General features: G+C 45.6%; 1 protein-coding gene and 1 long non-coding RNA gene across 2 annotated transcripts in view; one reads left to right on the top strand and one right to left on the bottom strand.

Annotated features, from left to right (window-relative positions):
- Window positions 1-22,283: 22,283 nt before the first annotated feature.
- Window positions 22,284-61,415, bottom strand: LOC133050281 (uncharacterized). The gene is made up of 4 exons (XR_009691587.1): window positions 61,369-61,415; window positions 57,144-57,323; window positions 27,845-27,899; window positions 22,284-23,221 (listed from the first exon to the last, which is right to left on the bottom strand). It is a non-coding gene; the product is annotated as an uncharacterized LOC133050281 (long non-coding RNA).
- Window positions 61,416-62,218: 803 nt separating this feature from the next.
- The window catches only part of SALL1 (spalt like transcription factor 1), a 15,468-nt gene continuing 5,597 nt past the window's right edge, over window positions 62,219-72,089 (top strand). Inside the window, exons 1-2 of the mRNA XM_061138496.1 lie at window positions 62,219-62,358; window positions 71,426-72,089. The exon at window positions 71,426-72,089 is cut by the window's right edge and continues 2,770 nt beyond it. Of these exons, the coding sequence (XP_060994479.1) occupies window positions 62,283-62,358; window positions 71,426-72,089 (740 nt within the window). The 5' untranslated portion in view covers window positions 62,219-62,282. The remainder of the gene's footprint in view (window positions 62,359-71,425) is intronic.

Here is a 72,089-nt window from a genome sequence, read left to right as displayed (position 1 = left end):
GCTGTTACCTGTTGAAGCTGGAGCAGCAGCCCAGATCTTGCAGTCTCCGGGGTCTATACACCTAACCAAACCTCTGGTTAAGATTCTTACAAGACAGAGCTAGAGCCCAGGTCCTGAAGGCTCGGGTGTCCACACACCCTAGCCCCACTCTCACCTCAAGAAAGGTAAACATTACAGGTCCCCTCAGCCCCTCTCCTCTCACTAAACATACTAGTCCTTCGAGATTTTCAAATAAAAACCATCTTTCTGCTTTATGCAATTAAGTTTGCAGTTCAAAAAAAAAAAATTAGAGTAACACATTTTGCTTAAAACTTGAGGCCTGATGCTTGCCAGAACTCCCACTGTCATTTTGAAAGTGGAGAATAGGAAAGGAAAGGAGAGAGTGGCTGTGAAGACCCTACTATGTGCTCGGGGCTTGTAAAAGCCCTACTGTGCGCTCAGCCCTGGAAAGGAGCAAGGATTGGGCAGCTGGAGTGCGATGCACAGATGAAATAAAACGTCTACTGCTTGCTCGTGATAAACAAAGTCTTGTTGCACAGACAAAAAAAAAAGATGTGTAGGAGGTTGGCAGCAGAGGATCAAGGAAAGGACTAAGATCTGGGAGTGAAATAGGCACTTTTCAAATCTTGGGTCTTGCTGTGTGTCTTAGACAAGTCTGTTTGCCTCTCTGAGTCTTGATTTCTTCATCAACAACAGTGTGGCCAAAAGAGCTTTCTGCAAAGATGGAAATGTTCTCTATCTTCAGGGCTCAGTACCGTGGGCTTTTGAGACATATGTGACTTTTGAACTCCTTGAAATGTGGTCAGTGTGACTGAGTGGTGATGTTTTCATTTTATGTGATCATAGCCATCTTACATTTAAATAGTCACACAGGGCTAGTGGCTACCATATTGGGCTGTGCAAATCTAGAAAGCTGGGAGTTAGGAGGCTTCATCTATTCCAAATAAAGTATAGAAAGAGAACCTCAGATGGGTAGATTCTGCTTCTGCAACTGTTTGTTCTTTTTAAAAAAAAAAAAATAATGGTGAAACACTTGGGCTCTGGAGACCAGAGCTGCATCCCAGCTTGAACATATCTAGCTGTGAAGCCCTAAACAAGTCACTGAACCCCTCAGGGTCAGTTTCTTCATCTGAAAGATGGGAATAACAGTAGACCTGAGTTCACAGGGGGGTTGTAAAGAAGTTAGGGAGGTAATAAACAGGGCTTTCTCAGAACAAGGTCTAAGTTGGTAAATGCTCAAGAAATGGAGCTGCTTTTTAAAAATTCTTTTTTATTATTACTATTGTTATTGTTGTTATCAATGGTATTCAGCCTCTGGGAATCACACTTTGTCTCCTAAGCAATTCACTCTTTATCAGAGAGGCATTGGGAACTCCCGAAAGCCATATTTTTTTATCTCAGTTGCCAAAGCAAAAGGATGAAGGACAAGAGTCCAAAGTCTAAGGGTATCCTCTCTGTCAAAGAAACACATTTTCTCAAGTATAGAGAATCTCCTCCTTTCCAGCACCTGAGAAGATATTTGGAAAGTTTCATTTTCTTTAGGGCATCAGCACCCTAGAGAACTTTGCCAAAAGGATTAAGATTGTTCTCGGGTTTCTAGATTGCATGCTAAGTGCAAATCAGCAAGATAATGATTAAGACAAAACATTCAGATATTTTTATCTGGAAGAACATGTTTAAGATTGTTAAAATTTGCACAGATATGATCGAGAACACAGAATTTTTTCTTTTTTTTTTTTTCTCCTTGACTTATTTTTAATGCTTTTAAGAAAGGAAACAATTCTTCCAGTATCAAAATCTGTTCTTAAGTTGCTTTGGATCCCACTCGATGCAATGGTTACTATGGGATTTCTGTGTACGGGCAGCTCCCTGTGGAGTGCCTCTGATGTCACCAACTCAGCATTGAGCCAAGCAGGTCTCAGAAATGAGTGAGCTGGGCTGAACAGTAACCAGGGTGAAACAGAGAACCCACAACTCATCTAAAGACGGCTGTTGCTCTGTGTCTCCACATGGGAATGTGGGCATTTCTTGACAGATCTTCAGCTTTTGCAAGAAAAATCAGAAATCTGGGTTTTTAGGTAAAACCCAGCATCCCAATTTTAAACGTTGGCTTAAAAAAAATAAAACCCAGGGACTCCCCCAGTAGCACAGTGGATAAGGATCTGCCTGCCAAAGCAGGGGATGTGGGTTCAATCTCTGCTCCAAGAAGATTCCGCATGCCTCCAAGCACTAAGCCGGTCATGTGCCACAACTACGGAGCCCATGTGTTGCAACTACTGAAGCCTGAGTGCCTAAAGCCCATGTTCCACAACAAGAGAAGCCACCGCACTGCAATGAGAAGCCCATGCACCACAATGAAGAGTAGTCTGTGCTCACCACAACCAGAGGCAGCCCGCACACAGCAACAAAGACCCAGTGCAACCAAGAACAAACAAATTAATTAATTAATTTTAAAAAGGATCTCGGTGGGTCACACAGAGAAGGTGAATAGGATGAACTGTCCTTATCGTTGCCCTTCCAGCATCATGTGGAGAGCCTGCATCTGGGACAGACCTCGGAAGGTGATTTTTAAAAGAAATCTAGACATCATGCCAATTCTTTTAACCTGAGGTCTTTCTGCTAAAAAAAATCAACACAATGACCTTTGGCTAAAAACAGTAAAGTCCAAACTGGACTAAAAATCAACAGCAAACAAGATTCAGGGAGCTGGCATTGCTGGGTCAAGGGTTGATTTTTCGAACCCTATATTGCACTCCATTGGTTTCCAGGAAACTGAACCCAAAAAGTCCTGGATTATCTTGAATTCCTGGGCAGCAAAGCAATCACTGCTGTCATAGAATCACTTTCCCAGAATTGTTAAGAAACCAATGTCCAAGGTGATGTCCAATTTCCATATAAACCATCCTGGAAACGATGGATGTCAGGACCTTTTTCATTCCCTACCATAGCAGCCTATGTCCTTCCTAACAGGAATCACAATCTCTGATTTTTACAATATTTGGTTTCCTTGTTTATGGGCTGTATCCTCCACCCCACTAAAACAGAAGCTCCATGAGAGTAAGTACCCTGCTGCTGTTCACAGCTGTTTCCCCAGATCCTATAACAGAATCCAGAACAGTAGGGTTCCAAATATATATTGCTAACACATAATAAATTAATGACTGATCATCAAGGTCATATTTTACTATCTCCAGAAGCAAAAGTTGTATTACTTCCCAAAGCAGGCCATTATTTCTTTGGACCCTCTCAGCAAATAGAAAGCTCTTCTAGAGCAGTTCTATACCCCCACAATCTCTAATAGCTTCAGTTTTATCTCTGTGATCACTCAAACTAAGCCTAGATCTCACAGGCTCCTAAGTGTTGAAAGACATGTATCACATCTCTTTGAGCTTTGTTTTCTTATTCTTTTTTCCTTAATCCAGGCAAAGCCTATTCATTTCTTCATTTGATCTCTTTAGAAAGGAGAACAATGGTTGGGGGTAAGAAGGAGGTGGGAAGAGAACAAGAGGGGTCAGTAAACAGTAAACCCTGAACATAGTGCATAGTTGGCAGCCTCACTGGTCCTCCTACTTTCAATGGATAGTTTAAAGCCAGATGATCTGGTTTTTCAAAATGTGCATTTTTCAGCTACATCTGGATACACACATTGAGAAATAAGCCAATGTCTTTGGGCCCAAACACAGTTCCATGTGAATGAAATAGAAGGATTCTTTGACTGTGTTTTTTTCTTTTTAATTTGTTTTATTGAAATATAGTTAATTTACAATGTTGTGTTAGTTCCTTGTGTACATCTAAATGATTTTGATATAGATATAGATTCTTATTCATATTATTTTCCATTATGGTTTATTACAGGATATTGAATATAGTTCCCTGTGCTATACAGTAGGACCTTGTTGTTTATCCATTCCTTATATAATAGCTTGCATCTGCTAATCCCAAACTTCCAACACATTCCTCCTCCCATCCCCCTGGTTCTGTTCTAAGAGAATGTCTTGGGTCCTTCCAGCCTAGAGATTTTCTAGGACTCCATGAAGAACACCAAGTGCTGTTGTAGGTGTAGGATGTGTGTGTGGGTTTGACTGAAAGATAGACTTTCCTCCTAGACACGTGACTCTGAGAATGCCCTTCATTGAGGGATTCAAGTCAGCAGCAACGAACCCAGGAATTGTGATGCTGGCCTTGAAAGACCCTCATCCCTTTGGTGTCCTGAAGAAAATTGCTTTTTATGGAAAACAGAGCAAGGCTCTTTTGTTTCCTGAGCTTCCTACTTAGCTGACCAAGCCTATTAGTTATCTGGCAGAGTCTGGATGGAAACAGATCAGGAGGCTGAGTCAAGACTCTCCTGAGGCCTAGACACACCAAGCTATATCCTGAGCTGGAACCCACATGCTACTTCCCCAGAGTCCACCTTGGTAAGGTCCAGTACCCTGTAAGGAACAACTTCCAAAGCACCAGAGAGCCAGAGGTAAAGAAGTGGATAGGACACTATGTGTGATCTGCTGAGCCGCTTTATGAAATAGAATCAAAATGCCAGCATAGAGAGCTAGAGACTCTATATGCTTGAATATCAGGCGAGCTTATTCCCCCCCCCCCAAATTATTTCTTCAATAAGAGGGAGTGGATTATATTTTAAGTCGGCCTGAAGTCTCTCCTGTTGTAAAAGGCTCTCTCAAGTACTTTACTTTGAACAAACAGTACTATTTCAGGAAAACAAATAAGCCTGAAATAACCTCAGCCAGCTGGTTTGGGATGCTAACAGAGATCACCTGACAGAATCAGTAAAGAAAGAGGACAAAAGTATCTAAAACAGATTTAGTCATTCTTCCTGGGGGTAGGACTTTACAAGAGCAAGTTTCAAATGTTGTTGTACACAAGTCTTTAAATGACTGGTTCAAAAAGCAACATAGTAAGTTATTAGCATTGAAGATCATGAACAGTACTTGTGCATTAAGATGAAATTTCCAGTGAAAGCATCATTCAAAGCTTCAAAGAGCCCAGTGACTGGACATAAAAAGGACCTTTTGTAATGGTATGTGTAGGTTCAACACAAAGATGTACCAACTATAAATATATATGCATCTAACAACAAAGCCCCAAAATTTATTAAGCAAAAACTGACAGAATTGAAAGAAAAGTAGGCAATCAACCATAAAACTGAAACTTAAATACTCACTTTATATAATGGATAGAACAATTGGGAAGAAGATAAACAAACAACCAAAAAAAAAAAAAAGACTTGAATAGCACTATAAACTACTAAACCCTGTAGACATCTATAGAATACTCCACCATGAACAATAGAATATACATTCTTTCAAGTGTACATGGAACATTCTCCAGCATAGGACCATACATTAGGTCACAAAACAAATTTCAATAAATTTAAAAGTCTTGAAAGCATACCAACTACATTCTCCAGACATGAAATAAAGTTATAAATCAGTAAGAAAAAGAAATTAGAAATTTTTATAAATGTGTGGAAATTACACAACACTCTCCCAACTGAAGAATGGGTCAACAAACAAATCCAAAGAAAATTAGAAAATACCTTGATGTGAATGGAAATGAGAACAAAACAAAATATGGGATGCAGCTAAAGCAATGCTTGGAGGGAAATTTATATCTATAAATGCCTATATTACAAAGGAAGAAAGATCTCAAATCAATAATCTAAACTTTCTTCTTGAGAAACTAGAAAAAGAAGAGCAAACTAAACCCTTAATAAGCAGAAAGAAGGAAATAATAAATATTAGCAGAAATAAATCAAAGAGAACAGAAAAACAAGAGAGGAAAACAATGAATCCAAACATTAAGTCCTTGAAAAGATTAAGTACAGTATCCATGCTTTTGTTGATACTGACAAGTCAATTATAAAATTTATATGAAGAATCAAAGGAACTTAAATAGCTAAAATAATTTTGAAAAAGAAGAACAAAGTTGAAAAACTTATATTCTCTGTCCTCCAAGACTCAGCACAGGTGTTACATTTCATTTGCAGCCCTCTTCAATTAGGTCCAATCAGATTTCAACACATCTTTTCCATGTTCCAGTAGGAAACTACACAAAACCTCAGAATCAATGTACCATATTGTCTGACCTGTTTCTTGAAGATAAATATAGCTTCTTTCCTCCTTGTACCCTCATGACCCAGCAGAATACCCCAAAGAGAAAAGAAGGTTAATAAACGTTATTTTATGGAAGGGAGGAAATCAACCTGAATATTCATTAAAAGGACTGATGCTGAAGCTTCACTACTTTGGCCACCTGACACAAAGAGCCAATTCATTGGAAAAGACCCTGATGCTAGGAAAGATGGAAGGCAAAAGGAGAAGGGGGTGGCAAAGAATGAGATGGTTAGACAGCATCACTGACTCAATGGACATGAATTTAATTTAAGCAAACTCCAAGAGATACAAGGACAGAGGAGCCTTGTATGCCACAGTCCATGGGGTTGCAAAGAGTCTGACATGACTTAGTGACTGAACAGAGCAGATGTATGATAGGTGGATAGTTGATGATTTAAGAATCCTTTACCTGTGTACAAATAGATGAGACAGTGTGGTTTCTCTTAGATCGTTAACACAGAAGAAACGTGAAACTGGGAAACCAGAAGACCTCCAGTTCTGCCACAAGCCCCCACATGACTCTAGTCAAGTCACTTCCTCTTTCTGATCCTCAGTTCCATCTGGAAAATGTGAGAGTTTTACTAGATGATCTCTAAACATCATCCAGATTTAGGTTCTGCTATCCTTGGACTAAGCAAGTTCCTCCATCTATGTCCAACAAACTTACCATTTGATGGAACTGGCCTTTTAAAAACCAAATTTGGTGGACATATTCATTAAATCTCTCAAAGGGGCTAATGCAGCTGAATACCTAAACACAATACTCTGTCTCTCTCAAAACCTTTTAAACAGTTTAAATTCGCTACCCTTTGAGCTCCTTTGCAGAAAATGTACACGGCACTCAATCAGCATTCACAACAGGTTTTTGGCATGAATAATTTGTCAGCCACAACAATGTCACCCCATAAACTGACCCTAAATTCCATTTTCTGTTACTGACGGGGAAGCCCATGTGATGGGAATTTATGGGGTGCCTCTGCTTTGACAGACAGTCATGGGGGTAAGAGAAAAGGGCAAAGGAGGTCTCCTTTGGTATTTAAAATCATGGGTCCCTCTGTAAAACCTGCAAGATTTTTCTGAATGTATCATAACAAAGAAAAGAATTGCTCAGTGATTTTCTTGCCTTTGAATTTCAAAGACATTCTACCTATTATTTCTCAGAGATTTTCTTACCACAGGGGAAAAAATGTCTTGGTCTAATTTCAGAATCTTAGCTCTTTTTTTAGTTTTGGCCAAGACACCCAATCAACTCCTCATTCTGATCCCAACCACAGGAGATTTGACCACGGCTTAATTTTCATCATTCTTGCCTTGGCCAACATGGTTGTTTCAATCTAATAGTTGGACACACACTGAATTAACTCAACTGTCCCAACATTGTAGCAACACTCAATTTATGTAAGAGCATTTTCCAGGGATGCTGAGGACCACAAAATCTCCTCCTTTGGTAAAAGCATGACCCTTTGTAGCAAAAGAAAAAGTCATCCTTTTTGGAGTAAGAGAATTGGTCATTTTTTCCATTCATTTCCTAGAACTCATTGTTCTCATTCTAGAACTATTATAGTACAAAACATGCAGAGATAGAATCTGCTTCTTTAAAAGTACCATTTTATAGTAAATATGCGAAGTGTTTTCTTTTAGTATCTATGAGAAATTCTTAAACATCACTAAAACATCTAAATGTTTTAGGCAAAATTATAATTTTCATTTACCATTTCCCTAATTTGATTTCTCAGAGAGAAAGACAAAACTAGATAGTAGATTAAAAATGAAAAAATTTTATTTCTCTGCTTTTTTAAGGGAGCTTGCTGAAAGTCTGTTAGAAACCAATGGAAACACATTTGGTGAAAGATACAGTCCCATTAGAGAATGCAAAGGCATCTCTACATGTATTTGGATGGTGACCTTAGAACATAGTTTCAGAATTTGAACTACAGCATACGTGTCATGGCAGGGGCCTGAGATTTTTTTTTTGGAGGGGGGGGGTTGCTGAGATTTTAACTGGTGGGAACAAAATGAAAAGTTCCCTGGTGCATTCACAAGTCAGAACTCTCACTGACAAACCATGTGCCTAGTTCAGTTCAGTCGCTCAGATATGTCCAACTCTTTGCGACCCCGTGAACTGCAGCACGCCAGGCTTCCCTGTCCATCACTAACTCCCAGAGCTTGCTTAAACTCATATCCATCTAGTTGGTGATGCTATCCAACCATCTCATCCTCTATCATCCCCTTTTCCTCTTGCCTTCAGTGTTTCCCAGCTTCAGGGTCTTTTCCAATGAGTCAGATCTTCGCATCAGTGGCCAAAGTGTTGGAGTTTCAGCTTCAGCATCAGTCCTTCCAATGAATATTCAGGACTGATTTCCTTTAGGATTGACTGGTTGGATCTCCTTGCTGTCCAAGGGACTCTCAGGAGTCTTCTCCAACACCACAGTTCAAAAGCATCAATTCTTTGGCACTCAGCTTTCTTTATGGTCTAACTCTCACATCCATACATGACTACTGGAAAAACCATGGCTTTGACTAGATGGACCTTTGCTGGCAAAGTAATGTCTCTGCTTCTTAATATGCTGTCTAGGTTGGCCATAGCTTTTCTTCCAAGGAAGAAGAGTCTTTTAATCTCATGGCTGCAGTCACCATCTGCAGTGATTTTGGAGCCCAAGAAAATAAAGTCTGTCACTGTTTCCATTGTTTCCCCATCTATTTGCCATGAAGTGATGGGACCAGATGCCATGGCTTTCGTTTTCTGAATGTTGAGTTTGGGGCCAGCTTTTTCCACTCTCCTCTTTCACTTTCATCAAGAGGCTCTTTAGTTACTCTTCACTTTCTGCCATAAGGGTGGTGTCATCTGCATATCTCAGATTACTGATATTTCTCCCAGCAATCTTGATTCCAGCTTGTGCTTCATCCAGCCCAGCATTTTGCATGATGTACTCTGCATATAAGTGAAATAAGCAGGTGACCATGTACAGCCTTAACGTACTCCTGTGTGCCTAATACAAACTTAATGAGGGGAATTTTAATGTCTGACTTCCTAGAAAATAAGAGATCAGGAGGTTTATTAGCAGCATCAAGCCCTGATTGCCCAGATCCGAGGAAAGAGGCAGCAGCCTGGAATGCCAAGAGGTACTGCCACTGCCTTCTCAGCACCTTGAGAGGTTCCCCCTGCCCCATTTTTTATTCCATTACCTCCCTCATGGATCAGTCTCCTCTTCTGAAAGGCAGTAGTTTGTGGACCCTAAAAATGGATTCAAGGAAGAATCCTTTATGTTTAAAGAAGTCAGCTAGAAGCAAATTCTAGTTGCATCTCAACGTGTCAAATGGTGAGACCAATGAACTAAAAAAATAGAAGAATAAGTCAGGTCTGCTCTCAGCAGAGATTTGGGGAGCAAGGGCTAGAAGGGATGGGGCCATGGGCCTAATACTTCATCCTTCATCAGTCATCTCAGCTCCCGGGGCAGAGCATCCTTCTGCACTTCCAGGCAAGAAAGGACAATGGTGATGACACCTCTCAAGCTTACATCACCAATTCCCATAAAAGATTCAGTCATCTCTCATCATCAGGACCCAAACACCCACCCCATGATAGAAAAGGAATCCTGGCAGTCTTTATACAAAAAAAAAAAAAAAAGAAAGAAAGAAACTTAATAATATTAATAAATAAATTAGATAGATAGATAATGAAAGGAAGGGAGGGAGGGAAAAAGAAGAAAAAAAGAAAAAACAAGAATAAAAGGAGTTGAAGATTATGGTTGTCTAACAATGCCCATTGGGATTACAGAATATAAATCTTTTCCTATCCTGAAATGCTATACTTCATCTTTGGCAAATTAAAGAACATATCCTTTCAAAATAACATTTAGTAGACACCACTACTCATATTCATGGGCTTCCCTGATAGCTCAGCTGGCAAAAAATTCTCCTACAATGCAGGAGACCCAGGTTCGATCCCTGGGTCAGGAAGATCCCCTGGAGAAGGGATAGGATACCCATTCCAGTATTCTTGGGCTTCCCTTGTGGTTTAGCTGGTAAAGAATCCACCTACAATGCGGGAGACCTGGGTTCAATTCCTGGGTTGGGTAGATCCCCTGGAGAAAGGGATAGGATACGCACTCCAGCATTCTGGCCTGGAGAATTCCATGGACTGTATAGTCCATGGGGTCACAAAAGAGTCAGACACAACTGAGTGACTTTCATTTTCTCACTATTCATGGAGTAAAGTACCTCACAGATTTGGGGGAATAGCTTCCCATGTCTGGCTAAATCACCGGGAGAATTCTTCAAAAATACCCATTCCAAGGATCCATCCCAAAGATCCTGACTCTATAACCAAGGATGAGACTGAAGTCTCTCTCTCTCTCTCTCTTCCTCTTCATTCATTTACCTGATCTTGGTAGTTTGAGAATTTCATCTATAGGGCATTCAGAAGAAAGCCAAGACATGGGGACTTCTGTCCTAGACAAATGTAAACATATTCTGATTCCCACCCAAACCAAATTGCTTCTCTGAAAATGCTAGAAAAGAACAGGGCTGGAAGCTAGACCTGAATACTAGCTTAGCTGCCTAATCACACGGTCATCTTGGCCAAGCCACTTAAACTGAGTTTTCTCTAGTCTAAAGTGAAGAGCCTCTGTCCTGTGGGGTAGTTGAAGGGATGAAGTAAACCGCTACATATAAACTTAGCACAAGGCCTGGGACAAATGACGAGCATTTTTAAAAGTTGGCGAGTGTTGTTTCTACTCTTTTCACAGGTAAGTTAGACAGGTCAGGCCCTATTTAAGTGCCGTGAAAAACAGCAAAGGGGAGCTAGGTTGAGAAAGTGGTATTTGTCAGGGATAATGGTAATAATAATAATAACAGTTGGGAGTTACTTACTCTATGTCAGGCCCTGTGCTTGGGGAAGTTTTATTTTTATTTTTTATAATTTATTTTTAATTGGAGGACATGCTTTACAATATTGTGTTGGTTTCTGCCATACATCAACATGAATCAGCCATATGTATACATAGGCCCTTCTCTCCTGAACATCCCTCCCATCTCTGACCGCATCCCACCCCCCTAGGTAGTCACAGAGCCCCAGGTTTAAGTTCCTTGCATCATACATTGCTATCAGTTCCAAATAGCAAGGTTCTCTTTCCAACCCTCCATAGTTATTTCCAATCCTCCCTATGGTTTAAGGAGTTACAAGCCCTTCTGTAGTCATTATAACTGGGGTCCAAGCCAAGCTCTATTCATGCTGAAGACAGAGGTCAGAAGCCAAGGATGGACCTTGGCAAAACCATGACACTGGAGGGTTGAGCTCATCTCTGCTTTCTTGTTTGCTCCCCGTGGCTGACACTCCTTAACCAACCTTGAGACTTGCCGTTCCTCCCAGGAAGGGACTGATCAGCTCAATCCCAGGTGCTGTAAAATGATACATGGACTCTAGAAAGTGGGTCCAAGTTACCCGCTGCCACCAGGAAGCTTGCACATTTGCTGAGCTCTAGAAACCTTAAGCCAAGGACCTTATCTCTGATAGAAGAGCCAAAGACACCTAGGGATCAGACAGGAAGGTGCTTTTACGGAGGCAGGAGCACTTCCCCATGTGTCAGACCCTCTCCCACTCACAGGAAGTGAGGACATGCCTGTTCCAGAGGGGTAGGGGGGAGCAGGTAGCATGTCACGGTTCCGCATGTCTGCTCACCCCATGTTCTCACCAGTGTCTCTCAGCAGTTCTGTGATGTAGACAAGGAAGATGAACCAGTGGTTAGGGCCAGAAGAGCCCTTAAAGGTGATGGAGTTCAGAATTCTCAAAGCACAGAGTGTACTTAATACACGAGCTGATGAGCTGCTGTAGGGCGCAGCCAGCCCTCATGTTCAGCTCTTATCCTATCCTTCTGAACAGCTGTAGAGGAAGACAGTTCTCTATGGGTCTTAGGGTGTCTCTAACACTGGTCCAGGCCCCTTTTTTTAGAAACCACAAGTGAACCTATAGCCAAGAATCCTTAGCAAGCAACAGAGTGTAGCTAGAAGTTTTTTTAATTGAGGATAATTGCTTTACAATGCTGTGTTGGTTTCTGCTGCATAGCAACGTGAATCAGCCGTAAGTACACATGTGTCCCTCCCTCTCGTACCTACCTCCCACCCCTCCAGGTTGTCACAGAACACAGGGCTGAGATCCCCGTGTTGCAGAGCAATTTCCCACTAGCTACCTGTTTTACATATGGTAATGCATGTGCTTCAATGCTACTCTCTCAATTCATCCCACCCCCTCCGTCCCCTACTGTGTCCACAAGTTTGTTCTCTATGTCTGCACCTCTATTCCTGCCCTGCAAACAGGTTCATCAATATCATGTTTCCAGATTCTGTAAGTGTGTGTTAATATACAATATTTGTTTTTATCTTTCTGACTCACTTCACTTGGATAACAGGCCCTAGGTTCATCTACCTCACTAGGACTGACTCAAATGCATTCCTTTTTATAGCTAAGTAAGATTCTATTGTATATAAAGTGAAAGTGAAAGTCACTTTGTGTGTCTGACTTTTTGCGACCCTATGGACTGCAGCCTGCCAGTCTCCTCTGTCCATGAATTCTCCAGGCCAGAATACCGGAGTGGGTAGCCTTTCCCTTCTCCAGGGGATCTTCCCAACCCAGGGATCAAACCCAGGTCTCTCGCACTGCAGGCAGAGTCTTTACTGTCTGAGATACCAGGGAAGACCAAGAACATTAGAGTAGGTAGCCTATCTCTTCTCCCAACTCAGGAATTGAACCAGTGTCTCCTGGATTGCAGGTGGATTCTTCACCAGCTGAGCTACCAGGGAAACCCTCCATTGTGTACATGTACCACAGCTTCTGTATCCATTCATCTGTTGCTTCCATGTCCTAGCTACTGCCAATAGTGTTGCAATGAACATTGGGGTACACGCGTCTTTTTGAATTATGGTTTTCACAGGGTAATTTGCACAGTAGTGGGATTGATGGGTCATGTGATAATTTTATTTCTAATTTTTTGAGAAATCTCCAGACTGTTCTCCATAGTGGCTGAATCAATTTGCATTCCCACCACCTGTGTAAGAGGGTTCTCTTTTCTCTACATCCCCTCCAGAATCTCTGGAATTTAGCTAGAATTTGATAACAGTTTTTTTGTCTTGTGTTTTCCTTATATTTTTTTTCTTCTATCCTCTTCTTTTCTGCCAATTGGTTCTCCATCTGTGAAGGTGAATAAAGATTTCTTTTCAAAAAGAAATTTTATTGAGTAAATTTACTGAGTCAGTTAAAAGGAAAATATTAAGTAAATAAGAGTATATGTTCATAAACATGATTAAAAATTGGAAAAATGATATACACACATGATTGGATTCTAAAAAACCCTCACCAACCCAACCCATCATCCTGCCAATAGTGGACCAAAGCCAAGTTCAAGGTCACTTGCTTGCTGGTAGAAGAATTTATCTGGGCTCTTTGTGTACATGCAGCCAACTCCAAGACATGAGAAACCAAGGAAGTGTGGTGTCCGGTTCCTATTGAGCAAAATGAAGCCTCAGAGATTGAGTCAGGGAAGCCAAAGGAAAAGGCCTAGGAGAGTCTGAAATCTGATCAGCAATGAAACTGTGGTAGGAATCTGCAGATTTAATTCTACTTTAGGAAGCAAAGTTCAGGGAAGGAACACAGCTAAACCCTGAAGTTCACAGCCCCTTCCTTCTATAGAGAATCTATCTGTGACTAAAATAGAAACAACTCAGGACCAGTCTCCCTGGCTCAGTTGTTGGACTTTAGAAAATAACCTATAAACGTGTGAACTAAAAGAGCCAGTAAGCGGTATCACTGAGTATCAGCACCGATTCTTACCAGAATGAATCGTTACCAGACTGCGTTGGACCATCTTCAACAGTGACTCAAAGACGCAAGTATAAGTATTCAGTTCAGTTCACTCCAGTTGCTCAGTCGTGTTTCACTCTTTTGCAACCCCATGGACTGCAGCACACCACGCTCCCTATCCTTCACCATCTCCCGGAGTTTGCTCAAACTCAGGTCCATCGAGTCGGTGATGCCATCCAACCATTTCATTCTCTGCTGTCTCCTTCTCCTCCTCCCTTCAATCTTTCCCAGCATCAGGGTCTTCACATCATGTGGCTGAAGTATTGGAGCTTCAACATCAGTCACTCCAATGAATATTCAGGGTTGATTTCCTTTAGAATGACTGGTTTGATCTCTTTGCTGTCCAAGAGACTCTCAAGAGTCTTTTCCAGCACCGCAATTTGACAGCATTGATCCTTCAGTACTCAGCTTTCTTTATGGTCTAACTTTTACATCTGTACAGGACTAGTGGAAAAGCCATAGCTTTGACTATATGGACCTTTGCTGACAAAGGATAAGTACTAGCAGTAATTTATTGACTAACTCATCAATTCTGTCTTTGCTTGATGTTTGTACTGGAACCAACCTCCTAGGGTTAAAGGGTAGCTTCTCAGTTTTGGCCTTAAGGACATTAGTAGGAGGCAATCATGTGCATTGTAAGATGTGTAGATGCATCTGTAGTCTCTACTAATTAGATGCCAATAGCAGTTTATCCTCTCCCCCCAGTAATGACCAAACTGGTCTGCAGACATTACCAAATATCCTTGGGGAATGAAAGAGCAAAGTTGGCCTAGGTTGAGAAACCTCTGGCCTAAAGTAATCTCATGAGGTTCTTGAACAATTTAAAGAGAGTATAGAAGAATTCTCAAGAGGGAAATACTGTACATCTTTGTTCTAAAAGATTCAGGAGTCAAGAAATTTACTAGGAAAAGAAGAGCTTATACAACAGAACTTTCTAGATATAAAAGGGCCTGGTGTGTATCCAGTGCTCAATAACATTTCAATTTCCTTTCCCAGCTCTTGCTCTCTTGTACGTCTAATCTTCTATGAGCTTTTAGAGATCCTTGTGAATGTGTATATGCTAATTTCAAAATTGAAAAGAAAAAGTAGAGGGAATAAAAAAAGCATGCATTTTCAGTTAAAGTTTTCTTTTATATAAAGTGGTGCAAAACCAGTGGCAGACATCATGGCTTCTTTGCTTTTGTCCACTGGGTATTACTTTACCTCTCCTTCTGGGTATAGCATCCATCTTTTCTTTTTGCAAAGGGACAGCATGCCACCTCACTCAGTCTTGGCCACCGAGAGAACAGAGGCTAACCAAGGTCAGCCAAAGGGTCTGTCTCAGGAGCTTGATTCTTAAGGAGAGGTGCACAGGGGCAGATGTTTGGAGTTTGGCCATAGTGTGGCTGCCCTTGAGAAAGCTAGGTCATGGCTGAGATCACCAGGGATGCTCTGGGTCTAGCCAGCTGCCCTTCCCTATTCCTTTTCTTTTTGCCTAAGTTAATGGAGGCTTGTCTCTATTATCTGAAACTAAAGAACCTCATAACAGAGTTTTTCAAACTCAGAGTAACACAGACTGGACCTGTAATGGGAGACTTTTGAAATTAAATTCTATTCAACAAATGAGAAGCATGTTGAAATCAATGACAGATACAGGGGAGGGAAACTGAGTAAATTGCAGGGGAGGTTGGGGTGCAGGAGCAGATAGTTTAAATGTAAAAGAGGAAAAATTAAATCAATATAGTCAGCATCAGACAACTGTAATATGCATTCCACACAAAGAACCACTATCATCTTATCCTGCTTGAGTTGGACATAGGAGGGGTAGTGTGGTTCTTACATTAGGGAGTGGAGTATGTAAATAGATACGGAATTGCATCATAGAAGAATTGACTTTGCTGAAAGCCAACTCATCAAGCTTAGCAGAGGTAGAGAAAGAGAACTGTCATCCTCAGTTTCTTCATGCCTCACATAATATGCACATCTTGCCTCTGTTAGTGTGAGTATGACTCTATACTTTTCATACACAGCCCCTAAATGACTTCATTTGATGCTCAGCTAGCAGAGCAAGCTGCCTTCTACAACTGTATGAAGTTTTAACAGAGTTGGACATACTGAGAAGATGACAGAGTTACTAAAACGTTTTGGTTTGAAACATTTGTAATTTTTGTTTTTACATTTTACAGTCAGAATCCTTGTCAGGCATTACTTATCTGTCGTGGTATAATGGCCACAGTTGGTGTGTGTCCATATCCTGCCATTGTTCCACTTTGTAAGCTGAAGGCTTCTCAGTAAGAAGACCTGATTCTCCACTCAGGGTCTCTTTATCTGACCTTGGGAGTGGGGAGTGGTGGGCTGTGAATCCCTCCAAAAGCAGCCCTCACTTAAGAGCAGACAGGGAGTTAGAGGGTAAATAGAGCTTTCTCTCCTACCAGAAGGTTTAACTGAAATGACTCTTCTGCTCTGACTTTCCAAGTTCTCAGTGGGACCGAGTCTCTGTTACCCACACTAACAACCCTATTTTTATTTCGCTGCTTTTCCTTCCCTATCTCACTTATAAACTACTTGCTCTCAAAATCTTATCTCAGAATCTACTTCTGGAGGGAACTCAAACCAAGACTCCTGCTTTTGTTTACATCTAGTATACTCACTTGGGGCTTCCCTGCTAGCTCAGTTGGTAAAGAATCTGCCTGCAATGCAGGAGACCCCAATTTGATTCCTGGGTCGGGAAGATGCCCTGGAGAAGGGCTAGGCTACCCACTCCAGTATTCTTAGGCTTCACTGGTGGCTCAGGCGGTAAAGAATCCACCTGCAATGCTGGAGACCTGAGTTCGATCCCTGGGTTGGGGGCATCGCAACCCACTCCAGTATTCTTGCCTGAAGAATTCCCACGGACAGAAGAGCCTGGTGGGCTACAGTCCATGGGGTCATAAAGAGTCATACACGACTGAGTGATTAAACACAAGCTCAAGCACATCCTCGCTTCGCTCCTACACTCCAAAAAGGAAAGTTGAGTCATTTTTGAGACTTCCCAGGTGGCACTATTGGTAAAGAACTTGCCTGCCAATGCAGAAGATGCAAGAGATGCAGGTTCAATCCCTGTGTTGGGAAGACCCCCTGAAGAAGGAAATGGCAACCCACTCCTGTATTCTTGCCTGGAGAATCCCATGGACAGAGGAGCCTGGTGGGCTAGAGTTCATAGGGTTGCAGAGTCAGACAAAACTGAAGCAACTTAGCGTATGGTGATTTTTAAGGGTCAAAATCGAGCATTGTCCAGACTTCTCTCGTGGTCCATCAGTTCAGAGCCTCCCAATGCCGGGGATGCAAGTTTGATCCCTGGTTGGGGAACTAGGATCCCATATGCCGCGAGGCAACTAAGCCCCGGGCACTGCAGCAACGGAGCCTGCACGTGCTGCAACCAACACCTTCCACAGCCAAATAAATTTAAAAAATTTTTAATCCTAAATTGTCTACCAAGCCATTTTCTCAAATAGAACTACAGTTACATGTATAGCCTGTGTACTTTTCAAGGGCCTGCAAAATGCTTGAGACCCAAGACAAAAGGCATTGGCTCCAAAATATAAAAAGAAATCTACAAAACTAAATGTAATATACATTTGATTAAATGTCTACCAAATATAGCATGAGATCAACTAATCAACCCCACCTCGAAGTGAGTCACATGCAGTTGTATATGAATTAGAATGAATGTGAGGTGTGGGTATTTTTAAATGTTTGAAAGAGGTAGGGCAGACTGTGGAAAGCATGCTAATGGGCTATGAATGTTATAACAACAGTCCTGGGGTTGAGACTGGAATCTGTGTGTCCAGGACAACACTTGGACTTTTCAAAACAGAGGGAAAAATGTCTTTCCTGATCACCCTGCCTCCCCCAGAGTTATATATCACTATCTGCAGACAGAAATCTTTTCTGGGGAGAAGATGTAACCAGCATGTAGAATCCAGTATTTGCCCTGGCTTTGTTCTGCCTTCTCAGGAATCCATGGTCTGCGGCAGTTTAGACGAAGTCACAGTCTGCCCGGTCGGTTCTGACACCTCTGGACCCCTCCCCCATATTAGCTTTCTATCCAAATGTGACTCAGAGGCAGGCGAGATTCAAGGTGATCAATGACAGCTCCAATCAAAGCCACCCAGATAGGCAGTACCCTCACCACTCCTTGATATAAAAGGTGTTTTATTTCTCATCCCTTTATTTTTGTCACTGAAAGAATGCTTCCCATGTGTGGATTAATTAAAGTGTAAACATTAAATATTGATTGATGCATTATCAGTGTGGAGCAGTGGCCTCCCGTCTGATTGATTCCTGCAGTGATTTATTGTCATATTTGGGGAGTCATTTCGCTTGATAACCAAGAGGGATGGCCTGCCTCCCCCCGCCCTGTCGGCTCCACTCCCCTCTTTTTTTCCCGGTACCTCCTCTTATTCTTCTAGGTGACATCTGAGTTCCAATAACTAAAACATCTTCATCTTACTGTCGAGAGAAAAGTGTGTGGCCTGACATTTGTTTTGTGTATGTGTATGTCTGTGTGTGTCTCCCAGGCAATTATCAAATCAATTAACAACTTAACACAGAAAATAACAAATCTACTCTCTCTAGTGGGATATTTCTGATGAACAGAGCTTGCCCTTCCAGAGTTCTGTGAAATATGATGATGGGCAAGTTCTGGGGAGAAATGAAGAAGACTATAAAATGAAACAAAGAGAGAAAAAAAGTCCCATAGGTGTAGTCTTGTCATTTTTCTGAGATGTGTTTCACAATGGAACTAGAAAGAGAAGCAACCACTCATATGTATAACCGGTTATAAGGCTCTATAGATATGAATTGACATACCACATATCATCAGATTGGCACACAGGAAGTTGCAGTTTGTAGAGATAAAAATGATCAAATATGACAATTTCATATGGCTCAACCTTAAGTATTTTTTAAATTTTTTATTATCTTGGCACACCTTGTGGGATCGTAGTTCCCTGACCATGGATTGAGCCCAGGCTCAGAGCTGTGAAAGCAGAGTCCTAACCACTGGACCACCAGGGAATTCCCAACGTTACATATTTAAACTCCATTCTGAAGTAGGGTATGAGGGTTATTTATTGTTTATCCTGTTTTCCAAATGAGAGAATGGGCACAAAAATGGCAAGTCACAGACAGCCACCATTTAGTTTGAGTTTTGGTATAAACCAGACATTCATTGAAATGCTTTATAATTTCCTCATGGAAAATCTATAGCAGTCTTTGAGGTAGTACTATGACCTGAATGCTTGTGTCCCCTCAAGGTTCATATGTGGAAATCTTAGCCCCCAAGGTGACGGTGGTGCAGTGGTAAAGAATCCACTTGCCAGTGCAAGAGATGAAAGAGACGCAAATTCAATCCCTGGGTCAGGAAGAATCCCTGGAGAAGGCATGTTAACCCACTCCACTATTCTTGACTAGAAAATTCCATGGACCGAGGAGGCTGGCGGTCTATAGTCCATGGAGTCACAGAGAGTCGGCCATGACTGAGTGACTAAACGTATACACAAGGTGATGGCATCAGGAGGTGAGGCACTGGAGAGGCGATTAAGTCAGGAGGGTACAGCCCTCATGAATGGTATTAGTGCCTCATATGAGCAGCCTCCTGATAAATCACTTCTGCTGTCCCTTTCTACCCTCATAAGTGTATACTGAGATATCTACAACCCAGAAGAGGGCCCTCATCCAACCATGCTGGACCCCCAGCCTTGGACTTCCAGCCTCCAGAGCTATGAGAAATAAATGGCTCATTTAAAAGCCACCTTACTATTTGTGATATTTTGTTAGAGCAGCGTGAATGGACTAGGACTAAGACAGGTAGACACTATCATTTTGCCCATTTTACAATAAAAAACACAAAGAGCAAAAGAAGGCTTCAAGAGGTTTAATATCAGTGGAGACCTCATCGGACTCATAAGTTTATAGATGTCAGCATCCCTGCAGTATGTTTAGTTCAAGGCATTTGTGGGTCATGGGAGACTCCAGGGGTCCTGAATCTAGTCGGCAATATGCATGATCCTGCAGCCCCATGGATGAGTTGCAGACTTTGGCTTGGAAATCTTCCTATTTCCTGGCTCTTTCCTCTGGGCAGGAGAGAAGGTGCAGGCACTGTCCAAAATACAGAGGAAATACCAACGCAAGGTGTTCAACTCCATTCTTTAAGTTGCTTTAAGAACAAGAGCCAGGGACTTCTCTGATGGTCCAGCGGTTAAGATTTCGCCTTCCAATGCAGGGGGTGTGAGTTCAGTCACTGCTCAGGAAGCTAAGATCCCACATATCTCCAGGCCAAAGAACCAAAACATAAAACAGAAGCAGTATTGTAACAAATTCAAGAAAGACTTTAAAAATGGTCCACATCAAAAAAAAAAAAAGGCAAGGAGTCCAGAATCAGGTGTTACTTTAAAGAACTGAGAATGTGAGGCCTTCTTTGCTCCAGAAGAAAAACCCAGAGAGGATTTTCCAGTACCTTCCAGACACCAACATCCAGTCGATATGATGTCCCTAGGGAGGTGAGAGTCTGGTCCCCTACTAGTTATCAGACAAATCATCAAATGGACTTTGCTCCCCTTCTGCATGCCTATGTTCTCAGTGACTCAGTCGTGTCTGACTCTGCAGTCCCATGGATTGTAGCCCACCAGGTTCTTCTGTCCCTGGGATTCTCCAGGCAAGAATACTGAAGTGTGTTATTATTTCCTCCTCCAGGGGATCTTCACTGACCCAAGTTTCAAATCTGCGTCTCCTGCATCTCCTGCATTGGCAGGCAGATTCTGTACCACTGAGCTACCTGGGAAGCCTGTTGACCTTCTACATACCTAGAAATCTACCTCCCTGGAAATCCCAGCCAGTGTCTCAGGGTCCCCGCTCCCCACAGGGCCCTGCATTTTATATTCACGCCTCCAGGGCCTCACTGATGCTGCTGCCATATTGTATAAAATGCATCACTCAGCAACATGCTTCTTCACATGTTCCTTGCTTGGTCAAGAGACCAAATGAGCCTTCTGCTTTCTCTAGGACCTGTCAGATCCACCACAATCCCTTCCATCTTCTTCGATTGGCACTTTTCTAAGGATGATCTAAATAAAATAAAACATGACTGCTCATTAAAGAATGACTATATCCTGTAGAAATCTTCTTATTCTGCATAAAGGCAATATATAATTGCAAATTATTGATTAGTGGAAAATGTGTCAATTCATGACCACTTTCAGAAATTCTCCCGGAATAAACTCATTCAACTATTGTAAGACTTTTTATGAAAACATTCTACTGAAAATGTTTTTCTTCCTTTGTGTGTGTATATGTGTGTGTTTACTGTGTCTTTCTTGTTATTAGTGGTGGTGTTTATTTTCCCTGAGAAGGGAAAGGCTACCCACTCCAGCAATCTGGCCTGGAGAATTCCATGGACTGTATAGTTCGATTTGATGGGCATGAGTTCGAGTAAACTCCGGGAGTTTGTGATGGACAGCAAGGCCTGGCGTGCTGCGGTTCATGGGGTCGCAAAGAGTCGGACATGACTGAGTGACTGAACTGAACTGAATAGTCCATGGGGTTGCAAAGAGTTGGACATGACTGAGTGACTTTCACATGTTTATTTTCTAGTTTGTTGAGTTGAATGTTCACATTTGTAATCTTATGCTTTGATAAGTCAATTTAAGGCTATAAATTGTTCTCTGAGCACTACTTTAGCCACATCCCAAGGTCACATCTGGTACATGGTACCTTTAATTTCTGAATAGTTTATTATTTCAGTTTTGACTTTGTAATTCAAGAGTTTATTTGGAAAGTTGTTTTTAAGTTTCTAAGAGAAAAATATTTGCAGCATATTTTCTAGAAATATTATCTCAATAAATTCTAAGACTAACTACATTTCCTTAAATTGTCCTTTTCAAGTCAATTTCATAGCTCTTACAATTCAAAGACTCAGTAAGATTCCATAGGCATTATTCCAACCCTGTTCAGTAGACCTGAAGTCACTGACATAGCAGATGAACAAAATCCACAAGGCTTAGGTGGGCCTTCCAAAGCCTCAGAGCCAAGAAAGGACACATTTGAAGGCCTCCTGGCTCCTAGTGGAATGCTTGTTCCTGCCACCTTCAGTCCTGGTTCTTGATAAGGTCTATTTTCTCAACAATATTTCTTGAATGTTGAGTATACATCAGGTGATGGGAAGTGTACCAATGAATAATACAGACTGAAATCCTGGCCTTCCTGGGCATTTGTATGGGGTGCTTACCTTCAGGATGAGGTCAAACATGTGAAAATAGGACCTGGGAATAGCAGAGAGCCCTGAAGTACAGAGGAAGGGCCACTACAAAGTCAAGGAAATCAGCAGGTCCTTGTCACAAGAGCCAACAGAGCCACACCCACTGGAGACCCAGGAATTCTTTAGGTACGCTGACCTACTCCCTGCAGGTGCTCCATCAGTGACAGAGCTGCCTTGCACTGCTTCTCTCCAGAGTCACCCTTATATCTTCTCCCAAGACATGGTATGTTTCTAGCCACCAGACATCAGCTCAGTACCTACCATGCTAAGTCTTTGTACCCAGGATCTCTTTCCATTTAATCCTGACATCTCTACCCACTTTATCGAATTCTCCCAAAGTTGGCGACCAATCCAAAGTCTGTATCTGACACCAAGGTCTTCTGACTCTAAGACCAGTGCTCATTCCAGGGGCCCAAGGTTTTGGTTTCTTTTTTCTCTCATCAAGAGGAAGCAGGGAAGAATTCATGGGATGTCCATTGTTCTCTTATCTTCTGTTATCTAAGAGTGTAAATCTTATTCTTTCAACCATGTTGCAATCATCATCTTCATCATCTCATCAATGGGATAATCATCTTCATTGCTATCATTTCAGGAGCAGTCAGGGACTGTGCTAAGCACTTCAAATATCCACTGCACTCTTTAATCACAACAGTTGCTTAAAGCAGGGACTCTGGAATGGAGCTCCTGATTTCCATGCTGGCTCTCCTCACCAGCTGGGTGAGAATGGCGTTGGCCTGAGCCTCTTGCCTGCTATTGTACATAAAGTAAATGGTAGTCTGGTCTGTTGGGCCACAAAACTCATGCTATCCTGCTCCCAGAGGCTGGTTACAACCTTCAAACAGCCCTTGGGAAAAGAAATCTAGCATCTTCAAGGGAACATGGGGTTCTATGACTCTACAGGCCCATGAATGTCACTGCAGGCACTTGAAAAGCGCATAGTTGTATTGGAAGTACATCTGGCATCTATAGGCGAAGAGAAAGAAATGAGAAGTATGGACTGTTTGGGATTGCAGCTGGACCTGGGGAAATCAGAGGCCAAGTTTGGTGGTCATGCAGAGCATTCCTGCCTGGAAGTCAAATGACTTAGGGAGGGTTCCCTGGAAGCCCCACCTGAGAAAGGGATCTGAAGGCATGGGCTCTGTGGAGGGAGTACTTGGAGGAGGCAAAAGGAGCAGGAAGGAGAAAGGAAAGGCTTTGAGCAAGGCTGTGGTCTGGAGCTGGGTCTAAGTATGGTCTGTGGAGGTGGGCACTCTGAATGGTGAACTGTTCCTTAGGGCCACCTGCCCCCGAGGGAATTGGCTATCTGCTGGCCATGATCTGCTCAGGGAAGAATAGGTGTAAGTTTACAGGGAAGGTGGCAGCCCTGAGCCATTGGCAGCCAATGCTCTCAGTGGCTGGGGAGGGGGTGTCCTGACCTGGAGATGGGGATCTGACCAGAACTCAGTATCAACCCCCGTCCCCCATGCAGAGCTGAGGTGTGCATTACTGAAGTACTCTCTGTGGCGGTGATTAAGAACCCACCTGCCATGCAGGAGGCGTGGGTTCGGTCCCTGGGTTGGAAAGATCCCCTGGAGAAGGGAATGGCAACCCACTCCAGTATTCTTGCCTGGAAAATCCCATGGACAGAGGAGTCTGGAGGGCTATCGTCCATGGGGTCACAAAGAGTCAGACACGACTGAAGCGACTTAGCACACATGGTGATAATATCAGGAGAACACTTTTAGTTGGTGGTTGCTTTAAACTTCTCTGCAGTTAATGCACCCCCTGGTTGTACCCATCCCATTCTTGATTATTGCTGCACACCAGGGCTTCCTGAGCAGATGGGAAGCCAAGGGGCTCTTTGCAGAAATGACTGGGAGGTACCCCACTGTGCTCCATGATGTTCAGGACTGTTTATCCCACCAACCAAAAAGCTGCTCCCTTAGGAACCCAGAAGGGTAGTTTGAGGTCTTGTCCTAGAAGAAAGTGTCTACCATCCTTACCTCCAACCTCTCCTTCAATAAGAGAACAGAATTTCTATCCACAGGAAGAATAGTTCAAGTCACACCCAATCTGACCTTGTTTCACTCTTAGTTATGAGATCCAAAACTCTAATTCAAAAATATATGCATACCAATATTCATAACAGCTCTATTCACAATAGCCAAGACACAGAAACAACCTAAATGTCCATTGGCAGATGAATGGATAAAGAAGATGTGGTGTATGTGGAATATAACTCAGCCACTAAAAAGAATGAAATAATGCCGCTTGCAGCAACATGGATAGACCCAGAAATTATCATACTAAGTAAAATAAGTCAAAAAGAAAGACAACTACTATATGGTATATGTGGGTTGTCATTTCCTACTCCAGAAAATCTTCCTGACCCAGGGATCAAACCTGCGTCTCCTGTTTCTCTTGCAGTGGCAGGTGGATTCTTTACCACTGAACAACTTGGGAAACCTTATATATGTATAACTGAATCACCTGCTGAATGGCAGAAAGTAACACAACATTGTAAACCAACTATCCTTCGATTTATAAAAAGTCATGAAATCAAATAGCCCCATTTCTGACCTCTAAGGAATGTCAGCATTCAGAGAGTTCGAAAACAATGTCCACACAGCTCAAGGATGTTCTGGATCAGAAAACACACAAACTCGAAAGGTATCTTCTCAGAGACATCAGCCTAGATGGACAGTCCCTTCCTCTCAAGAGAGAAAAGTCTGATATCTCAGTGGTGTTGCTTCTGCCATGGACATACCTCAGACCGACTCACTGCCAAGTCAATCAGCAGCCTCCTTGATTAAAAAAAGAGGGCTCCTAGGAGGAGACAGAGATGAGGGCTGCCTTTTCCCTCTGTACCAAGGAGCCCCACTTCAACACAAACTTTAATTTAGAGGGAAAGGAACACCAGAAGGTCACTCCTATGTGGCAGAGGGAGCTCAGAGTCTTGATAGAGCAGGAATCAGATAAAAGATCGCAGAAATAATATGTTTGAAAGGTCAGTGGAGCTTTATGGAAACATATTTTATGAAATGGCATAAGAGTCTCCTTTCATATAAAAGCTGTAGCTGTGGCCAACTGCTGGTCTCTTTTACATTATCTAGAAGAAATTATAATCTGAAAGGAAAAGCATTTAATATTTTCCTTTATCTCCTCCCAATCAACACTGACACAAAAGTCATCCTCATCACACAAGCTCCCTAATTCTACTTGAGCTTGGACCCTCTTATCACACAAGCTTACCTAGTGTTCCAAAAATGAGGATTAGGAAGAGAATACTGTGTTCTTTCTTACAAAAAATGGCTTTCTGATTTTTTTAATCAAGCAGCACAAGTCATCTCCTAATGTTGGTGTGTTATTTCCTGAAATTGTATATAATAGGTTTAGAAAAGTTTGGGGAGAGAAAAAAAAGAGTTTTGAAGTTTACTAAATGCCCACCATCTCCATAACCGCTCAAATCAGGCTATTTTTTTTTAATTCCTTTAAACTAAATATCTTTGATAATAAATGCAAATTAGGGGACAATAAATTATAACTTCTAGGCTGACCAGTGACTAATTACATATATTATAATTAACTTCAGTTTCCAGCAGAAGGTATTTATCTTAATAATCAGCCCATATACATTAGCATATCTTAAAGGGATTTGCAAAATAGGCTTTACCATTTGAAGAGTCAACTAAACTTCCTCCTGGGTCTATGAAAGGGTGCAGAATCAGAAGAGATGGAATTACTTTAAAAAGAAGTTTGGACTAAATATAAGTTGAGAAACTTAGATTATAGGCATAAAACCCTGACTTAAAAATATTTATCCTAAATATACCCTCTGACCATCACTACAGAGCTTTCAGGTTCTAAAAATCTACAATTTCCCACATCTTTGTTCAAAAGATCTTCAACCCTACTCTTGTGAGCGCATCCTTCAACATTTTGGGTTAAGTTTGAACTTAACTGAAAAAGGATGGTCAGATTTTTCAGGAAGCTTTTGCTTGTTTTCTATAACAAATGAGCATGATTTTTCTAAATCATCAAAAAGAACCCACCTTGGGTGGTGGCAAGATGGATACTACTGATTTCAGTCCTATCTCGGATCTTCCATTTACTTTCAAAACAATTACTTCCCTGGCCTACATTTGAAGGAGATCTTGGGATTATAAATAAGGGACTTCACTGGCTTTCTGAGGCCCAATTATCTGCTGGCTTTTTGTAAATTTCAAAGTTTTGCTTTCTCCATTTGCTGTGGGGTTCAGGGGTACTGACTAAATGCACAGGATGCCAGCCCCTCCCCACCTGCAGCTTGCAATCCCTTAAAGAGGATGCAAACCTCCTCTTAGGGGTTTTTTCTCTGGCGCTCAGGAGTCTCTGGGGTGAGCAGTTAAGCCTTTTGATACAGCTGGTAATCCCGGCCCTGGCCATTATTTCTGCATTTTCCAACTGTCCCTGGGTAATTGTCCAAGGGACTTAGACAAGGTGGACCAGCCAAAGGCACCAGGAAGGTCAAACCACAATAGAGCATGCCCTGATTTTATCCAGGAGATTGATGCGCAAATCACCTTGATTTCGATTTGGCACTGGGGTTATAAAACGCACTTGCAATCACCGATAACACGGAAGCTCTGGCCCGGACATGGGACAGTGTATTTTACACTCTCTGTGGAGTTTTCCCTAATGCAACCATAAATCAGCCCGCAAAGCAGGACATTTGGTCCATGCTAATAGAGACAACAGTAAGAAACCCTGGGGTGTGCAGGGATGGAGACATTTGAGGAAGTTGCCAAGACCTTGGAATCTTTATCTTGCATCAGAGCCACCCGGATGTAAACTTCAAGGGGATGGGGTGGAGGGACAGAATACAGCGGGGGGCTTTAGAGGAAACCAGGATCCCCCAGCGAGAATATATGCACACATCCTCGTGTGGTAAAGATTTCTGAGCCCTTGAGCAGAGATTCAAAATCTTGAGGTGGAAGAAAGAAGAGCAAAGTAGAAAGCAAAGTCCTTCTAAGATACACATTTAAGCATGTAGCAAGAGAGAGAAAATAAGCAATCCAATAAGAAAACCACACAGTGGGAGACAACTTTTGGCAGGAGTTACAATATCCTTCCTAATGGGTCTTTCCTGCCTGCCTCCACAAAAAGCTGATATCAAATTCATTTTTTTTTTTTTTTAAGGAAAGCAAGGTCTCTAAATACTTAAAAACTCACAGCTGCAGTCAGCCTAGTTTACATAATTGTTTCATAAGGTGTCCTGGGTGGGAGGGTCTGCTGGGGTTGGGATGTTGAATTCAGTATCAGAAAAAGAAAGAAGTAGCTGGTACCTCCAAGCAAAATCATCCCCTTGGCCTGGTGGCCTCTGGCTGCAGTTCAGCTCCCAATTCTGCTAATGCAACTGCTCTGCTCCCCCAGTCTTCCATGCCTCCCGGAGCTCCCCCCATCAAACTGCTTGTGGAGTCCAAGACAGCAAGCATCTGGCCTTGGTCCGAGGGGGCAGCAGGAATGGGGTGGAGAGCAGGGGGCAGAAGGGGAGCCTGGGGGGTGCGGGGAGCTACAGAAGAAGGAAAGACAAAATCTAGGTAGGAAAAAAAGACAGTAATTACTTACGTTATTTGTTCCCAACATCTTTCTTCTCCTAGAGCTTCCAAACCTCTCCACGCATCTAAAGCAAGTACAAAAACATCTAATGAAAATGATTCCTCGGCTTAGGGTGACACAGATGGCCCTTTCTCCCCCAATAAAACAGAAACCCATGGGCTGAATTTGTGGAAATTTTTCCTCTACCTCATGCAACTTGAGTTTAAAGAGAATCTGCTTCACATCCTTTATGTGTTTTAAGTCTTTTGTAAAGTCTCACATTTGTAGTCCTGAATGTCTTTTAAGACTCAGCATGATTTGAGTTTGAAGTTGATGAAACTGGAGAAAGCCAGCCCTGGTTGTAAAGAACCCTACTTGTAAGGAACCCATAGGGTAATGTTTGTTGAGCAGAAAACCTGTTTCTTTCTTTCTTTTTCATCTGGTGAATTTAATATTTTTTAAATCGAAGTATAGTTGATTTACAATATCGTGTTAGTTTCAGATATGCAGAGCAGTGATTTAGTTATATATATATATGTATGTGTGTGTGTGTATTCCTTTTCAGATTTTTTTCCCTTATAAGTTATTATAAATTATTGAGTATAGTTCCCTTGTTGCTTATCTATTTTATACATTGTAGTGTACATATTAGTCCAACTTTCTAATTCAAGATAATCATACTAAATAAAGTTAGCCAAAGACAAATATCACATGATATCACTTATATGTGGAATAAAAAAAAAATAATAATACAAATGAACTTATTTAGAAAACAGAAAGAGACTCACAGTCATAGAAAACAAACTTATGGTTACCAAAACGGAAAGGGGTTTTGGGGGAGGGATAAATTAGGTAGCCTGCTTCTTAACAGACTATCATTCTATGTTTCTGCTTTTCTTTTCATTAAAGTAGAAAACACACACGGACACACTTCTTTTTTTTTTTTTTTTTTAAGCCATCCTTTCTCTTATCAAGGTAAGAGAATAAGTTACTAAGTAGAAAAGTTGCACTGAGTTTTGAAAGGGGAAAGAATCCTAACCAATTCTCAAAGCTCAGAGTCTTGAAGGTAATTTGTGTTTCTGGTATCTGCCTTCATTGTATCCAAATTAAACTCTCCAACAGTTGCATGCAGTTGAAACGGACACAAAACAAAAAAGAAAAGATAGGAATAAAGGGAAACTCCCTGCAGCACTTTGCCCCAGGTCAATTTGAAATAACAAAAAAAGAGAGAAAGAAACACAGTAAAATCACATCTCCTTTCCCAAAGGCGGAGGCTGCGCTGGGTGATTAGAGAGCTGGGCGAAGAGAGGGAAACCCAAACGGGCAGCTGTGCCGGCGTCCATCACTCGCCTGCATGAGCTGAAAGGTGTGGGCGCCTGTGCCGAACAGCCACCCCACACCCAGGAACAGTCTTCTCACCGAGGGTCCCTCGGCCAAGTGGACACACACAGGTTTCTTCCTTCTGCTTCCAAGCCAGAGGGAGCTTTCTGGATGGTGCTCCCCCCACCCCACCCCCACCCCCACCCCTAATCCAGAATGAAAAGGCAGAATTCAGAGGAGCCCTGTGTCCCTGCCTCCTGGGATCCTGGGCGGCCATGTGTCCCCTAGAGCTGGAAAGGCTGTGTGCATCCTTCAAGATGGTGGGAGATAGGAAGGAGACGGGGGGACGTGTGGGACCATCCTGGAGACCCCCAATGCAGGCTGGGTTTTATTGTGTGGCCTTCATTTTCACTTCAACTTCTCTGGGAGGTGGGGGACCCGATCTAACCCCATCTGGTCACTTTGGGGAGCTGTGAGGCCCTGGGCGTTAACCTGTCCAGGCTCTCTAGGAAAGGTGGTGATGGCCCTGGGCTTCCGGGTTGGCCTGGGCATCCACTAAGCTTGGGCACCTGTGAGCTCTGTGACAGGGAGGGAAGAAACAGCTCCCACAAATGAGGAAAGACATAGTTGCTATCGGTGCCATTGAGATTAAGCGCTGACTGAGATAATGCTTGTAAAATGCTTAGACCGGTGCCAGGCACACAATAAAGCCCAAAGTAAAACTAGTTTGCATGTGTGTTTTTTTTTTTTTTTTTTTAAATACTAACCTTAAAAAAGGACATGGGGAGGGACTCTGCCATTCTGAGTGTCACAAACACATGCCTCCTATGAGACCATCTCTAATACATTCAGAAGACACACCAACCCCAACTGACTTCAATTCAGGCCAGTTGTGTGCTGATAAAGGCCACTAGGTTCCCAGATCAAATGGGACCAAGAAAATGAACACAGATTCAGTCATCCTTTCTGGCGGGGGAGTGGTGAGACCTCAAAGTGTTGGGGATCAGAAAAGGCAACTTTTCAAGAGGGCTTCACACATGATACCAGGTTAGCGGCAACAGGGCAGAGCTCAGGACAGCAGGGGGTACACCAACTCCTGGCGACAGTCTCATACATCAGTCCAGAAGTGCTGGATCAAAAACCGCGTTGAGAGATGGGCCCAGGGAACAGCGGTAGACTCAGGGATGATGAAGACCCCGGTGATGTGAAAGTCGTGTTTCTAAAGCAATATATTGCAATCTATATTGACGTCGCATCTCAGCCTAATCAAATGAATGGATTCGATCTTGTCAGTGGAATCCATTCTAATATCGAGGCTCTGATATTCTTCTTGTAATGCAAAAAAACTGATATGGCTGAGGACTTGGAGAATTTTAAAAGCTGAGGGCTATTTAAATAGGTGAGAGACCTGCTCTTGTGCCTTCTGCCAGGCCCGTCAGCAAGGATAGGGTGTGGGGGGGTGGGGGGAGGACGCCGGGGGGGAGGGTCTGTGTACATCACACCCGTTCTGCTTCTCCCCTCTAGCTTTCGCTTCCTTGGGCGCATGCGTCTTCTGCATCTCTCAGGATGTAAGCCTGTGTCTTGCTCTCGCCCCCTCTTCTGTCTCTCTCTATCCACAGGACTCCACACCTCCCACGGACACCGTTCTAGATAATTATAGTTTATTGATTCTCCTGGTGTCTGCTGTGCCCCGGGCGCCGTGTTCTTCATCTTAGTTGGGGCACCATCTCGTCTTCCATCACAGCCCGCATTTCTCAGGAGGCGAAGTGCCGCAGGTTCTGATCCAGAGAGAGAGCGGCTGTCTGGACCGGGGCGGGAACCTCTCAGAGGAGGGCCTGACCCCTCCTCCCACCCCCAGTCCCCCACCCCCTCCCGTCAGCTAAGGCCCTGGGGGCTTAGTCAGGAGGGCAGTTGAAATCATCGGGGGAGCAGTAAACGGTGTATTGGCACTTACCACATGCCAGGCAAGTTGTCAGTGCCGTTCACAGGCAGTCCCCACATCCTCCTACCTGGCTACAAAAGAGGCTCAGAGAGGTGCAGGGCTCGCCTGGGGTCACACAGCTGCCAAGTGTCACAGCTGGGGTCCTCACCCCTTTCCTGCACACACAGATTCCCAGCTGTGCCCCCCCACCCCCCCGGAAAGGTGCAGGACCAATGAGGGGGGTAAAGCAGATGGTGTCAGCTCAAGGGAAAATGCCCCAAAATGCTGGTTTAAAAAAAAAAACAAAAAAACAACAAAACAAGCCTTCCGAGACTCGCGTGACTGGCAGATTCCCCGCCCATTGCCACCCAGAAAGAGAGGGTCCCCAGCCAGCTCGAGCCGTGCCCCAGCTGCCGTCGGAGACGACCTGGCTCCCAGGCTGTTTACTTCTCAGCCATAAACAGGAAGGCCATAAAAGGGGCCCCTGTGGGTCAGCCACTCAGGGGTTTCTCTCGGCTCCTCTCCCTTTTCCTCCTTCCCCAGTACGTGTCCCCAAGCAGAGGGAGTGTTTCTTTGAAGGCTGCTCTGTCCCTTTGCCTTCTCTGTCTCCTGTGGGCTGGAAATTCCCACTGTGAAAGTCAGTCCTTGGAGAACAGGGCTAGTCCCCAGAACACAGAGTGACCGGGACTCATATGCGAGGACCTGCTGCCCACCCCACCCCGCCCCAGTCTCCACCACACCACCTACTTGTTGAAACTAAGAGGTAAGTAGGAGAAGTAGAAATGACCCATTTCCTGAAAAGAGAAAAAGTGTTAGTTGCTCAATGGCGTCTGACTCTTTGCAACCCCATGGACTGTAGTCCTCCCCAGGCTACTCTGTCCATGGGATTCTCCAGGCAAGAATACTGGAAAGGGTTGCCATTCCCTTCTCCAGGGGATCTTCCCCACCCAAGGATCAAACCCAGGTCTCCTGCATTGCAGGCGGATTCTTTACTGTCTGAGCCACCACCAGGAAAAGAGAAAATTGTCATTCTAAAACCTGGAAAGAAAGAGGCTAGGATATTGAGAGGTGAGGAGAAAAAGCCACCAAGGAAAAACCAGCCAGCATGTCTCCAAGAACCTCCTTGTCACGTTCTTTCCCAAGAGATTCGGGGTGAAGAAAAAGGGGTCCCCCAGCCAAGCAGGGTGCCATGTTGTTCTGTCGGAAGCGCATGGTGCTCGGGCTTATTAAAGTTCTGAGAAGTCATGCAAAGGGGCTTGTTTCATTGTGGGACTCGGTTTTCCAAATCTTGGCCTCCAAGATTCTGTTTCCCACTGGGGGTCCATTTATTCTTAACGCCTTTCATGCTCCCCTTTGTGCTTTGGGGACCTGCAGGTCAATGCATGAGGTCAGATGTTCTGAATGCACACTATTCTCTTCTGACCTTGACTTTCCTTGTCAGAGCCTTCGTGTTGAAAGTCTCGTGGACATGACCTTCTTAACTGCTCATTGTTTTCATTCACCACGAACGTGCTGAGCCTCACAGACAAACGGCGGAAGAAAAAACAAGGCAGATGGAAATACCTTGGGCTCATCAGGGATTTATGAAGGACCAGTGGGTCCGAGCGGATCTTCTGTTTCCAGGAAGTCCCTTCTCTCTTCAGCTCAGTGACCCCTGGTCACATCCTGCTCCATCTCACAGGCTCACGTTGACAGTCAAGCTCCCAGGTACTCACCACATAGAAGGATGTGTGTTTCCTTGGAGGTAAATTTGTGTCTAAAGATAGTGGCTTCCTAGAAAACTTTGAATAACCCTAACAAAACATTTTCTATGTTTTTTTTTTTTTTTTTTTCATTTTCTATGTTTTTAAGTCCTTGAAAAATATATGTGAACTTTCTTTACTTCCAGGAACAAAAACCCAAGCTCAGTCATCTAACTGCATGAGACCTCTCTTCTCTGGACACAAACAGCCGCTTGCAACCCTCCCTGCCTGGCCTTATCAGCTCTTTGGAGGCTTCTTAGACCACTGCATCTATTCCCACCCCCTTTCTCTCTGGCTTTCCCTGCCCAACTTATAATCCTGACTTCGTCACTTGGCACATACCTGTTACTGGCTTGAATTTTCAGTTGCTTTCTGTTTTGTTTGTTTGTTTTTGTTTTTAGTGAGAAGTTGGAGGTTAGGGTTGGAAGGTCTCACACTGGTGAACAAAATCAAGCCCTCTGATGTCTTGATCTCGCCATGTTCAAAAAAAGAAAATCACTTCAATCAGCTGCCTACGTATAGTAATCAGGATTTCACATTAAAACTCTGGATTTACAACCTCTCTTTAAAAACAAAAAATCGGAAGATCTGGCAACAATTGACTCACATTCCTCTTTTACAACCATCAGCTGGAGCTGAGTAGCAGCCTCTAGATGGGACAAACACCATCAGTGCACAAAAGGACCCACCCTTCCCTGGTGTCACTGAGGAACAGAGTCATTGACCCCCATCCACTGCGGACTAGCTGTGTGACCTTGGGTGAGTGACTAAACCTTCCTGTGCTTCAGTTCCTCCTCCAGAAAATGGGAGCAAGAGTCCTCTACCTGTATCAGTTAGGTTAAGCTAGGTATGCTGTGATTAAAAGAAAAAAAAAATTGTTTTTTCCAACATCTGCAGGAATGAATATAACAAAAGCTTATTTCTCACTTATGCTCTATGTTTACCACGGGTTGACAAGGGCAGGGGACGGAGAGGGGATGCTGTAACCATCGTAATGACTTGGAGTCCCAGGGCAAACGAGGGTCCATCTTAGCACACACCCCCATCATCTGTCCAGGGATTGTGAATGTCAGGGTCAGGGAGGAAAGTGGGGAATCACATACTGACTCTCAAAACTTCCTCTTGGAAGAGACACATGTGAAATTTATTCACATTACATTGACCAATGCAGGTCACGTGGCCTGGCTACCTTCATGGGGGTGGGAAGAGACAGATCTGATGTTTGTTGAGGAGGAAGAGGGAACTCGAGGCAGATTTACCATGATACTTTAGAGCCTTTCTCTTTTGGGGGTGCCTTCCAGGACTCGGTACCTAATTTTATTCTGGTAACTTTGGATTTCCTTTCTTGAAGTTGCCTGCATGCTTAGTCATGGCGGACTGTTTGTAACCCTTTGGACTATAGCCCACCATGCTCCTCTGTCCATCAGGTTTTCTAGGCAAGAATACCAGAGTAGGTTGCCATTTTCTTTTCCAGGGGATCTTCCTGACCCAGGGATCAAACCTGCGTCTCCTATGTTTCCTGCATTGCAGTTGGATCCTTTACCTGCTGAACCATCTGGGAGGCCACTGCCAAATCACATTAGCTCCAGGTTCTATAAAACCTGTGCCCACCTCTGGCCAGAAACATTTGTTAAGAGCTCTGAGGACTTCCCCAAGACCTCATGGACTTGCTCTTCAGATGAAATGAGTGAACTAGATAGAGGCCCTTTCAAGACAGTATCCAGCAGTGGGTCTCCACTCTATCAGCACTGGAGTCTATTATTATTACCACAAAAGTAAACACTAACACACTCCTGACTCATGCTGGACACGAGACACACACACTACATTTGGTTAGTAAGGAACTCTGGTTCATCAGGAAGTGATCATTAACCAACATGGACAACTGCTGTGAAAAGATGGCTAAGTATTGGGGTGTGTGTGTGTGAGGGGAATCCCTGAATGGCAAGTCAGGGCACCTGTGACCTTGAAGGAATCTTGTCACTTTCCTGAACCCTAGGCTCCCCATGTAGACTTCCAAGGAAGTGGTGCTGGGTGACTTCTCTGCTCCATAATGCTAAGTTAGGGGCCCTTTGGAGGGCTGTGGGCAGCACAGGTAGAAATGCTACTTGTGGCAGAGAAAGCAGATTGTTTATGCTGACAGCCCCACCTCGGCAAACCACCCATCTGGGAGGTCAGCCTGCAGACACTGCTCCTCTCAATATTATAGGCCTGTGTGTCTTGCCCTTAGTCATCCAAATAAAGCATCCCTGCTGTCCACTCCCAGAAGCCTCCATGCACCCTGCCCCATCACATTGTCACTGGCTCACAGTTGTGAGTCCATTTTCTAACATGCTTTTTTGGTCAGAGACAAGGGACGAAAGCAAAGACCTCCCTGACAAAGTAGTCAAACCCTTTGTCTGACGTGTTCTCTGAATTTTTTTTTTTTTTTTTCTTCTTCCTTTGCAAGTTCCCAACTGCAATGTCTCCCATTCCTCACATTTTTCCGATTTGAAAGAAGGAGGAAGTAAAGGAACACCCCAACCCTAAGTCACAAATAGCCCCCTTCAAGTCATCTTGCGTGCATTTACCGGCTGAGTGACTTGGACAAGTTCTTCAATCGCCTGTAAAAAATGGAGACACCTGCCCTACTCATCACTGGTAGGACCTGATTAGATGAAAATGTTTTGCTATGTGTAAGACACCCTATGGGCTTCCAGGTGGCGATAGTGGTAAAGAACCTGAGCATGCCTGTCAATGCAGGAGACATAAGAGACACAGCTTCAATCCTTGGGTTGGGAAGATTCCCTGGAGGAGGGCATGGCAACCCATTCCAGTATTCTTGCCTGGAGAAGTCCATGGACAGAGGAGCCTGGTGGGCTACAGTTCATGGGGTTGCAAAGAGTCAGACACGACCGAAGTGACTTAGCACGCATGCAAGACACCTTATAAATGTAATGGGATAGGGAAGAGTGGACTGCAATTAATTCTGCTTTGATTTTTCTGAATCAGTATGTGTTTGTTTTTTATCACTAAATCAAGAATGTATTTCTACAAACAGTGCCTTAAAACAAGACTCATTTATTATCATACTGTTCTGTGGGGCAGAAGTTGGGGTGGGCTCACCTGGGTTCTCTATGCCAAAATCAAGGTGTCAGCCAAGTCAGACTCTTGTCTGGGAGCTCTGACTGGAAGAATCTGCTTTTAGTGTCACTCAGGTTGTTGACACAATCCCATTCCTTGTAGCTACAGGTGTGATGCTCCATGTCTCAGCTGGCTATCAGCTGGGGATCACTCTCAGCTTCTCCACGTCATTCACGTTCCTCCCCATGTGGTCCCTTCAACTTCAAAGCCAGGGAGTGATGGAACTTCAAGCCTTCTCACTCTTTCAATCCAGGACTCAACTGATTATGTCAGGCCCACCCAGATCATCTCCCTGCCATGAGGTCAGTGTAGGTAGGACTTTAATTACACCTGTGAAATCCCTTCACAGCACTATCTGCATTAGGGTTTGATTGAATAACCAGAAGAAGAAAGTCTTGGCAAAGGGGGAGCATTTTTAGAATTCTGCCCATCACACAGTGATTCTGAAACTAGGTTTCATAAGAGTAAAATGATGCTAGCCATCCTGTGAAGAAAGGAATGCATAGCCAAATAATTTTTGGAAACACTAATTGAGCAGAGTGAAACCCATTTTGTTGGGGAGGTTTTCACTTCAGGACATATCAGAGTGATTGATAGACCATGTGACTCATCACGATATATATCTCCCAGATATATCGGGTTATGGTAACCCTTTCTTGCGAGAATACCTGTTATTCCTCATAAACCAGATTGGGATATGACTGTCTGACTTTTAAAATGAATTTTAGCTATTTGGATAGCCAAGGATCCAGGAATTCCCTATATCCTTATTCATCAATTTTTAGAGTCATGACTTCATGATTCTCAGTTGACTCATTACCTCTTAGGTGTCCTTCGAGTCATAGTCTGGAATGACCGCTTACTAGAAGGGGTTAATTATTTGTGCTCATCCAAAGGGCCTCCACCCCCCTGCCTCGAAGGGCGAGGTCCATGGTGTTATGCCTCACTGGCCCTAAGACAGCCGCGGTGTTCATAGTCTGATGGCAGTCACTACCTCAGGCGGATCCCCTTGCCCCAGAATTCAGTTTGCCTTTGGTTAAGTCTGAAAGGCTAGAGTGAGATTTGCTCCTACGAAGCTCAGAAGGAAGGGATGGTGTGTGTAGCTGAAACTGCACCTGAGCAGAAAGGAGTGCCTTTTCTGGGAAGGCAGAGGCCCCCAGCATGCAGCCTCATCCCCTGCTACCCCCTTGCCCACCCTGGTACACGTCTGGTCCCAGCAGCAGTCCCAGGGCTGCAGCCTAGGCTGGACCTAAGCTGCTGCCGCCCGTGACTCAACCCTGTGCTTTCAGATTAGGAACTCGGGTGCAAGTTCGACATTATCTCCCCTGACACTGACTCCAAAGCAATGTTGGTTTTCAATCTGTTCATCTGTGACTCTATGCTTCATTTGAACTTGTGGTTTCTTTTCCCTCTAAGGATCCCCCCAGCTATCTTTTGGGTGAACAGCAAGTGTGTTCTGGGCACTCTAATAAACTGCAACTTCAGATGGAAGGTTTCTCTTGCTGGAGGCAAGTGATTAAACATTTTAATAGTGCAGCAAACTTATCAATGGACTCAAGGAGTGGGAAAAAAGGAAGTCTTTTTTTTTTTTCTCTCAGCTTGTGTTTAAGAGTATTTTACTACTGAGGGTTATGTCTGTCAAAGAGTTTTGAAGCCCAAATTTGACTTTGAACAACCTCAAAGGTACCTGTAATGCACACTGCATCAGGCCCTATAAACAGCACAGGATTTTGCCTGCATATGTCTTACTATCCCATTCAATATCACCACGGCGCCTAAAAGGTTTTTAATATAGATATTAAATATATCTATATCATCACTTCACTGCCAGCAGGAGCTGTATTTTTTCCTCTGGGGTCTTCTGAGCTATTTGCTGCTGACATACACTATTAAAAATAAACCTACCCTGAGGAACTAGTCATTTTACATGGTATTAGAACTAATGTTATCATTTAAGTAGCTCCGGAGATTTGCCAACTACAGAGGCCCCAGATAACGATGGAAACATGATCATGTGAGATAATCTTCTGTGAGGAAATGACTTTCATCATCTGTAATATGTCATTTAGATGCTTATTTAAGACTTATACTATTGAACGAATATCGATGCCTTCAACAGAATAAAAAGCATCAATGCCGCAGTGAGATAAAGAATCAGAACACTTCCTGGGGCTTGGGAATGGACCAGATCTGAAATATCCCTAGAATCTGTGTAATGATTAAGGAAGAAGGGTGGAGGGGAAGGAAGAAGTTCCACTTTAATTTCTCTACCTTCCTTGTGGGAATCTGCAGGCACTGGAAGGTACAAGTTTCAGCAATCTGCATAATAACCTTATAAAGGAGGCAGTATTTTTATCCCCATTTTACAGATGAGGCAAACTGAGGTTCAGCAAATTTTCTTAAGCTGAAGTTCAAATTGCTAGGACATGGCAAAACCAAGGTTTGAATGTGGTTCTAACTCCAAAGCCCATCTGTACTATACAACAATTGTCCTCACCATTTGTAGAGGGACCAGGATTCTGCAACTCTCTACTCTGCCCAGGGGGCAGAGAAATAAATTTATGATGTGATTCAGTACCTATTCATCCATTGATTCAGGCAACCAATAAATATTTCTTGAACATCACCAATGCTACTAGGTACTGTGTTAGGCACAGAGCATACAGAAATGAAAAAGGTCCCGATTCCCACACAAAAGTCCATATGCAGAGCCTTATGGTTTGGCAGAAACTGGATGCCCAAGTTGAATGCCTGCACTGCTTGGTAAAAGTCAGTGCCCATGTAGTCTGCCTGCACAACTTTGAGTAATTTTGACTCAAAGTTTGGATGGGAGCAAGGTCCTCTTCAACCTATCGTCAACCCGTGACATCATGCTTGGGACCCTCAAGAGACGCAGACACCATTATTCCATATGTAAACTAATTTCTGTGCTCTACTCTTATTCACCATGACTTTTATCCACTATTTGACCTTCCTGACAGCCCAGGAAAGTAGGCAATGATAGCCCATTTTACAGATGACAAAACAGGTTCAAAGAGGTGAAGTAATTTCTCCGAGACTGAGGGATATAGTGCACTCAGGACCTGAGCCTGATCCTTGACTCTCTTCCCCCTCCTATGAACCCATTACAAACAATAACATCAGGTACTAGCTTGCAGCCTGCCAGGCCCTTTCAGGTTGGTACCCTTATTATGCCCATTTTAACGGGAGGAACCTGGGGAACAGAGAGGTAAGTCGCTCACCCAGGCTCACACCACCAGAACGAAGAAGACACACAACTCAAACCTGAGACGTCTGACTCCTGACACCAAACTTCCTAATGTGGTTCCTTCTGAAAAAGGGAATTTAGTCTCAGTAACAATTTGCCAGGTCTGGTCATGTTGCTGCTACTTTAGGAACAGAGCAAAGCCCAAACAGTAAAGAGGATCTCTTTTTTCATCCCTCTTGCCTCTCAGATGCTAAGCTTCCTGCAGCCTCATCAGATCTGGGGTTACTGAGTCTTTGCAGAAAAGGGTGGGGAGTCTATGGGCTTCTCTGGTAGCTCAGCTGGTAAAGAATCTGCCCGCAATGCGGGAGACCTGGGTTCGATACCTGGGTTGGGAATATCCCCCTCCCCTGGAGGGCATGGCAACCCACTCTAGTATTCTTGCCTGGAGAATCCCCATGGACAGGGGAGCCTGGCAAGCTACAGTCCATGAGGATGCAAAAAGTCAGACATGACTCATTGGAAAAGATCCTGATGCTGGGAAAGACTGAAGGCCAAAGGAGAAGGGAGCGGCAGAGGATGAGATGGTTAGATAACATCACCGACTCAATGAATATGAATTTGAACAAACTCCAGGAGATAGTGGAAGACGGGGAAGCCTGGTATGCTACAGTCCATGGAGTCGCAAAGAGTGGGACTCAGTTTAATAACTGAACAACAGCTTGGGGATCCGTTTTTGTATGGAAAAGAATAATAACTTGTATGAGAGGGTCCAGTAGAGGGGGGACAAGCAGATGGAAAGAGGGTGCCAGGGCTGGTTCTGGACTGGGCCTCTGGGTGAGGGGCACAGCTGGTCTGACAGGACTTGGCAAACTGCAGCCCTGTCTCATCGCTAGTCATTTTTACCTGCTGTATTAGCATATACATATGATATCTGTTATCCTAATTATATCTATTTTCCCAGGTACAGACAGACATACCCTGGAGTTGGGGGGCCCATTAGCAGATCACACGGGCTTCTGCAGCTGTGTTTTGATTAGCAGAAAAGGTTCTTTGGCATCGGAGAACTGAAATCACCTTTTAGGGTGTGACAAGCGCAGCCAAGCGTCTCGCAAGTGAAAATCAGAGGTTTCTCTAAGGAACGAGTGAGAACGACCACAAAGAATTAAAAGGAGAATAACCTTTAATGGTTTCAACTGTGGAAGCTCAGTCACGCTTAAGGCCTTGCCATCCATCAGGCAGCGTGGCACTTCGCCCCCATCCCCACTTGGCTTCCGGGAGTTGGGGGGTGGGGAAGGCAGGGGCAGCCCCCCAGGGGGAGCCCAACCCACCATTGGTCCAGGCTGAGCTCCGCAGGGGAGGGGGCGGGGCCTGGAGGTGTAGTGGCTGAGGATGGTTGGAGGAGGGATCAGACACCTGCCTGGAATGACTGGCAAAGGATATGCAAATCATTATGCAAATAACCAAAGCCCTCCTTTAGCCCCTGGGGCTCAGGATTCCTTTTAGAAGCCAGGTAGGTATTTTCTTGTTTGCTCACACCCTCCACGGACTTCTAGTCCACACTCCTGCAGCTTCCTTGGGAGGGCTGTGCTTCATCTTACAAATGTGGCTTATGGGTCAGTACCTTAGGTGTTAAGGGTGTAAATCCTCTTAGGTGACATGTTCATGAGTCCTATCTTAGTTGACCCTTGACAACTCTATAAAGGAGCTTAAGGGGGTTTTCTTAATATCACCCCCATGGTACTGAGCCTAAAGGCGTGAATAGGCTTGCCTGAGGTCAAATAGCCAGCCAGGCTGTGTGTGAACTCTGCCTTGAATGCGAGGGCCCTAACTTGCGCATGCTCAGTCGCTCAGTCACTCAGTCATTTGGGACCCTGTGGACTGCATCCCACAGGCTCCTCTGTCCATGGGATTTTCCAGGCAAGAATACTGGATTGGGCTGCCATTTCCTCCTCCAGAGGATCTTCCCCCACCCAGGATCAATCCCGCATCTCCCTACGTCTCCCACAGTGACAGGTAGATTCTTTACCCCTGAGCCACCTGGGAGATCCTAACATGAGTCTGATGCTATTCGCTCTATATTTTTGTGATTAAAATATTACACACCTAGATGGTGAAGGGACTGGAGAGGCAAGGACTGGAGAATCAGGAGAGGGATTCTCAGTCTTTTTTCTTTCCTTTCCAAAACAGTGGCAGGGTTTCTCACTAGAAAGGGCCAGGTTGGAAGAGTGGAACAGGGCTTGATGGACTGAAAATACCTCTCAGGTGATTAGGATGTGTTCCCAGGTACATCTGGCTGAGAGTTATTCATTAATTCATTCTTCCCTTCAGCAAATATTTATTGAGGACCTACTGTATGCCAGGCATTGTTCTTTGCAGCTTCTGTCAACTGGGGGCAGGCAAGTATCAACTGTGCTAAGGGCAATGACAAAATAAACCAGCTAAGGCCCACTTAGACAGAAGAGTCTTTCTGAGGAAGGGCATCTGAGCCAAGAAACTTTAGGGAGCTTGAGTCAGCCCCGCAGGAGTTGAGAGGAGGGTCTTCCAGCAGGGGTGTGTAACAGGGAGATTTGGAAGCAGAAAGACCAGAGTTTGAGAACCAGAAAGAAGCTTGGGAGCTTCCCTGGTAGCTCATTGGTAAAGAATCAGCCTGCCAATGCAGGAGACACAGGTTTGATCCCTGGTCCAGGAAGATCCCATGCCACGGAGCACCTAAGCCTGTGCACCACTACTGTTGAGCCTGTGCCCTAGGGCCTGGGAGCCGCAGCTACTCAGCCCCTGTGCCGTGATTACTGAAGCCCGCACGCCCTAGAGCCTGCGCTCTGTAACAAGAGCTCTGCTGGGCTTAGTCGCTCAGTCGTGTCCAACTCTCTGCGACCCCATGGACTGTAGCCCACCAGGCTCCTCTGTCCGTGGGGATTCTCCAGGCAAGAACACTGGAGTGGGTTGCCATGCCCTCCTCCAGAGCATCTTCCCAACCCAGGGATTGAACCCAGGTCTCCTGCATTGCGGGCAGATTCTTTACCATCTGAACCACCAGGGAAGCCCAAGAATCCTGGAGTGGGTAACCTATCCCTTCTCCAGGAGATCTTCCCAACCAGCATCTCTACACCCCAGATGGATTCTTTACCAGCTGAGCTACCAAGGAGAAGCCACCACAATGAGAAGCCTGTGAACAGCAACTAGAGAGTAGACCCCGCTGGCCACAACTAGAGAAAAACCCAGCACAGCCAAAAATAAATAAATATAAAATTATTTTTAAAAAGAAGAAGGTTGGCTGAAGGAAAGCCATCCCAAAAACCAGAGCAAAGTTTTTGAAGAGCTCATGGTAAAGATGAGTTTGGAAAGGGAAGGTAGACGGAGCCCCAGGGGGCTCAGAGGTTTTCTAAAGGTAATTTTAAGTTACCTGTAAATGTGTGGCTTACAAACAACACTTGAAAAAAAAAGAAACAGGTTAGAGTAGTACAATATTTTTATGCAGTCATTCTCAAACTTTAGCATGTGTCAGTCACTTGGAAGCTTTGGTATATGTTTTAAGAGTGGATCACATTCACAAAAGTTTGAAAGCTCCTGAATTAAAGACTGAGGACCTTTCTCTGGAAAAGAAACTGCCATTTCCTTGTCCATCTTCCCCAACCAGGTATCAACCCATGTCTCCTGCTTTGCAGGGGGATTTTAGTGACTTTAATTATAGAGTTAGGATTCCAATCAGCATGGTGAATATGTTGACAAGCCTGGGTTCCCTGTTATAAGTACAAGATGAGTTAAACTTATACACACTTATGGATATTTAATGGATATTATCACTTCCATAGTGGACCACAGTCAACTCCTCAATGTCTGAATCTCCACTCTGTCATCTTGGAAGGGCCATGCAGTTGAGGGTTTGACACCAGCTCTAGTGAGAGATTTGAGGTTAATCATATCTAGCCTGTGTTTTTGTCATGGTCACATGACCCAATTCTGGTCATTGAGACTGAGGGGGAGATTTGCCGGAGGCTTCCAAAGAAGTTCTTTCATGCACTTTAAGGAGAGAGAATGGGAAAGTCTACTCCCACTTTCGCCGTTGAGACATGAACAAGGAAGCCAGGAGCCCAGATGCTGGTGATTACCATCCTGTAGCCAGACGATGAGGCTGGCACAGGTCCCTACTGCCATGGCAGAGGTCCTGGATTCAGCAAGGCTGGGGCTGGAGGCTAATAAATTATCTTATTGTTAGATCAGGCTGAGAAGAGTATCATGTTACCGTCAGCTGAGCTCATCCTAACAGATGCAGTACCGACTGAAAGGAAGAGCCTAACTTAGTGGTTAAGTGCTTGATGTCTGGTGGTGGTGGTTTAGCCGCTAAGTCATGTCTGACTCTCGCAAATCCATGGACTGTAGCCCACCAGGCTCCTCTGTCCATGGGATTTTCCAGGCAAGAATACTGGAATGGCTTGCCATTTCCTTCTCCAGGCGATCGTCCTGATTCAGAGATCGAACCCACGGGTCTCCCACATTACAGATGGTGTCCTGCATTGCATTCATATTCCTTACTGAATGAGACACCAGGGAAGCCAGTGTCTGGACGCTGAGTGCATATCCCAGCTCTGCCAATTCATGTCTGTGTGAAGTTGGGCCATCTACCCAACCCTTATGAGCATCAGCTTATTAATCTGTACAGTGAGGCCATTAATGTACTGTGGGAGTGGTTTGCCAGTGCAGGCTATCTTGAATCCAGCCTCCCAAACATCCAACTCCTTTGGGGGGATCCCAAATAGGGTATTGTGTTGGTGAAAGATGGATCCTGCCTGGCATTAGTGATGCTTAACAGACAAGATCTTTTTTTTTTTTCTCTGCCCTGGCCCAGCCACATGGCAGCTCCAGATGCAAAACTCAGCAAATCCAGATTGAAGGACTAGGACCTGGAGAAGACTGGAAGTCATGGTGATTGGAGCAGCACAGGGGCCACCAGGACCTGCTCTCCCCTGCCGCTTGGCTCTCGGGGGCTCACTGGGTCCCTGTCCCTTTCCACAGCCTTGAGTTCCAGCCTTCTGACAATTAACATAAGGCCAATCTCCTGAAGAGCAAGAGTCATCGCTTACATTGTAGCCCCCAGTTTCCCTCCAGTAAATTCCCTCCTTCTGGAACAGCAAGTCAGCTTGGGTTGCTTGCAGCCAAGAAGGCTTGCCAGATAAAAGCGCCTCCTTGTCAGGCTGCTCTGAAGCTTCACTGCAATTGCACTTGGAGAGTAGAAGACTGAATGCCTGGCTCAGGACATGGCAGCTCTCGAGACGATTACAGACCCAGATGGCCCCATGAAGGGATGAGCTGAGTTAAACACAAGGTTTGAAGTCAGCAGCAAGGATGCACAGAATCCTGGTTGCTGAACCAGCCACTCTGCCCTCTGCACTCAGGTTCTGGCTGCTTGGGATGTCGTGTTTGCCGTCTCCACCGAGAACTGGCATCACCGGGTGAACACAATGGAAGGAAGGCACAGACCCACCCAATAGCCACACCAAACCAACAAGAGTGTTGAGTGATGATTTGGGCAACAAATGTTCCTTCTTAACCATGGTTCATCAGCCCTAATGTGAAAATCACTTCACAGTCTGGGGATGCACGGACAATGGGCCCCAGGAGGAAAACAGATGAAGGTGAAGGGCTCACGGGCAGAGGTCCAAGACCAGCTCCGGAGGTCAAACAGTTATCCCAGGGACGTGTCCTGTAACTGCTCCGCCTGGCCCCTTTACCACCAAGCATGCTTTGAAGTGGTCAAACCTGCTTTTTACCTGACAGGTATGGATCAGGCATGTGGTCTTACATTGTCACTTAGTACATTCCACACATCAAGGGACCATCACCATCAACAATATCATCATCAACAGCATCTTTTTCTTCTTCCTAACATTTATGAAGCTACTATTAAACCCCAGGGGCATGCCACACATTTTCTGCACGTTAGTTCTTTAATGCTTAGAATTGCTTTATGAGGCCAGGTACTGTTACTGTCATGGATAAACTGGTGCTTGGAGAACCTGGGTGACTTGTCCAAGGTCACACAGCTAACAAGTGATGGAGCCACAATTCACCGCCAGGACTGGCCATGTCCTTAAGCATTCAGCTCTGCCCCAGCCAATGATGGTTCCAGGATGCTCTCTTTCCACACCCCACACTCACGTGTTCTGACTCTCATTTCAGCCTGCCTTATTCTCAGCAGACCTTTCTCGGCAGCCTGAGCAGCCACAGAACAGAACTTTTGCTAAAGTACCTTTGTGGTTTTTGTTTGGAAGATGAGTTTTATGCCCTGGTTGGGGCGGGTGGTGGATCTACATTGTAAACTCTTACGTATGAGCCATAAACAAGGCCTTTCAGGGGCTTCCCAGGTGGCTCAGTGGTAAAGAATCCACCTGCCAATGCAGGAGACTCAGGAGACGTGGATTTGATCCCTGGGTCAGGAAGATTCCCTGGAGAAGGAACTGCAACCCACTCCAGTAATCATGCCTGGATAATCCCATGGATGGGGAAGACTGGTGGACTACAGTCCATGGGCTCGCAGAGTTGCACAGGACTGATGACAATACACTGATGATGACCATTGAATGTCACATGCAAAGGTAGAGGGTTGGGTACACACTCTTTCTGTGAGTTTGGGCTTCAGACTTTGGATTTGTAAAATCTCCCCTGGCATACCAGTGCTCAAGGAAAGCATTATTTATGAATGGGATTCTCAGGTGTTGCACCCCAGATTAATTACTTTCAATCCTATTTAACAGAGGTCCAATGTGTCGATGATGGAAAAATGAATCACAGTCACACCACTTCGAAGAGGAAAAACAAAATCAGAAGAGGCATGCTTCTTTCTGAAAGGCCATTGTGCAGGCAGGCTCAGGTCATACCTGGGTGTGGGGGGGGGGGGGGGAGGTGCACAGAATGCGGACCTGGAGGGGAGCAGTCTTAAGAACTATCATATACATGGGCAGGCCCCAATACTACACTGCTGGGGCTACTTTAGCTCCCGACTTTTTACCCCTTCTCCTTTGATCCAGGGACGCAGGAGCAGAGCTAATCAATGAGATGTGTTGACAGAGGTGCCTGTAGCATGGCCATTTCTCAGGCCCGACACGGATGCACCATCACCAGCAATGAAAGGCTGCCAGAGACAGGAGGGAGGCTCATCCCCTGGCAGACCTGTCTGATAAACGTCCCCCCATAAGCTCACAGCGAAGAAATCATTTCCAGGAGGCATCGCGCCACCAGCCTGTCACCTGGCCTCCTACATCCCAGCGGACATTTCCTTGTGTTGTTTAACAGCTTTACCCTGGCTTGCCGGTACTGAGCAGGCTGTCTCCAAGGGCGCCTCCATCTATTTTATTCCCATGGGTCATGTTGAGAGAGCAGATCTCCGGAGGAATGTTGATGGAGGGTTGGTGGTGGCTCCTGGCTCCCTGGGAGGTGTGGCAGAGACTCACGTGCTCTGGAGAGGCGTTCCAGATTAAATTACCCCAGGGAGGCCACACCTCAACAGGCCTTCCTCATTTTTCGGAGAGGAAAACGCATGATGCTGCCAAACTCGTTGCCTAACAGGCTTTTTCCCCTTCTTCTTCTGTCTTAAAAAAAAAAAAAAAGAGTCTGGATGCTGTAGCCAAGGCAGAGCCAGGCGTTCTGCCTCCTCACTCCCGGCAGACGTCCCTGGCTGGGCTTGGTCAGAGTGGGATGGGAAGTAGCCAAGAGTTGTAAGGCCTCGTTCTGAAATAGACAACACAGACACACCCCCACGGGGGCCCTCTCCTTCTGTACTCCCTACACGTGTTAAAATGGGCAAAACAGTTGCTCTGCTCACAGCATTCTTACTGTAAAAGGCAGGTGGGAAGGGCAGGGAGCTCTCGCTGGCCTCAATTTGAACCCATAGCATTAAGATGCTATTGGTCTGAGGGGCTTCCTTGGTGGCTCAGTGATAAAGAATCCGCCTGCCAACACAGGAGATGCAGGCTCGATCCATGGTCTACGAAGATCCCACGTACCGTGAAACTACTGAGCCCGTGGTCTAGAGTCCGGGAACCCCAACTACTGAGCCCTTGAGCCACCACGACTGAAGCCCGCACACTCTAGAACCTACACTCTCCAACAAGAGGAGCCACCGCAAGAAGCCCATGCACTTCAACAAAGAGTAGCCCCCGCTCTCCACAACTAGAGAAAAGCCTGAACAGCACTGAAGATCCAGCCGAGCCAAAAATAATATATTAATTAATTTTTTAAAAAGATGCTCTAAGGTCTTAAAAGTTAGGAAAATAGCCTCAGGAGATTATTCTACTCCAAAGTCAGCTTAGAGACCCAGAGGGTATTCACAGGTAGAACTGGGGACCGTAGTCTCTGGAGGAAAGACTGGCTCACCCAGAGTCTCAGCCTGAGCACTATGACATTTATTTTACGCCCTGTAACTAGTAGTCATGGGCGGGCTGTGCCATGCACTGTAGGATGCTTCGAGGCATCTGTGGTCTCTACCCAGTAGGGGCAGGTAGCAAACCCGTCCCCCAGCCATGACAACCAAAAATGTCTCCAGATGCTGCCAAATGTCCACAGGGGTGGAAACTGCCCTCAGGGGGGACCACTGCTGCAAGCGAAGGCGTAGAGGTGAGCCTGGTATGTTCAGGATCTAGAGAGAGACACTGAAAGAAAGTGCAAGTCTCACAGTCAAGCCCGGCTCTTTGGGATCCCATGGACTGTAGCCCTCCAGGCTCCTCTGTCCATGGAATTCTCCAGGCAAGGATACTCAAGTGGGTTGCCATTTCCTTTTCCAGGGGAATCTTCCCGACCCAGGGATCGAACCCAGGTCTCCTGCATTACAGGCTGATTCTTTACCATCTGAGCCACCAGGGAAGCCTGAGAGAGACGTTCCAGGGCCACAAAATTAACACCCACACCGTCAGGCTGCCAAGAGAACTAAAAGAGATGGACAGACTCTCATAAAACAATCTTCATCGGCGGCGGCAGCAGCAACCTCTTCTGAAGCGCCTCTCACGTGCCAAGCTTGTGCCAACCGCTCAGCACACACCAGCACGCCTAACAAGTATGAGTGGTTATTAATGCTGGTGCCATGCATGGATGACTCAGAGTAATGGGCAGCCAGAGGGATCATTCTCACCAAATATGGACACCACAGCCAGGCCGCACTCACTGCCAGAGTGAGCTCAGGCTTTCTGTCCCTTCACGGGCGTGGGGTCGCAATGGAGATACTCCTAGAACCAGGATGAGCTGGAGAGCTGAAGCATGCACCTACTGGAGGATGACTGGCCTAGGGGGCCCATCACACGGCCCAGCCCCACCCAGCATGCCCTGTGTACTTACTGGCCACTCGGTTCCACCCCCACTACACTGTGAGTGGTCCGTGACCTGCAGCCTCCACACCCTGACGCCTGGAGCTGGTTAGAAATCCAGAGTCTCAGGCCCCAGCCCTGACCTTCCCGTTCAGAATCTGCGTTCGAACACAGTGCCCAGGTCAGGTCTGAAGGCTCTGAAGCTGAGACATTGCTTTATCATAACAATACGAGACATGAGTTTGAGCAAGCGCCGGGAGTTGGTGATGGACAGGGAAGCCTGGTGAGCTGCAGTCCATGGGGTCGCAAAGAGTCGGACGCAACTGAGCAACTGAACTGAACTGAACAGTACCGGCTGCGAGCACCTGGCAGCATTTTAGAGCGTGCACAGACCCACAGCTTGCTCTCGCTAGATTCATTCATTCCACAAACATATACTGAATGGCTGCTATGTGTCCTGCCCTAGTGGAGCGGACAGTCTGGTGGCCCCTCACCACCACCACCCCAGACAAGTGACTGCACAGATGAAATCCCTCGGGTTACCTAGGAGGGAGTGAATCGCTACCAGCTCAGGAGACTCGGGGAAAATCCTGCTGCTGATAACAAGAGCAAGGGTTTTTACTCACACATCTTTTTCCCAAATCTTGACTCTTTCTCCCGCACCTATACTACGTTTCAACTACAGTCATCGGAGTAAAAAGAAGACACAGAAGTTTCTGCCTGTTTTAACCACTAGACCACACTGAAGGCAGGATTGGGGGCTGAGAGGTCACTGAGACTGACCACCAGCTTCAGTTGTGAACTCACCTAGAACCCGAGATGATTTAATTTTCTAAGGTGGGTTCACTTTGCTCAAAGCAATTCAGTTTCATCAGCTCCAAATCACCCATTACGAAAAATACAAAGCAATCACAGCTCCTGAGATTTTAATGAAACTGCGCCCTCAAACTCCACCTTCCCATCCTTTGAAATCAAGAAAGAAGTTCAGATTATGTCCATCGTGTGAAAACCAAAATGCCACTCCAAGTCCCTTCCTCACCTGGGCCTTCTAAAATCTGAAAACTTTTTTTGTTGTCATTTATTTCCATTTAGTTTTGTTTTCTCATAGAGATGTCTTGAGACCTGGTCTCAGGCCTCCAGCAGCTCCATGGTGCCAAGGACATTACTCAAGAGTCTCAGTTTTCTCATCTGTAAAATGGGGGCATTTGTGGGGCTAATGTGTGTACTGACTCCACCCCAGCCCAAGTCCTGGCCTGTGTACAACCAACAGCAACTACCTTCTTTCTCCATTTTTCCTGAGAACATTCCAGGGGACTGCTGAGGGCTGATGGTGCCTGATGAGGCTTCTAAGGTATCCTCCAACACTTCTGGCAAAGAGTGCAAAGGAGCCCCATTCAAATGTAGAGGACGGAACCCTGCAGAAGGGCTGTTGCTGCCCTCCATGCCTGCAGGTGAGCTCACTGTTGCCTCTGACAGTATTCTCTGGGTCTTTTGTGATGCGCAAAAGAAGAAGACAGCTGTGAAGGTCTCAGGTGGGGAATGAGGCTGTGAGTTGGTAGGGACACCCTGGTTCACCCAGCTCAGAGAAACACCCCACTGCTAGAGCTTTCACTCACTCCTGGGACAGAAGCTGAAGATGCCAGTGATCATTTCCCCAGCTTCCCTTGCAACTATGAAGCCGTCACCAAATTCCCAGCTAAAAACTGACTCCCAAGCCAGGGCCCATAAAGAATCCAGTTGGCTGAGGATGTCTCAGGAATGGGGCTGGTGGCAGCTTCTGTGGGCTCAGCAGTGGGACTGTTTCCCGTGGCATTACAGTAAGACCCCTACATTCGAACCTTCAAGTTGCAAACTTTTCAAAGATGCAAACATGTGTTCACATATCCAATCATGTAAGTTAGTTCACGTGTCTTGGCATTATCTATAACAATTGAATACCTAAGTTAACTTTGTTGGACTTAGAAACAAATTGAACTTAGAAACACTCTCTTGGAACAGAACCCATTTGTATGTAGGGGACTTATGTAATGATGTCTCCTGGGAGCTCTTCTGGAGATCAAATCTAAGACAGTCCTGAGTCTGACTCTCTTGCCCTCCTAAAGGATCTGTGAGCCCCTCCCCCAAATCCCTTCAGAGGTTATTTCTCTGTTGAAATAAAACAGTGTCTTTTGCTGAAGCTAAGGACACTGATGGAAGCGTCTCTCAGTTTAATTTCTGACCTTAAACGTAGCTTGCAGAGAGAAGGAAGTACATACTGATGGAGAAAACCCTGTCACTGACCCACCTCCCCTATGTCTGCCTGAGTGCTTCTCCAAATGAGGTCCTGGAACACATGCATGTGAGTTCATTAGCATGTACTAGGGTATTGATAAAAATGCAGATTCCTGGCCCTTACTCCCCAGATACTGAATTACAATCTATGGAGCTGTGGTTCAGAAACATGCACTTTTAGCCAGTCCTGTGCCCACAATTGTTTTGCTCCCTCAGTGTGAGAACCACCAGTCTGGGATGCTTTCTAACGTTTTCCACAGACACCCCTGGAACACCCGTGTGGCTCAGTGTGATCAAAAGTAGAAGCTCTTTGTGACCAGAGGCAACTGGCCCTTGGGGGCTGAGGCTGCCCAGCCCCCATCCAGCTTCCTTGAGCACTGACATACCACACCCTCCTTGTGACCACACTGGCTGAGAGGGTCCGAGCTACTCCAGGGTTATTCAAACTGTGATCCGTGGATCACGCTTGGTCCAGTTTGCTGTTAATCTACTACACCCTAGCCAGAGACACTGAAAGCAAGCAGCTAGAAGTTACTTTGGCAGTTTGCCAGAATAATTCGATGTTGCTGAGACTGTACAGGTGAACCTTGTTTTACTGCACTTTGTGGATACAGCACTGTTTTAGAAATTGAAGGTCAAGGCAACTCTGTGTTGAGCAGGTCTATTGGCACCATTTTCCCAACAGCGTGTGCTCACTTCATGCCTCTGTGTCACATGTTGGTAATTCTTGCAATATTTCAAACTTTTTCACCCTCATTCTATTTGTTATGATGATCTGTGATGAGTGATCTTTGATGTTACTACTATGACTCGCTAAAGGCTCAGATGACGGTTAACATATTGTGGCAATAAAGTATTTTTAATTAAGGTATGTACATTTTTTTAGACATAATGCAATTGCACACTTAATAGACTACAGTATAGTGTAAACATAGCTTTTATATGCACTGGGAAACCAAAACATTCGTGTGACTTGCTTTATTGTGATAGCAGTTTTATTGCCATGGTCTGGACTCAGAGCCACAATTATCTCTGAGGTATGCCTGTGATACAGTTTGGGGCTTATATCTTATATGACTCTGTTTTCTTTTTTCCATTTTTTTTTTCTAATACTATATTTTTATTGTATTCTACCAAAGTATTGGTCCATGACATCCTAGAGAGAAAAAGAAAAACTGAGCCATCAACAAAGATTATCCTTCATGGTCAGCTATGGACTTCGGAATTTCAAAATCACCATCCAATCAATAATCCATAAGTCAGTTTGACTAGTCTAGTGCCTCAGACCCTGAACTCCATCTGATGCACTTGCCACTAGGGGCTGTGAGCGCCCACCATGCATAGGTCCTTGGATTCCCAGACTGGATTAGTATCTGGCATTCAAAGGAATTCTTGTTTGAGAGTCACCAGTACTCAAAACCACAAAGAGATGTTTACACTTTTTCCAGGGTCAATGCAGGAGCCAATGCCAGTGCCAGCCCCACTCAAGCCAATATCCATACCCACATGAAGTGTGACCAAGCCCCAAAGAACTCTTAAGGGCTCAAGTGTTCAAATGTGAAAGCGACAATTTCCATTTTCTCTTCAAATTCCTTAACGAACATCCACTTCCAATACTGGTGAAAATGAGAAACCTTATTTTTCAACTTTACTGAGCCATGATTTAAGTATACTGAACCACCCATATGTAAAGTATACAATTTTATCAGTTTTGAAATATGTCTGTAACTGTGAAGCCTTCAATCAAGATAGCAAACTATTCAATTATCCCCAAAAGTTTCCCTGTGCCCCTCAATAATCTTCTTTCCTTCCCTCCCCCTCCGACCCAGGCAAACGTTAAACTACTAATTTGCTCTCTGTCACTATAGATTGGTTTTCATTGTCTATGTGTGTGCTAAGCCACTTCAGTTGTGTCTGACTCTTTGCAACCCCATGGACTGCAGCCCTCAAAGCTCCTCTGTCCATGGAATTCTCCAGCAAGAATACTGGAATGGGTTACGATTTCCTCCTCCAGGGAATCTTCCTGACCCGGGGATCGAACCTGTGTCTCTTAGGCTCCTGCATTGGCAGGCAGGTTCTTTGCCACTAGCACCACCTGGGAAGCCCTTCATTTTTTATAATGTTATATAAAAGTAGTGATACTTTGTGATCTCCTTTGATTCTGGATTTTTTCATGCAGCATAATACTTTTGAGATTCATCCACATCACTGCAAGTTTCAGTAGTTCCTTTTTTGTGGCTAATATTTCATTGCATGGATGTTCCACAATTTGTTTTAGACTCTCAACTGGAAAAGTCAATTTTTTTTTTTTAAAGAATGATTTCCCTAATCCTCCTAAAAGCATAATAACAAAAAAGAGGAGAGGAAAGGGATGAAGGAAATGGAGCAACCTTTCTCAAGCCTGATGCCTCCTAGTGCTTAAAACACTGAGTTGGCCAGAAAATTCGTTTGAGTTTTTATACACTGTTACTGAAAAACTGGGATGAACTTTTTGGCCAACCCAATATCGATAAGGAGCATATAGTAGGTGCTTAACAAATGTGGGTTGAACGAATGATAGAATAAATGAATGGGAAGCTCTGCAGTCACTACGGATTGAATGGTATTTTTTTTTAAGTTATAAAACTTCCATTTTGAAAAATCTCAGAACTCCCTGATACAGTAAGGATATTTGAGAGGTCACCCACCAACGCTGGGAGGTGACTCACAGACCAACTCTGAGGCCAGGAGGTGAATGGACAGAGCATCCAAGCAAGACATGGAAACCTATTTAATGCAATGGTGAGAAACCCAGTCTGGGCTGTCACCACTGCACTGGCTGGCTCCAGCACACCCACAAATCATCTGAAAGGCTAAATCATGTTTAAATCCCTCTGATGGTGACCACTGGGAACTATGAAGGACACTCACGCATAATTTACATACTGCCAAGCTCCTAAGAGCCTCTAAATAAAGCCCATGAGAGCCCCCGGGCACTATTTTTGAGGAGAAGGACATCAAGTGACAGATTAAATCAAGTCTGCTCCCTCAATGCTGGGGCAAAAAAGCAACCTCAGCCTCCGCTCGCTGACATCTGTGATGGTCTTAAACTGCATTTGCTGGCCGATGCTTCGCAAGGAAGCCGTTATTACATCGAGACCAGTGCACATCTGCTATTGTCTCTCCCGTTTTACACAACTACTCCACGGCTAACAGGTATTTTTGCCCAGGCTCTTTTATTCTTTTTCCAGATTCTAACCATAAAATGTGTTTTAATCTCAAAGCACAGGGGAAGGGAGGGGGTTCACAAGAGCACTTTGCATTCCACCAGTAAATGTTAAATTACATTTGGTCACAACATGGTTCTAATACCAAGTTGGTCCATGCAGCAGCCACCAGAGGTTTTGCATCCAGAACAGACCAATACCTGGGGGGAGCAGGACGGACTGACAGGAGATTTTTCCATCTCAACCACTAGATTTGCCTACAGAAAGCGCTACTATAATGACCATGGTTCATTTTTATAATCAGACAAAAATGGAAAGCAAAAAAAGCCAGAAAAGAGGGATCTAAGTGAACACTGTAAGTGATTTATACCTTTGGAGGGGGCCCAAAGGAAAACAGCACCCGTTTTATTATTTTGTTTTCTGCACAACTCAGAGGAGTCCATACCATCAAAAAGACAAATATGTGAGCCAGATAAAACAACCAGGTGCATACAGCCTGGAACATAAGTAACAGGCCACTTACATGTCCAGTGGTGCTTATGAACCTTCTAGAAGCATGAAGATGATCTGTCCCTGGCCCAAAGGACCCACACACACCACAACAGGATGGGGTGCGTGCATAGCCTGCTCTGATTTTAATTTTCTTTATGAGTTGAGACTTCCTATTAGAATGTTAAAAATTCCGTGAGAATAACATAAAAATTAACACTCTTTTACTTTTGCTCCTATACTGTTCCCCTCAGCCCAACACTTAACCATGCTCTGATAACAGGATCCCAGGAAATAATGTTTGATTAATTGAAAGGATTGATAGTGTTTGTTTCAGAGTTATTCTCCATGCCTTGTGTGTTACTATGTAGCGTGAATGTATAAATAAATAAATAATGAATAGATGGGTGGATGAATAGGGCTTCCCGAGTGGTGCTAATGGTAAAGAATCTGCCGGGCAATGCAGGAGATGCAAGAGATGCAGGTTCAATCCCCAGGTTGAGAACATTCCCTGGAGAAGAATATGGCAACCCACTCCAGTATTCTTGCCTAGGAAATCCCATGGCGCCTGGCAAGCTACAGTCTGGGGGTCACGAGTTGGTGGAGACTGAGTACACACATGCACGTGCATGAATAGAGAATGATATTTTAGCCATATTGTATCATTTGATTCCCACAACAAGCCTGTGAGGTAATAACAATAATAGTTAACACTTATGTTGTGCTAATTACATACCAGCCACTATTCTAAACTCTTCACACATATTAACTCTTTTAACCCTCAAGAGCTCTATGAAATAAGGACTATTATTATCCCTATTTAACAGATGAGAAACTGCTGGAGGCATATGGAGGTCACACTGCTAGGAGGAAGCAAAGCCGAGTCCTTGCTGGATGCTCTTAAGCTCTGCGCTTCCTCTCCATTAGCTACACTTGACAGAGCAGGAAACAGCGGCCAGTGAAATTAATTTGACCAAAGCTACCTACCACATGGGTGCATACTCACGACGGTGTTCCCAAGACACTGTCAAATAACAGAGCTAGCATGGGAACCCCAAGAGTCCAAACCCCAACTCCCAAGCAAGATGTGCATAAAGCTAGTTCCTGGCAAATGTCTGAGATCAGAAGAGGCGAGATCATTAAGGGGGGATGGCGGGGGGGAACCTGAGCTAAGAGGCTGGTTCTCTTAGCACTATCCTTCCCAACTGGAGGTACTAGGGGGCCCAAGGGGGAAAGAGAAAATAAAAACAAACCAGGAGAATCTTTCCAACCCAAATTCTCCTGAAATCTTTCTATTTGGGTTAGAGAAGGAGAGATTTGCTGGCATCTTCCCATTTTTTGGGCCCTGGGAAAAGGCCACAGCCAGTCCTGGGCCAAGTGCTAAGTGGAAGTTACATGTATTACAACCTGACCAAGATTCTTAGCAAGGCTTCCAGGGATGGGGTTTTGCTATGGATTATGTCAAAGAGTCTGGGAGTGAGGGGAACCCAGGATGAAAGAATAGAGTCTGGGACACAATGAGCATTATAAATGGGAAGAGGCACAAAAAAAGTGGAACTGATTTCTGACATAAACGTGTAGGTGTTGACAACTGTATAACTTAAGAAGTAATTGTCTCTGTTTTGAGAAGGCACAAGGAAGGACGGCGACAGGCTTGGAACTGGGAAACTATAGTCTCTTAAACGTAAAATTCCATGTTAAACTGGGTATTAAGACAGAAACAATTGTAACTGTGGCTGGAGAAATGAGGGTGAACATTAGGAGAAAGAAATATCAGTGCAACAGTTTATAAAACTTCCTTGAGCTGGAAAAGATGAAAGGAGGAGAAGATAGCAGTGGGTTATCCCCTTTCCCCTTTTTTTACTCATCACACATATGGAGCTACGAAGGATGCAGGTTTGAACTGCAAGGGATGGATGAAGTTTACACTGACAACTCTGACTCACTGCATTCCCCAAAAAGAAATATGTCTCTCAGAGAAAGCCCTTTCTCAGTAGAGAGAAATATTCCCTAAGAAAGTCATAGCTTGCTGAGATGTGGGAGATTTGTAAATTACCCATAATGTGAGTGACAGTCCAGCCTTGCTCACAGGCTGCCAGGCAGACAAGGGCCAGGCCCCCGGGATGGTTCCATGCGGCCATTTCATTGATCAAACAGAAACCAAATGGTGCTTCCCTCTCCAAACACTGACCAACAAGAAGCAATTGCCCCATCAAGGTCTCACTGTATGCAGCTTTCTACAAAACCAAGATGCACCTCTCTTTGGGAACTGTTGATCTGTTCTATGAAAAGGGACCTTTTGCTGGAGAAAGAGGCAAAACATATAAAGTTTGTTGCAAGAGATTTGCCAAATTATCTCATTGAGGTGTCCCATAGGGAGGTCATTTAAGCGAATCTCTTTTATGAATGAAAATGAGCTTCCTGACAGACCCCCAGTCACACCCCCACATGCACACAGAGTCCAGAGCTTCAGAGATCCCACACCTATTCCCAACAGATAACATATAAGAACTGATTTCTAGTCACTGGATCCACAAGTCCTACTTCTTGAGCTCAAAGATGGGAATGAATCTGTGAGCCCTGCTGGGCTTTCTGGACACCCTCCTAATGGGTTCCAGGAATTAGCTACACTCTATTGCATGGTGGTGATTTTTTTTTTTTTTTTCCACGCTCAGAAGATCGCAAAAGGATTTTAACCAAAAGGAAGCAAAGGTTTTCTTTTTATAAATTCGATTAGTCTTTTTCACTTTCTCTACCTCGAAACATTTCCTTGGAGAGGCATTTTGTACCCAGAGACCCCTTAGCGAGGCACTGTGGCATGCAGGGCTCAGTGAATTTCAGTACAAGACGTTCAATGTAGACGGAAAGTAAAAATCACAGGCACTTGCAGTCGCCAGCGAAGAAGTCAGTTTCAAAATGCCTGCATGCTGATGGCCCTGCAAGAGAAGAAAGAGGAAGTTTGCCGGTAGTGTGGGACCCTTGGCTGGGATGCGCGCGGACGAATTACCAAGCCCGCCCTCCGCTCGCCACGGCTGAAATTCCCGCCGGAGCCGGCGCCTGGGCGCCTGGTCCCCACGCTGCACCCGGCGCCAGGGTTGCAGATAGCCCTTGGCTGCGGACTGCGGGTTCCCCCAGAAAGTGCGTCTTTTCGCTGCCGCTGCGGAGACCTGATTACCGGGGAGCCAGTGCGCAAAGCGCTCACAGCACAGACTCCGCCGGGGCCGGGGGTACCCACCTGAGCAGGCTCCCCGAGGCCTCGAGTCTGAAGCCTCTCCAGCGGCCGAGGAGAGATGAGGATTTGAGCGACAGCAGTTAAGGAAAGAGTTTCTGAAACTCTCGGGGAAGCGAAGTACTGGGGTTTGATCAATAACCGAGCCTACGGTGGGCTTCCCAAACTTGGTCTTCGCTTTTGATCACTTTTCCTGTCCCTCCTCCACCTCCACCCCTCCACTCCGGCCTCAACCCTGGGAAAGACCTTAAGGGCTACGGTACTAGCTAAGTCAATCCTTCCTCCTCCTCTCCTCGCCACCCCAATTTACAGACAAGAAAATTATAAATAAATCCCAAGAGTGGTTAATGCGGGTGCATTCAGCTACCCGCGTCCCAGCACACCCCAACACCACCGCCGCCACCACCCACTCTGTCCGTCCCTCCCACCTCCGGGTAGGGGAGGGACCGGGAACCTGATCTCCGGGCTCCTGCCCCTAATATTTCCCCATCAATAATGTTGATACCTTCGGGTGTGCCTCCACCCCCGCCCCCAGGACGCCGCGGCCGCCTTTTCGCTGCTTTCTGCTTGGCACGAGAAAACGAAACCTCCTCTCCCGCCCCCCTAGCCTCGGCTGGCGGCCCAGCAGGGCCCGAGGCCGGGGACCGAGGAAGCAGGGGCTTGGGGCAAGGCGAGTGGGGGCGACCTTCAGCTCGAGGGTAAAGTGTCCAACCCGCACCGGTGGAAGGAGAAGGAGCGAGAAGGAACGTCCTGGGCGCAGGCCAGGCCTCATTCTAGGCTCCATCAGAAAGTGGGGGTCAGACTGGGCCGAAATAAGGTAGTTTTGCTGGTGGAAGAATCGGGCCTTGAGGAAAGGAGGCTCAACACCCTCTCCCCTTCCCAAGATCAGGGACTGAAAAGGAGAATTCCCTTCGCTGGGAATTCACCTGTGGCCCGCTAGCCTTGGGGCCCTTAGGCCCCCGTCAAACCCAACAAGGACTCTGTAGGTGTTGGGAAGACTGGGGGGGGGGGGGGGGCGGGATTTGTTGGTAGAAACACAGGCATCCAGCCCCCCAAATGTGAGTTTGAAAAACTCGCCAAGCGCCTCGCCCGGGTGCGGTTCCTGTCGGCCCACGAGGTCACGACCCTGGCGCAGCCGCTGCCAGACTTCGGGCCACCTCCAATCTTTAACATGGAGCAACCCCTAAAAACCAGGAGCCTAAGTGCCAGCCCCGTCAACTGGAGTCCCCCAGCAGCTGCCCCACCCAAGGGAGGGACCCGCGACCCCCAGTAGAGCACGCAGGTCTCTCGAGTGAGCAGGGCATGGGGAGGGGCTGCACTGCGGCACCTCACTGTAGTCCCTGCCTTCTTCCGACCGGCTCAAAAGGACAAATCAACCCCCATCTGTCTAACCCCACTCTGTCTCCGTTTTTATTAATTTAATTATTTCTCTGCCTCGCGGCACACGAAGCCTCACCCGAGCGCCCTGACAGCTCGGCGCCCGCGTCTGCGAACCACGGAACTTGGGCCCAAGACAATGGCCCGTAATTGATGTATTGCCGTCAACAATAAAGACCAATTCTCCTCTCCCCGCCATTCCGACCATCCCCCTCTTCCCATCCCCCCTCCTCCACCTCCCCTCTCCTCTCTCCCGGCCACGGAGGGAAAGAAAACAAACAAGAAATTAGCGGGGGACGCTGCGCATCGAGCGAGACGCCTGCCTCTACGTCTTCGAGGACGCAGAAGAACGAAAAAAGTTATTAAAGTTTGGATCCCCCCAATTAATTCGTCTCTGCTCGCCCATTTTTAATTAAACATCGCGAAGCTGCTGCTTTGCGTGTGCATTTCGTTTGGTTGTTTGTTTTGGTGTTTTGTTGGTGGGGGGGAGGGAAAGCTCCCCCGCCCCTTAATCTTAATCACACATAGAGCAAGTAACGAACACGTGTGACGCTAATCCCGGGAGCTTGCCGCGGCGCTTACGGCGCGATCCAGGAAGAAGGATTTGCGGGATCGCTAGCTCCGTTCGGTTCCTGGCAGCACGCGGTGCCCCAGAGGCCCGGACTTTCAAGAAGCCAAGATTGTTAGAGACGGATGCGGGCGAATCCAAACACGGGCAGAAACGGAGAAACGCGTGTGCAAGTGCATACGGCGGCGTTGGTGTACCTGGAAGAGTGTGGGTTGGGATGCCTGCGAGGATCACAGTTTGCGGAGCGGGGGATGGGTTTTACACGTGCTCCCGCACACTTTCCTGGGGGTCTGGGGGAAGCGAGAGGCTGGCACCCCAGGAGCACGCAGATCCATCTTTGCCGAGAGATCTCTTTAAATATTCAGTGAGAAATAATGGCATTTGAAGCACCACCTATGGAAACATTATTATCTTCATTCTTCAACATCAGCCCCACTGATAGCTTCGTTTGTCTTTTTATCAAAATCTACTGTAACCAACAAGACCTGGGGAGAAAGAGCGAGGTGCAGGGGGGTGTCAGCGTGTGTGTGTGTATGTGTGTGTGTGTGTGAGAGAGAGAGAGAGAGAGAGAGAGATCGAGCGAGGCCACAAAAGAGGAAAAATAAGCGGGAGAAAAGGTGAAGAAAGGGCGAACAAGGAGAAGTTATACCAAGAGAAATAAAGTCGTCAGGAGGAAAACAGAAACATTCACCCGCACACAAAAGATTTAGATTTTAAACAGCGGGGGAGGACCAAAGTGGCTAGAGAGACTCTTGCGGAAGCGCAGTATGGTCCGGAGTACCCGAAACTCTACTTGGAAGACTGATGCCCACTTCGCGCGAACTGACTGTATGGCTCTCCAGGCTCCAGGGCGCTCCCGAATTGGGGCGTCCTTATGAGCCCTCTCCTTTCCCGATCGCGAGATAGGGTAGGGATTGTGTATCTGCACCCCCCCCCCCCCCGTCCCCATTACTCAACCGAAGTTTAGAGTGTCCCTCGGGCGCAGGACTTCGGGAACCAGGAGCGAGGAGACCCTGAGGCACAAGGGGGAAGAGCTAGGCTGAGCCGAGGACTGAGCCTCAGGTTCGCGGGGGCCCGAGCCCAGCAGACTGAGTGCGGGCCCCGGGATCCCCACTCCGGGCTCAGGGCCGCGGGTGGGAAGGCTGCCTCACAGCCTGGGGAGATGGAGCTGGTGCGAAAAGTTTGGGCGCCGCGCTCAGCAAGTGCCTGAGAAGTGGAGGCGAGCTCCTGCGGGGCCAGACAGCTGCGGACAAGGACTCCCCTCTCTCCAGGCTCAGCGCGGCCACCTCCTCGCCAAGAGCCTGGGGCACGGCCCGCTCCCCCAGGACGAAGAGCCGCGGGGTCCCGGGGACTGGCCGTGCCCGGAGCCCAGCGGGGCAGGCCCGCGCCTCGCGAGGCCAGGGGAGGGTTGCAGCGTGCTGGGTAAGCGGCGGCCCCTCCCCTCCCCCCGGCTGGAGCTGAACTCGGATCCCCAGCCGGTCCCCGCTCGCCGCCTGCCCTGGGCTCGGCGGCGCCACCGCTGCCGCCGCCTCCCCGCGGAGTGACGCGCCCTGCAGCCAACCGGGGCAGCCGAGGGGGAGGTCCGGGAGGGGTCCTGGGCGGAGCCGGGCCGCCCCCTTATCCCACGGGCTCGGGGCCGCTTCTCCCGAAAACTTCAGCCCTAATTGTCCTGGGAATGTCCGAGGTAGAGAAAGGGAGCGGGGGAGCAAGCGAGAAGCTGGAGGATCGGGGCCCTCGGAGGAGGAACCGGGTGGCGGGAGAGCTGCCCCTCCCCCCCCCAAGCCCCAAACCCATCACGTTCCCAAACCTTTCCTTGGTCCTCTTCTCCGCGCCCCCGCGAGCCCGGGATCCAGGGGATGGAGAACTCGGGGCGAAGGAGCGCCGAGCCAAGCAGCGAGCGGGAGGGAGGCCGGGCCGCGGGCGGGAGGCGGACCGGCGTGGGGCTGGCTCTTCCCCACTCGCTTATTTTTTTTTTTTTTTTAATGGGGGTGGGGGTGGGCTGCTTTCTGGTAGCTCTTAAAGAAACGAAGAAACACTCACGAAACGGGACTTCCTCCCCCCAATTCCCGCCACGGGACTCCCTCCCCCCGCGGGCCGGCGCTCCTAGCGCCGGAGTTGGGAAGTTCGCCGCGCGCCCGCAGCCCGGGTCCCCAGCCCCCGCCGCCCGGCCCCACCCCCCACCCGGGGAGGCTTAATTCCGGGGAGGGCATGCTAATTTGGGTCGGCCCAGCCCGGGATGGGGGGGCCGAGGGAGGGAGGGGGGCGCAGGCCGGGGCGCCGGGTGCTCAGAGGCGAGGAGGCAGGCCCCCGGCGGCCCGGCCGCGGAGTCCCGGGCGGTCGCGAAGAGGGTTAACCCAGTGTCGGGCGGCGCGGCTCGCAGAGCCAGCCCCGCGGCCGGCTTATTGGGCCAGCGCGCGGAGAGACAGGGGTCTGCAGCAAATCACAAACTAATTGATTAAGGCGAGCGGGTTTGAATAGCGCTGGCCCGGTGCCAATCGCCTTTCAAAGAGCCCCTCTATGATTAATCGCAATGCATTATTGATAATCATAATTATAGCAGGACACATGCGCGCTGCGCCCGGGGCCGGGGAGCCGGGGAGGGGGCGGGCGGGCCGGCGGGCGGGGGGAGCCGCCGCCGCCGCCGCCGCTCGATTTCCGTAATTTTGAGAAGATTTTTTTTTAGTAATTTTTTATTCTGCCCCAGCTGATGTTTGAGCCAGCATGTCGCGGAGGAAGCAAGCGAAGCCTCAACATTTCCAATCCGACCCCGAAGTGGCCTCGCTCCCCCGGCGAGATGGTGAGTGCTCCGGCCCGCGCCGCGGACACACACGCGCACACACGTACTCGCACTCACACTCACGCACACTCGCACCCACGCACACGCGGCTGGCCCCCGCGCCCACCGCCCAGCCGCCGCGACCCGAATCACCATTTCGACTCCGCGATTTTTTTTTTTTTTTTTTTTTTTAATTTCAATTTGCCTTTGCTGGGCTTCCCCACCCCCAACCCCCCTGCCCCGAGGAAAGCAAACACTTCTCCAGGCAGGATCTTTCCGGAGTTGTTGGGTCCTCCTGCGGGGAGGAGAGAGGGCTCTCCGGCCTTGCTCCTGCGTCCCGGCTGTCCCCGGGAGCGGATCCCGGGACCCTCCGAGCTGCGGCCGGGGCAAGGGTGCCCGGCGGGGCGCGGGTGCGGACTGAGGCCGTCGGCGCCTGCCTGCGCGGTGCTCCACGCGCTCCCCGGCCCGCGCCCGAGGCCCAGCCTGGCCTCCGCCGCCCTGGTCCTGCTGCCTGCGGGAAGGAAGTTTACTTTGTGCTCCGGGCTGAACTTGGAACGTGGAGGGGAGCTCCCTGCGCGGCGCTCCCCCCTCCTTCCCCAGCGCTCCCACTCCTCCTGGGCCCGCGCCGCGGAATGGGGTGCCTGTGGGAGTTCGGAGTTCCAAGAAGATGGGAACCTGTATTGGGGCGACCGTGCCTGACACGCTGGGGTAGAGGCCGTGTTGGAGAGTGCTCTTTGCTGTCGGGTGCTCCCCAGACAGAGTGCAGGCGGACGGGGGAAAGTGTCGGGGTCCGGCCATCCCACTTGATCCCAGCATCTCTTCTCCCAACACATGCACACTCGGCGCCCCCAAGAAATCTTTAGACTCGGTCGGCTCCCGCTAAGGATCGTGGTACCTCGCACTTCCAGGAGTCGTAAGGGTCGTTCTTCAGAGCTGGACGTGGGGTGGGCTATCTAGCCACGAGGGAGTCCCCCTAAATCAGAGGCACTCGCTTCCTCCGATGGAGGCGACAACTGCCGGGTCCCAAAGGGAGTGAACAAGTCCAGAACAAAGTTTGTATGACGGAGCTAAGGCCGAGAATGGCAGAGATCCGGGCAGGGAATTGGCGGTAGAGAGGGCAGACACCTTGAATCCCTTTTTATCCCTAAAAAATATTACACTTTAGGGGCCTCCGAACTCCCAGGCCCAAGGCCGGAGGCGATGGAGCGGCGCCCGGGCTCGGTTCCCCGACACAGTGCTCGCCTCTCGGCTGCGGAGGTTCGAACGGCAACCCCGGAGCTGTCTCCGCGACTCGGAATGTCTCTCGGGGTGCTCCATTTTGGGGTATAGAGGAGGGAGCTGGACCCCGATAGGACTCGGAAGCCTGCCCTTTGGTCGGCACCTCAGTCCTCTAAACTCTGCGGCCGCCCGGCCCTCACGGTCCTCCGGTCCTTCCTTAGAGGCCTGCTTCTCTGCAGAGCTGGGGCGCAGGGACCCATGCAGAACCCAGGCGGAGAAGCCGAGGGGCTCCCACCCACTTCACCCCGGCTGTCGGGAAAGGGGACTCCTGTGGAGGGGGGTGATCCCTGTAAGAAAGGGGAGAGAACAGACACAGATGAAGATATTTGTGTACAATATTTGGCCCCCTCCACCCCAGTACTTTCTCAAGCTTCAAGCCTTATCCAGAGCCTCTGATTTCTCAGTCCCCTGAGAACCCGTGATCCCCGCTTTCCACCCCAGGCGAGACTGGGTGCTCAAGGTACAGAGAGGTGAAATTATCCAAGGCCGCTGCCACAGAATTTTTCCGGGTTTTCCCAGCTGGTTTCTTCTGCATCTCGTCCCCACACCATCTTTGCTAAAGTTTCTGGTGAGATCTTCCTCACTGTAATACTGTTCAAGTCAACAGTTTTTAAAGGACCAAACCTAAAGGGAGGAGAGGAAAGATTTATTTTTAAGTCTTTTTTTTTTTTTTTAAATTAATGTGTACTGATTTTACATATTTTCAAAAAAGAAAAAAAAAAGACTTGGGCTTCACAGAGAATTGATGCTTGCTAGATCTTTACCTTTTTCCTGTCGCCTTCGGTATCCGGAATTTTTAATAGTTAAGGCTTCTCATAAAGCGATAGCATAAAAGGAGTTCACTACCTCTGACCATTATTATTTATTAGGACTGTTTTTTTGGTTTATTTGGGCTTTGAGGTAAGTTAGTTAAGTTACATTAAGTTTCCTTTCTTTCTTTTTTCTCTTTCTTTTACTTTATTCCTTCCTTCCTTTCCTTTTTCTTTCTTTTTTATCCCCAAAAGCTGGTTCATTGTCCTAAGAAGGAGTAAACTGGTAGGGGCACCGTAGGAATCACTCCCCTCTCGGCCTCCCTTCTCACCTCTCCCCACCCCCCTCTATTTCTCCAGTTGTAATGGTTTTAGGTTATGACTGTTTTTACATGGTTGAACAATAAGTTTGGGAGAAACTGCCTAGAGGGTAGATTTTGTAATAGGGTTACAGGATTTAGTATGTTGTAATAATATTAGTACACAACTAATCCTCCTCCATGTCTGATTTTACAGGAGGGCCTTACACACGCCAATTCTTTTTATTTGGGAGTAGTTGTGAGATAGAGAACTGAGCAATCATGTCTCCAAGTTACCTTTAAAAAGTCCCCACCTTTCATGCGCTGTACCCAGCCACCCATTCTCCTGTCCGCACAGAACACACATTTTAAGGAGTCATTGGAGTTCTGTTTTTCAGTTTGCAGGTTTGTTTGTTTGTTTAATCTACATGAAAGTTGTTAAATTTTTAGAAGATTAACCTTCCTTAAACACTGTGGTTACTTTTTTTTTTTCTTTCTTGAGATGGGCTTAAAACATGGCAAAGGAAATGTTAAACCTATCAAATTAAACCTAGCTGGTGGTACCCTCAGCAGATGCTGGCACCTCCGATTTCATGACTTCGGTCCAGAGTGAGACCTAGAAAAGTTTGTAGGCCCCCCCGTTACAGTTGCCCTGAAAGAGCCACTCCCAAGGCTGGGAGCAGTCAGGCTTACTGCGCGGCATGTCACGCCTGTGTGTGTTTGAGCGTGTGCGTGCGTACAAAGAAAATCCGAGCTAGCCTCAGCAATCTCCAGGATAACTTCATCAGAACAAGTTCAAGAAAACAAGATCATTTGGTCAGTCTTACGATGTTCATATTTTAATTGTATTTTTGGTGCTGCTATATACTCTCCTAAAATAAACTAGGAGATTTTGACTGTTTCTTATGAAACCAAGAGTATGGCGCTTATTACTTGTCTTTTAAATGATATGCAACAAGTCTCGAATTACTTGTAGAAGGATGACTGCCACTGGGAAAATTATTTAGCAGGGTAAATAATTTTGAGGAAAGAGAACATTAGAATGTAATGATTTTGTATGTGGATTCTTTACTAGCAATTCGGATTTCAGGTGTGTGTGTATGTGTGTGTGTTGGCTTTTTCTTCCTTGGGTAGTGTTTTTTAAGATTCCTGGAACGACATGTTTGGCCCACTCATACTCCATTCATTTATTAAGAAAGTATTTCTGTGCCCAGCTTTTTCAAGGAAAAGATCATATTGGAAGAAAGATAAAAACATCATGAACTGCAGATATAACACTGCCTCTCATATAAAGTATCATTAAAAAATTCCTCTTATTTATATTAATAATGAAATTCTATTATTTACCAAAGTAATTTACTCATTGTGAGCAGCTTAATGGCAACACATTGATTTCTGGGCCCAAAAGGTTAGAGAGAACTATAATTAATTGCTTTTTTTGAAAAACTGACACCTGCATGATAAGGCAGTTGCAAAAAACTCCTGTTTAATCAGGCCTATTTTAAGTTTGTGGCATCATGGAAGATTTTGGATGAGAAAATGCAAGCTGTTTTGGGGGATTTGCTGGAGGCCTTACATACTTCCTAAAATGTTCCAAACAAACAAACACAAACAAGCGAAGGTGGAAGGACAGGAGAGAGCGTGCGTGAAAGTGAATTTGTGATACCGAAGGTTTTGTGGTTTATTTTACATCCAGGTTCACCTATGGTTTATAGGCACGAGTGTCAATTTATAGGTTATTCTTTGGGGACTTTATTTCATTTCTTTCTGCTTTGGCAGGTAGCAAGTTGTCTTGACCCACAGTCCTTTGGAAAGGAAAAATCTGAATTTTCAAGGCAGATCTCTCATGGAAAAGCGGGTGGGGGGGGGGGTGGGAATCAGGTAGACCAGCAGTTCACTTTTTGGAATTGAGAAAAGCCAAGCTCAGTGGAGTAGCCAGAACTAATTCCTTCTGCAGACTTAATTCGGTTTTTCTAAGGTACCTCCTGATACCGCTCACCCAGTCTTCCCAAATATTCTTAGATTACCAAAAGGGCAGTCATGGAGCATTTGAAGGGAGGAGGTGGTAAATTATCCCAAGAACCAGCACCCCTCCCCCTCCAAAAGAAAAAAGTCGCTGTGCCAGGCTTTGGAAAACGTAGATGTGTCGAGCTGTTTTAACCTTTGCTAGCCTCCTCCCATGCAGAGGTGACAAGGTCCAGATCATAATATGTCCTTCAGTATCTTCCCAGTGACCCCCAAATTGAGTCTTGCTAGTCACTTAGCAGGAAGTTCGGAGTTTATTTTAGTTTCACCTTATCAGCTTGGCTTCTTTTCCTAACCTTATTCCCCTGTCACCCTCAGATGCCAGACCCCCAAAGGGGAAGATTGACAGGTAGTTCCCATAGCTCAGTTTTACCCTCAGACAACAGGGATCTAGTTTCTTGTGCCTTTGCCAATGTTTATGTAGTCAAAGTTTAGATCTCGCCTTAAGCAGTCTCTTTTACGCGTCACTGGAAGAGGAAAGCCACAAAGAAGTTTTTGAACAAACCCTTGCAACTGGAACCCCATCTAGTGTTCAGTTTGATTCATCCAAGGGGAAGATATTTTCCCCCTTTCATTTATTGTGTACATTAGGTGGGCTGGTATCAGGATTTTCAAAGGACTGTCTTGTCCATGTTGTTATTTTGTCAGAGATTTCCCCTTGTATTCTTCCACTGGAGAACACGCTAATCCCAGTCAGAACACTGAGGGGACTTGAAGGGAGCCAGTAAAATGTGTCATCTGGCTACAGATCTCACAGAAGAAACTTAAGACATTACAGAAAATATGCAGAGCATATGTGGCGGTGTTTAAATTGCTGTGGAATCTCAAGCTGAACATTTAGATGCAGGTTTTTCCCAGGTCTGTACAAGAAAAAGAAAAAAAGAGAGAAAAACCAATCAATCAGAAATGTTTGTGATAGCCTTTCAAAATTGGTCTACCAAAAGGAACAGCCAGTTAAAACTATAGGCTCCAAGATCATAATCTTGTGGGGTTTTGTTAAAAAACGTTAATGTGATCTGAAGGTACTGGGAAGTCAAGCGAAGGGTCTTTCTGAGAAGCTCCAAAAAGAGAAAACTCAGCGTGGTACAGTAGGGCTGTTGTTTTGTTTTGTTTTCCTGGCTGGCTAAACCTTTCAGCATGGGGCATAGTTTTATTTTTGTTTTCTCAGCAGACAGATATACTGGAACACTTCAATTTTCTGCCTCCCATTCTGCAGTGTTTAGTTCAGATGATGAAAAGCTGACATATTCGAATTGGGCATCAAGAACCTAAATAGTACAATGAAAACTAAAACATCTGGGATTTTCATATAAATTGGATAAAGCTATAAGATCACCTCTTCCTCTGGCCCAGAGGGGGTAAAAGAAACCCAGAACATTCCAAAAATCTTTTGGTGTGTACATACTTAGAAAACCACCTCTTCTTAAATTTTCCTGTATGACCACGATGACAAAATTAATTTGAATGCATAATCCATAGAAGAGGAACTAGAATATTGTTTTTACTATAGTACATGGAACAAGGCAACTGTATTTACTATAATGGGGTCACCAGTTGCAATCTTGTGTAACAGATTATTGAGAGATACAAGATAGCCGGACGGTCAAAAAAATGAATTAGAATATGTTAGTTTGTGATGTGAGTGTGTGTGTGTGCATCTTATTACAACTTAAAATATTCCTTTTGGTAGTTAAAGATTCAAACTAGACCTCATGTTTTATCCTTTTTTTTTTTTTTCTTTTCATATAAAGCTGTTTCATTGGAATTCTGTTCAGAAGGCAGATGGATTTAAAGTTAAGAACTATTATAATGTAGCGACACCTGCTTTTGAAATAAATCAAAATAGGTATCAGAATTTTTTTTTTTTTTGGTGTTCATAAACATCAGGAAATTAAATTAGTTGACTCTACAGTGAGATCAAATGTCAGCTTATTAAAATGTTGTGAAAATCTGAGCTAAAATATGGGCAGCTTTTTTAACACAGTCTCTTTCTTAGAAGCAAGCAGGCACTTATTTTTAAGTGTCTGTATTTTCCTTCCAGTTAGCACAACCCTAAATATAAAAATGTTCAGGTCGAAAAACTTGAAAATTCTCAAGTGAGTCTTGAAGCAGCACAAATGCAGAATTGGAGCACAGGAAGGTAATAATCAGCTAAATCCTGTAAAGTAACCTTTTTTAAATTTTCTCTATATTATGAGAATATCAGATGTTTGCAAGTTATAAAGAATTAAAAATGCCCTTTAATCGTGAGCACAGATGTGCTAAATATTTGAAGCAACTACATTGTAATGTGTACAATTGATGAAGTCAGTTTTCTGATTTCCCTTGCTAGTTATTTAGTTCTGAATCTGTCATTATTTGTCTAAGCCCAGCTGACCAAGCAAAACTGTGTTTTAAAGTGGCTTTATGTTTTGATAAATGTGAGCTGGTTGAAAAGTATTTTCCACTGAATGCAGAGCTTAATAGAACATGCTGACATAATAGTTTTAATGCATTTTGTTGAAAATGTGTGAACAAACAGAATAGCTTTTGTTCCTTCATAATTGGCTGTAAAAGTAGATGGAAACATAACCATTACATATGGAAATGTGCAAAGAGAAAGAAATAACATTTCGGTTGAATATATTAGGAACTGCATTTCCTATTTTAAAATAAGCATCTGAAATGGATGCATCATTTAAAATTGGTTGTCAAAATAAGAAGCTTTAAACAGAATTTTTGTCACATTATTTTCGTCCCCAGTTAAGCAACAGTTTAACTTTAGCGAATTTCGTTTAATATTTTGTTTACATTATTTTTAAGTAAAGCGAGAGACAGAGCTTAAAACAGCACCTTGAATGTGCAGAGGAATCCTGTGCCAATTAGGATGATTAAACATTAAATTAAAACTGAATCATTATTGGTATTTTCTGCTCCAACCAAGATTTGTTTGGTATTGTTAATGCATTTTGCACTATACCCTTACGGAGATTAAAAGATGGGTATTAGGGAAGCTAGCTTGTTAAGTATAACTTAGCTACTCAAATAACCCTCCCAATGAATAAAGTGTGCATACATTTGGCATACTTTACCAGGGCTTCTAATCATCTGCGGCATCACTCAAGGCAAACAGAGTTAAGGAATTTTCAGAAGTTAGTATTTGGGTATTAATTATATTTTCTGGAATGTAAAACTACTCAAGCTTTTTTGTATTTTGTGTGTTTTTTTTTTTTATGTTTACTGCAAAGAGGCAAATGGCTGACTCTTTTGACTCAACTCTAAGTTTACCGAAAAAAGCGGCATTTTGATTTTGCATTTATTCATATTTGCTATTAGTTTTTTTTTTTTTCCCTGCAAGTTTTCTGGGAGATTCAATTTGGAAGTCATGGAAACTTAACTATTATCTGATTCAGTTCTGCAGAAAAGCATGCAGGGAGGTAATCCTTGAATTAAACAGTTTTTTTTTTTTTTTTCACAGCCTACGGAGATGACCACACACCATTTGTACAACAGAAGTTGGTGTTCCCCATGCTGGGCAAACAATGGGACGCCATCCTGTCTTTGAATAGGATGTTAGCTTGGAGTTGGAGATTTTTATGTTTAATTTACAAATGGATCTTAGTGAGAAGAAATCTGAGCAACCAGTGGAAACAAACATGAAATAAAGGGATTTTATAATGAAAGGTTCGGGACAATCTGTTAAACAATTGATAACAGTTAAGAGCAAACTGTTTTTAAAGGCATTTCAGACAAGGAGAATTGCAAAGCATTTCCAAACTAGAAAACAAGAATGATTTCTTCACTTCCCCTTAACTGCACATCTTTCTTTAAGTTGATATTTAATCAGAAATGTAAATCTTGTGCCAGTTTTTATAGATAGAAAGAGCACTTTTGATGAAATATTTACAGGCATAATGTTGCCATTTGGAGCATAGTGGCATATATTCCTTGATTAGTGGGATGGTAGCCAGTTGCATTCTTTAATTTTAAAAATAAACATGCCACAGCCTGATATATAGGTGCCAGGCAGGCCTTGCAACGGATTTTGATCATTGTGTTTCTCGTGTGTGTGAGTGTGTGTCTGTGTCTCATTGTTTTCTCTTGTATTCAGCTGAGTCTTGAGTGTCCAGAGGATTTGTTACTGATGTGGCTAAAGTGTGTTTGTCACGGATCAGACGTAGCTCAGGTTCCAGGTAGGGTCTGGAGGTGATTTTCAAGTTGTCAGTCTTCACCTTGGTGATAGCCATTTTTTTTTCCCCTTGTCAACCACTGATTGGAACCTGAATGACTACAAATTAGTTTAGTGACAGAACAAACTGTCACAGATATCTTTGAATCAGGTGAAAATGAATAAGGTTGACAGAAACTCAAGAGCCTAATAAGTCCTCAGGATGGTGGCTGGACCCTCTCTGGATGGATGAGTAGACAATAAGGTGTATAAAATATTGGAAATCAATATTTTGCTATGGAATTTCATTATGCACCAATGTCTGCAGTTCATAGTATTTTATATTTTGATGGATTACCTGAAGGCCGCGGCTCTCGGAGATACCAGATTGATAGGGAGTCCTCCAACAGCCTTAACATTTAATCAAGAACGTTCTTAAGGAATATTGATTGGTTTTCTGGGGCCATAGTTTTCTGAGTTTCACAGGGAGGAAAGAGTTGATCCACCCCCATTCTCTCTTTTTTTGAAGTCCTGGATGACTCTGGGTGTCCTGGCTTCGTTGCTAACCCTGCTCCTTTTCATGTTTGCAGGAGACACAGAGAAGGGTCAACCCAACCGCACCACTAAGAGCAAGGATGCCCACGTCTGCGGCCGGTGCTGCGCCGAGTTCTTCGAATTGTCAGATCTTCTGCTCCACAAGAAGAACTGTACTAAAAATCAATTAGTTCTCATCGTAAATGAAAGTCCAGCCTCCCCACCTGAAACCTTCTCAAGCCCCAGCCCCCCTCCTGATCATCCCCAGGAACAAATGAATGACACGTCTAACAAAACAGAGCAAGCAGAGTGCAGCGACCTGGCGGAAGCCCAGGCACCGGCCAGGGACGAGTCCATGGAGGTGGAGGCCCCGGCAGCTCCCAAAGGCACCAGTGGGCCCCTGAGTGGCGGTGGGGACGGCAGTGTCCCCCCTAGCTGCAGCAGCAGCAGCTCCGGGGCAGGTACCTCAGCGATCACAACCTCTCTACCTCAACTCGGGGACCTGACAACACTGGGCAACTTCTCCGTGATCAACAGCAACGTCATCATCGAGAACCTCCAGAGCACCAAGGTGGCAGTGGCCCAGTTCTCCCAGGAAGCGAGGTGCAGTGGAGCCTCGGGGGGCAAGCTGGCCGTCCCGGCCCTGATGGAGCAGCTCTTAGCTCTGCAGCAGCAGCAGATCCACCAGCTGCAACTGATCGAACAGATTCGTCACCAAAT

The sequence above is a fragment of the Dama dama genome, chromosome 4 (assembly GCF_033118175.1).
Source record: "Dama dama isolate Ldn47 chromosome 4, ASM3311817v1, whole genome shotgun sequence".
NCBI lineage: Eukaryota > Metazoa > Chordata > Mammalia > Artiodactyla > Cervidae > Dama > Dama dama.
This window is presented reverse-complemented; position numbering and strand designations above follow the sequence as displayed.